Raw genomic sequence first — 72,089 nt, forward strand, 5'->3', positions numbered from 1 at the left:
ATGTTGAAAAACTTCCTTCTGGCGGGTGGTAGGCACTCTCATGTCTGTCCTGTGCTCCTCTCTGTATGCATGGTTGCCTTTGATAAAGCCACTAAAACACCAAAGTCTTGCTGCTGGAAAAACTGGGGTTCAGGAAGGACAAATAACATGCGGAAGAGGAAGTGGCTGTTAAGTGGGTGATTCGTGGTTGAGTCTAGATCTGTCTCCCAAGCCACATTGCTCTCCATGGTCCCACTGTTTCCTTTACTTTCCAGGTGCAGGATTCTTTGCCTGGTTCATGAGTGAGCATGTCACCTCCTTACCAGTTTCCTAGGGCTGCCATAACAAAGCACAGTAGATGTGGTGGATATCTGAGAACCTGTATGGTTATCCTCTCACAGTTCTGGGGACTAGAAGACCAAGACCATGATGCCAGCAGGGTTGGTTCCTTCTTAGGGCAGAGAGGGAGAATCTGCTCCAGGCCCCTCGCCTGGCTTCTGGTGCTTTTCTGGCCATCTTTGGTGTTCCTGGACATGTAGAAGCATGGCTCAATCTCTGTCTTCATCTTCACATGATGTTTATCCTGTGTGTATTCATCTCTGGGTTCAATGTCTCATGTTGATGAGGACATAGTAATATTGAATTATGGCTCACCCTGATGATCTCATCTTAACTAATTTTAATGTAAAGGCTTTATTTCCAAATAAGGAGTTAGAATTTCAACATAGTAATTTTTAAGGCACGCAATTCAATTGTCAACACCCCTCAATTCAACTAGAAAGCCATAGAGATAAAGGATCATATCTCATAATTTTACGTTTCTACAATGATGGAACTTAGAAAAAGCTAGGCACCTGTAGGTCAATTGCAGCAAACCATTTTAAATTAGAAACTAGCATTCGGAATTAGACATGAGTGATTCCTATAGTAGGGCAGAGTATGTGTGAGTTAACAGGAGTTTGAAAGATGTGTGTTGAACCTAACTATAGCAGATGTAACAAAATCCACCTTTAAAATAAGGAATACTTTGCAGAGAGTATGATACAATGCCAGTACTTGTCCAGAATCTTGTTTCTCCCTTTGGAGAATGAACAAGACCTTCAGGAAGTTAGAGAAAAGGCAGATGAGAAAATCCGAGCTACAGTAGGAGAGGCAAGCTGTGAGCCTCAGGAAGGACACCAGGAGGTAGAAGGTCCTGTAGCCCACTAGAGAAACCACAGACTTAAAGAGTCTCCAAAAGACAGACCAGTTAACCGGAACCTGGACCCAGTATGTTTTTTTTTTTTTTAAAACACGTGCACTTAGTCCAAAGCTGATCTCAGAAGAGGGCCAAATGTTGAGTTTAGAGTTTGGCAGAGCTGAAAACCCCTCCTGCTAAGCGATAATTGATTCTGCATTCCAAGAATGTGGTGCAACCATAGCCAGGGAGGGAGCTGTTGAAGACCGTGGAGGTGTGGAGGGGTGGATCCTCAGATGCAGAGTAGACACAAAATAATACCTGAATTCATGATTGAATTGAGAGAAGAAAGAGAGAGAAGAGAGAGAAAACTGATGCACAAATCAGAAGATTGTAGTACCTGCATGATGGTTAATACGGAGTGTCCACTTGACGGGATTGAAGGATACAAAGTATTGATCCTGGGTGTGTCTGTGAGGGTGTTGCCAAAGGAGATTCACATTTGAGTCAGTGGACTGGGAAAGGCGGACCCACCCTTAATCTGGGTGGGCACAATTTAATCAGCTGTCAGCATGGCTAGACTTTAAAGCAGGCAGAAAATCTGAAGTGACAAGATGGGCCTAGCCTCCCAGCCTGCATCTTTCTCCCATGCTGGATGCTTCCTAGCTAGAATATCGTACTCCAAGTTCTTCAGTTTTGGGACTCCGACTGGCTCTCCCTGCTCCTCAGCTCTCAGACGGCCTATTGTGGGACCTTGTGATCATGTGAGTTAATACTTAATAAACTCTCTTTTATATGTGCTTATGTATCTATCCTATTAGTTCTGTCCCTCTAGAGAACCCTGACTAATACAACCTGGAAAACCCATCACTGAAAGATTGGGAGAAAATATTGGAGTAAAATATCAAGGTAAAATAAATTGCAATTTATCTGTAAATTAAGTGAAACTAGAAAATGAAATCTGAATGTGTTGAAAACACATTTAACATAGAAAGGACACTAAGAGAATGGGTTTTGGAAAGAGAGATGTTGGGTTTGAATCTCAATCTCACCGTGGCCGTTTTTAGTTGGTGATTTCAGGCAAACCCGTTTTTTTCTTGCTGTGAGTCCCCTCATGAGTAAAGATAAGAGTAATCCCTTTTTTACAGTGCAAGGTAAGGTCTACAAAGGATGATGAATGGCAAATGTATACTCGTATAAAGAATATCATGCCAAGTGCAGAGTACAGACAAAAACAATATTTCTTCTTCCTTCTCATACTGCAAATTTGAATCTAAAATAGAGTCAATTATGCTTACTCAGAAAATAATAACTTGTTTATAAGATATAAACTTACTTGGCCGGGTGCGGTGGCTCATGCCTGTAATCCCAGCACTTTGGGAGGTTGAGGCGGGTGGATCACAAGGTCAGGAGTTTGAGACCAGCCTGGCCAATATGGCGAAACCCCCGCTCTACTAAAAATACAAAAATTAACTGGGTGTGGTGGTGCGCACCTGTAGTCCCAGCTGGTCCGGAGGCTGAGGCCGGAGAATCTCTTGAACCCAGGAGGTGGAGGTTGCAGTGAGCCAAGATTGTGCCACTGCACTCCAGCCTGGTGACAAAGCAGAACAAGACTCTATCTCAAAAAAAAAAAAAAAAAAAAGATATAAACTAACTTATGGAAAACAAAACAAAACAATGGCATGTGTGTGACAGCTTAGCATGTTGAGTTATCTAGAAAGTCACAATAGAGAAAAAAGATTTTGATTTGCAAGAAAGGCCCTGTGGTAGGCAATCACTTCTTCCTGGGAATGGCAATGTATGAAGGTCAGATTGACAGATGCACAGAGGATTGGACAGAATCCAGAAGGCAGGATTTCAGCACAGGGCAGGTAGGAATCCCTTGATGTGGCCTCTCACCCGAGTCACGTTTGAGGAAACAAGGTCCTAGGTGGGCTGAGGAGGGTATGACATATCGGACAGGGGAAGAGTGGACATGGGGCACACGGGAATGAGAAATTTACTTCCACAATTAGAACTGAACAAGCCAGATTTTTTTCTTAATCCATGTTTCTTGATATTTATATGTTCTCCATACAGAAAACAGTATCAGTCTACCTGAAAATCTCCAAATAAATATAACTACACTTTAATGTGCTGTTACCAAATGGTCAGGAACTTCCTCGTAGTTTTGCTCTGTCAGGAGAGTCGTTTAAGATTCCTGTCCCTGGTGGAAGGCCTGGGCTTCTGGGCAGTGGTGCTGCTGTTTAAATAACTGAGATTATCAGCACAAATGCCAGTGGTCAGCCCCCCTGGAGACGCTTGGTTTTTGTAACATTTGAAGTAGATTTGCATTCTCAGTGAAAATTAATCTTTTCTAAAAACAGTGAAATGTACAAGCTTTGTTCAAGTAAACATCAGGAATGTTAACTTTGTCTGACAAAGGGCAGCCATATGCAGTCTCTTAGAGAAATATTTTAGTGGGTTGAAAATTCTCCTGGAAAACAGAATTCTAAGAGGAAAACCCCAAAATTACTATTTGCTTCCCAGGCATAGTTCGCTGCCCCTCAAATTTTATGGAGGCACATCCTTGAGCTGTTACTGCAGAAGTAAAACTCTTATTTCCCCCCAAGACATTGACTATGTTTATTGTTGACTGTTAAACCAGGGGGTGGAGAATCATTTATGTAAAGGGCCACATAGTAAGTGCTTTGACTTCCAGGGATGTGAGGTCTGTCTCCACTACCAACGCTGCCTTTGGAAGCAGCCACAGACCGTCCTTAAATGGTAGAGGCAGGAATTCGCCTTTGGCTGTTATTTGCTGACACCTGTTAAACTTCCTTTAGATTAAAGTTTGCAGGATTTTTTCAACATCTTTTTCAAAGAGATATTTTTTGAAAATTGATTTTTAAAAATATGTACTTTCATTGCTTTTTAGTAGAAATTTATTAATAGCCACATATTTACTAAAATACACAAAAGAAAAAAGTAAAAGTTGTGGTAAAGTAATAATCTAAAATAATCACTTAATAGCACAACGCTTTTATGAAATAAATGTGAATAAAGATGGTTTATTAGATTGGAAAACTTGGTTTAACAATTTCCTGTTACAACACTTTGAACATGTGAATCTAAGATCAGTTCAATTTGCTGATTTTTAGCATCTGTAATGGCTGTAAAAGACACCTCATAGTGATATGCAGAAAGAATCCATGTTTGTGCTTATTAAATTATGATAGTGTTAAATCCCATATGCCAATTAACTAAAAATTGTGTTAAAATTTGTCCTGCAAGTTTTCATCTTTTACAATGTCAATCAGTTGTTCTCCAAACGAATTGGAAGATATTACATGTTTCTATTATTAACAGATGGATTATAATGCCACTGAAACTCTAGAATGAAATTTTTTATAAAAAATTAGAAACTATGTTTTCAAGATTTCCAGAAATGCACAAATGAGGTTTTTAGGGTTTTTGTTTTGTTTTGTTTAAACAGGTGAATTATATTGCTTTTGGCAATAAAATTACAGTGATGGAAATATTTCTGAACACCTGTTTATATAATGTTCTTACCAAATAGAAGTGATTAAAAAAAACAGTTACTTCTGCACTCATCATTAAAATGTCATCTCTGTTCTGAAGGAATAGAGTCTGTTTGCATTCCTGTGGACAGCTGCTGGGAGGCATGGATCTGGTAGTCACTGGCTTGCTTTCAAATGGGCTCAGAAAGTGCTTGCAATAGAAGCAGAAGCCCCAGCTCTGCCATTCTCATCCTGGGTCACTTGTCCTTGCATTATTAGCACAATTCTAAATCTAATACTTTTCTGAAGTAATCTTCCAAAACAGTTGTCCTTTTTTTGAAAATATTCAGATGATATTAGAGAATATTATCTGTAAATTCATAAACAAATAAGTAAAAAATAAGCCAGTACAGATGGTCCCCAGCTCGAGACTTACACAATTTTGTGACTTTACAGCAATGTGAAACCATTGCTTTTCACTTTCATTGCAGTATTCCACAAGTTACATGAGATATTAAACATTTTATTATAAAACAGGCTTTGTGTTACATGATTTTGCCCAACTTTAGGCTAATGTAAGTATTCTGAGCACATTTAAGGGAGGCTAGGCTAAGCTATGATGCTTGGTAGGTTAGGTTTATTAAGTGCATTTTTGACTTCCAATATTTTCCATTTACGATAGATTTATTGAGATGTAACCCATCATAAATCAAGGAACGTTTATCAATCAATTTTGATAAAGTTAAAAGAATGAGGGTGCTACTGTAATGCCCTACAAAGAATAGCTCTCCTCACAACTTTTTCTAGTTACCGTCCACATAGCATGTGATAAATAATTATCTGATATACGGAACACTGAGGTTGCCAAACCAGCTCATACAGTAATTATCTGTAAGGTATAGTGTCTTTCTTATCTAAAAGATACATGAATGTAAAGAGCCATTTCTGAGCTTTCCTCTGGGACCCCAGTGTATGGACTTGGGGATCCTCGTTGCGCAGCACCCCATTTTGGACATTACTGCCCATCTCTGCAGTCAGGAAGAAGTTTCTCAGATATCTGGAGTGCTTGGTTCAGTCAGAACTTCTCAGCCAGTCCCTTGAATATTTAGCCAATGATGCAAGTATACAAAATGTCTATTTTCTGTTGATTCCTTCAGTCATGATTTGTGGAATCACACGATTCTTGGTGGTTCACTTTCTCGTCTGACTCTTTGGTTTACCCCATGTTCTTCTAAACAATTTCTTTTTCTCATAAATGTCTAAGACTTGGTTCCTTTTGTTGATAACCACAAAGCCTTATTTGATGTGCATGGTATTAATGAGTCTTTGTGATTTAATCTCTGCCTACATCTGGTGTCTCAAGTCTCATCTCATCTCCTCATATGGTCTATTTTCAGCAACACCAACAAATGCACATATGTGTTTATGTGTATGTGTTTATGTGTCTATGTGTGTTTATATGGGTTTAATTGAGTTGTGTGTATGTATGTGTATGTATGTTTCTGTGTTATGTGTGTTTATGTGTTTGTATGTGTTTGTGTGTATGTGTGTGAGTTTTATGTGTGTGTTTGTGGCTGTGCATGCATGTATATGGGTGTTTATGTGTTTATATGGGATGTGTATTGTGTGTGAGTTGTGTGTGTATTTGTGTATGTGTTTGTGTGCCTATGTGTAGTTTGTGTGTGTATACGTATGTGTGCATGTGTGTGTGAGTTTTTGTGTTTATGTCTGTGTGAGTTTTGAGTGTGTTTATGTCTGTGTCAGTCTTGTGTGTGTTTACTTGTGTGTGAGTTTTGTGTGTGTATGTTTGTGTGTGAAATGTGTGTATGTATGTGCATGTGTGTCTGTGAGCTGTGTGTGCATTCATGTGGGTGTGGGTGTGCATGTGTATGTGTGAATTGTATGTTTGTATGCATGTGCGTGTATTTGTGTGTATCTGTGTGTTTATGTGTGTATGTGCATACACATGTGCTGGGAGAAGGGCATAGTTTCACTCTGGATGAGGCCAAGTTGCCATACTTCCTTCCTCCCCTCACTCAAAGAGATGGGAGAGGGAAGCATACTGACACCGTGCCTCGTGCCCACTAACACACTTAGAGGGCCTGTCTAGAGAAGGAAAGTCAGGTCATAGCCCAGAAGGTGAATAAATAAGAAAACACTAAATAAATTGCTTAATTTTTCACTATTCATAGATGAGGTTTCCAAGTCATTATAATTTCCTTCTTAAAGGTGGAGTAACTCTGAAACATCATAAGATTTGGAACATGCAGAGGACGGCCTCTGGGTTCCCTACAGTGTCTTATCTAGTCCTCTCAAAAACTCCATGTGCTAGACTTTATTATCTTAGTGCTTCTGTATCAGTAAAGATTTTGTGGTATGCTCAAGGTTCAGAAACCCAACCAGATCTCCAGAAATATAGAGAAAATTTATGGTCTCACTTAAACAAGGGAGAACAATGTGCTGATAAGCTCCAATGTCATCAAGTTCCTTTCCTCATCTCTCATGCCTATGTCTCCTTCCAGGTCAGCCTCATTCTCTCCAAGTAGCTTCATAAAATGGTTGAAAAAGTGGGTTTTAGCAAATGCCGAAACTCATGTCTCAGAGCTCTGTCACCAGAGAAAAACTGGTTTCCTCACTTCACATTCTTCAATTCAGAAAGGTCCTAGGCAGGGGCCTGTCTTATTTGACTCGGGTTCAATCCTGTTCTTAGATGAATCAACTTTTATGGACCCAATATATATGCAATTAACTTCAGCTGTTTTCTCATGCTGGCATAGGATAAAGAAGAAAAGAAGAGGAGAAGAAAGAAGAACAGGAGGGAGTGAGGAAAGGAGAGACGCTAATGGCTATCCTCCTAGCCATTTCATTGACTAGGCGATGCCCTGAAGGGAGTCTACTGCAGGAGTCTTACCTTCCCCAGTTAGTCTCAGGGGCTGTGTCCCTGTCAGGAAATGGATATCTTTCCAAGCTGAGTCTCTACCACATAAAAATATGATTTTTAAAGCAGGATTTTCAAACACAAGCCAACTCATTTATGTAATGGTCACTTGAAGAAACAGCTGTCTTTTCCAGTCCTGGGGGAAATTCTGTCTATGTTGGATTTATTGATAAATGCTATGTTACTGTATAATTTGGAATATAAATATTGGTCTTTTTAATATATTTTAAGGACAATTCAAGGAATTTCACAATTTATACTATATTTTTTCTTACATGTGGCCTTTGAAACTTAATTTTTTGAAATCCTTTTTAACAGAATATAGATTAGTCGTTGCTTAGGCTGAGTGGATGGGAGGATAGGTGTGGGGTTTCTTTTTGAGGTAATGAGATGTTTTAAAAATGACTGTGGTGATGGTTGCAGGTATCTGTAAATATATTAGAAACAACTGAATTATAAAATTTAAGTGGGTGAATTATAAGCTATGTTATTTATATCTCAATAACACTGTTTTAAAAAACTTAACTTGTTTTATTAAATTAGAGGCTATGCTAGTATAGAAGAATGGGGTCAAATACTCAACTGAGTGGGTCAATAAGTCACTGACAATAAGACATGGTAGGGATATTAAGGATAGTGAAGGACATTGCATATCATTATGACAATTAAGTAGGGAAATCATTAATGAAACATTTCCTCAATGATGCAAGAATGAAAATGGATCTTATTTCTTTATTGATTAAAGATTTACTAAGTGTCTTTCAGCTAAGGGTAAACAAAGGTCTCTAGGAATAGAAATACCATGAGTCCAGGCTCTGCCATTCAAGGTCACCTAAAATCCCCTCCTATGTTTTCTCCTGTTCTGCAAGGCAAATGTCCTCAAGCTAAAGTGATATTTGGGAAAACAGGATTGAAAGAATGAATAAAAGGCTGAATACAGGAATAAATATATGAAACCATGTGGGTAAGTAGAACTGGGTGTGGAAGAAGAGAAAAATACTGTGATGTTGGAGAATGTGAAAGTCTTCTGGGCAAACTTCACTTCCTAAGTGTCCCAGGCAGTGCAAACCTTCACATTCAATACGCACTAACTGAGGACAGTGTGTCTGGGTTGAAAGCACAATGGGGTGAGTGAGAGTAAAAGGCTGGGATCCTATTAAATAGGAGCAGATGGGAGGAAAATTGGGGCAGGAATTACAAACATAGATCTAAGGCGAATTGATTAGGCAAAAAAAAAAAACCAAAAAAACAAAAAAAACCAACAAAAAAAGTCACACTTTTAAAAGGGGGTTACTATAAAGAAAGGCTTATGAAGAGCGTGCTTCAGTCAGAGGAGTGGGAGCTGTCAATAGGCCAGGAAAACAAACTAAGAGAGCCACGATAGCCAAGAAGTAGCCTGGCGCTGGACAGGAATGTGCAATTGCCATCTCTAAACTACCTGATGAGTCATAATACATGATGCTTACAAAAAATCATTGGAAGAGGTCACTAGACCATCGAACACTGAAGGAATTATTTGGATTTTCTGAAATGAATACTTAACATATGCAATTTAGAGCCTTGGTAAATTCTGATGATTGCCTTCTTTTCTCTACTTTCTTACCATACACAAATTGTTGGAAAGCTTTAATTCTAAAAATGTTACATAAAAAATTACTTTCCCTAAGGTGCATCCAAACTTGTAGAAAACTAGGGTAATGGGCAGATCAAAATGGCTGGTGCATCTGGATGATTAAGGTGAACAGTACTGTCAACACTAAGTCACAGGAAACACAGAGAAAGGGGAAGAGAGGTAGATTCATTGTATTATTGGTCTCAATCCATTATTTCTCCCTTTTTCCATTCTCTGAGCTATTTCCCTTTGTGGTTCTTCTGAGTAAATAAGTAAATTTTCTTTCTTACCTATTGACTTCTGATGGTCATATGACCAGCTTTGGCCAATAGAATGAAGTGGAAGTGATCACGTGCCTCAAGACCTTTGCCTTTCTACATGCTTGCTGTAGTGGAATAAGCTTGAGCTCACCTTCTAGAGATGAGAGACATGTGGAACAGAGTTAAAGCTTCTCTGCCATCCAGAGTGGCCATACTAGATCAGTCAACACTCAGCAGACTGCCAGACATGTGGTTAAGCCTAGCCAAGACCAGGAGAACCACCCAGCTGAGCCCAGCCTAGGTCTTTGACTTGAAGACTGCTGAGCTAAATAACTGCCTATTTTGTTAAGCCACAACATTTTGTGTTTTGTGTTATGAAGAATTATCGCAGCAAAAAATATCTGGCAACTATAGTGAGTATCTCAGATTTTTTCTGGCGCTATGCTTGGCCCCTGCACTAGTGTTAGCTTAAACTATCGCTTTCATTGTCTATGTTCCACAAATAAGGAGTCCCATGGAAAGTAAACAATTTTTCCAGATCACTGAACTGGCAATACAAAAAAGATTTCAAACCCAGGTCTGTCTGACTACAAATCCGTGACTTACATTTTTCTTACATGTTTATTTTCTACTTTGCTTACTTCTGTTTTGTAGAAATGATCATCTAAGAGCAAAATCATTTAAAAGCAGAAAGACTGAATTTCTAAGACCATTAGTATGTTTGTGCATGTTCTGTGCATGACTGTAAGCTTCTAGCAACCTGATCAAGCAAACTGTAGCACCAATAGCTTAGTGGGAGTGAAATAACATATTTAAAATTGAGCAAAAAGTGGCCAAGATTTTTGTGACCTAATTGTATTTTGATAATTTTGAATGTCAATTGATCACATATACAACCATGTGGGCCTATAATTAAAGAATTCCCAGATATTTCACAATTATACTATATGAAGTATGAACAGATCCGGATTCAAATCCAGTTTCTGCCATTGAAGGGCTGTATGGTCCTGAGCAATCACTAAACCTTAGGTCTTGTATCAACACAGATTGAACTCTACATTAAAACATAAGTAAACCTTATAATTTATCTAAAGTAGTCCAATTTTTACATACGACAGATAAGAAAACATTAAATTCTCATTCTAAATAGTGTGGAAACACACCATGCTATTGATTTCTTAGCATATGCAGTAAAAAGATGGGTGCATGATTACTTCTTTACTGAAGTTGTAGACATCCTGAGAAGTTTACCTTGTTTCCATCTGTGACAATGGATATGAGATGAGAGTGGCTTAGAAACCATGACATATTTTGTTTCTGCACATTTTTAATCTGCTTATCTGTAACAAGTTGGCTGGTGCTTTTGCAAGCCTTAGATCACCTTCTCAATTCTTGGCCTGGCCCTTTCTTCTTCAATTCCAGGCAAAGCTGGAATGAATTAGGGTAGGAGTGTGTGGCATTCTCTCTGAGTCTGGTATTTTTCTGCTGGTGTAAGCCAGTGATTTAACCTTAATTTAATCTCACTAAGCACCACTTTACCAATGCAAGATTAACTTCCTTTCTGGAAGAAAAATTTCAAAGTTTCCATAATTAATAATAATAATAATGGAAGTAGTATGAGAGTCACATACAAGTCTATTTTACAGGATTATCTTTCTCTTAATATCATAAAATATTGGAAGGAGAAAGGACCTTAAAGACAAGCTTGTTTAACACTTTCTATAGAGGAGAAACTGGGAACCAGAGAAGGAAATGTTATTTCTAAGGTCGTAGAGTAACATGAAAGTTGGGCAGTGCCAGGAAGCAGATCTCCTAACCCTGAAGTCAGTTATTCTCCCTACCATATGCTGCTTTCTTACTCTCCATTCCTCTACTGGGCTTTTCCAGAAGAGCCCTCCATTAAGATTTTTTGATTGGATATCTGTGAGCTTTCACCTATGTCTTTTAAATGGCTCATACAATGTATATATGTCATAGTATATGTATATAAGTATATAATCTTCTATGTTAGTTTTACACTGGCCAAATAATGTGCCTCCCCTTGTCTAGAAGGTGTTACCAGGAGGCCTGGGGCATTAGAATTCCCTTATTCATTTCTTATTGTAGACACCTAAGAGATGTCTATTCAATAATATATTGACTTAATAAATGAGAATTTTATTCTCTAGTAACAAAATGGAATACATGGTTAAAAAACCATTGGTGCATTAAAAATTTATATTTATGTTTTACACATGGCCATATGTGAGAGTTAATACTGATTGTCAACTTGATTGGATTGGAGAATGCAATATTGATCCTGGGTGTGTCTGTGAGGGTGTTGCCAAAGGAGAGTAACATTAGTGTCACTGGGCTGGGGGAGGCAGATTCACCCTTAATCTGGGTTGGCACCATCTTATCAGCCACCAGCGAATATAAAACAGGCAGAAAAATGTGAAGCAATGAGATAGGCCTAGCCTCCCAGCCTATGTCTTCCTTCTGTGCTGAATTCTTCCTGCCCTTGAACATCAGACTCCAAGTTCTTTGGTTTTGGGACTCGGACTGGCTCTCCTTGCTCCTCAGCTTACAGACAGCCTAGTGTGGGACCTTGTGATCATGTGAGTTAATACTTAATTAAACTCCTCATATATATATCTATCTATCTATCTATCTTATGTTTTATCTTAAACTCCTCATATATATAATAGGATATATGTATTATAATAGGATATATATATATATACGTCATTACGTATCCCCCCTCCTCCTGCCAAATGTATTTACTTTTCAGCAAGTATAGTGTATTAGTCAGGGTTCTCTTAGAGGGACAGAACTAATAGTATATATATATATCCTATATATATATCTCCTATAGATATCCTATAGATAGTGTATTAGTCAGGGTTCTCTTAGAGGGACAGACTAATATATATATATCCTATTAGTCTGTCCCTCTAAGAGAACCCTGGCTAATACACCATACTTGCTGAAAAGTAAATGTATTTGGCAGGAGGAGGGGAGATACACTATGACATAAAACTTTAGGCCATTAGGAATTCCTAGATCTGACATTTGCCTCAGAGTTTTTTGCCCATCCCTTCTGACCTGATGCTGCTGTAGCTTTCAATGATCAGGAACAGGAGATGTGAAATAAAGTAAGACATGGAGCCACAAGTCACCCAACAGAGTGAACACAAACCGTCTCCCGAGAAACACACTTAACACAGTTCCGATAAAATTTCAAAGAACATGTACTCATAACCAAGAAACTCCAAATAAATACAGAAAGAGAAAATATCAGAAAGGAAATAATAACAATTACAGCCACAAAAACGATAGATACCACAATAATTGGCTATAGAACATAGAATAAGTACATAAATTTGGGTAAGAAAATAAAATAATGCTTTGAAAATTTGATAAAAGCATAAAAATTATCAGGAATTTCTGTAAAGTTTTCAAAAATTTAGCCAAATTCAATCTAAAAATATATGTAATATTAAGCATTAAAGATGCAATAGAAAGATTAAACAAGATAAGACTCAGCTGAAAAGAGAATTAGTAAATAGGATGATAGTTCCGAAGAAGTTATAGATCCAAATAAATAAAACATTGAATTGAGAGAAACAACAAAAAAAGAAAAGGATTAAGTGACATCATTGAGATTAAAATGGGAAAATACAAATTAAACCTAGTTAGAATACCAAAGGGAAATAAATATAATGAGATAAAAGGGAAATAATATAATAAGATAAAAGAAATACTCAGTGAGCAAATGGCTGATTATTTCAAAAACTGATGGAAGAAACCAATCTTCAGAGTTAAGAAAACCAACATATTCCAAAAAAGATAAATAAAATAAAATAAACATCTGTACACATTGTAGTGATATTGTAGGACATTCAGGCCAAAAAACGTTATTAGAATATGCCGATTTGAAATATAGATTATCTGCAAAGAAATAACAACATTAAATATAAACATTATATTTCAGTTTTACTGAAAACTGACCACTCAATAACAAAAAGTTTGGACTGAAAATTTCTATGGCTATTTAGGAAAGAGTTTACCAGTTTCTTAAAAAGTTAAACATAATGACTAACATATATAACTTAGCCATTCACCCCCTCCAAAAAAATGGAAAACATATGTCTCCACAAAGTCTGTTCACAGTTGTGCAAACAACTTTGTTTGCATTTGCCAAACACTGAAATAAGCCAAACATTCCTAATAGGAAAATACATAAATAAGTGATAGTAAAGACACACATATAATACATTAAATGCTACTAAGGGGAAAAAGTGAAACTAATGATACACAGAAGTACAAGGACAAATCTTCAAATCATTATTCTAAGTAAAATAACCATAACTGCAAAGAATAAACACTGTACAATTCCATTTATTAGATATTCAAAAAAAATACAAACTATCTATACTGACAAAAAATAGATGCAGTGTTTTCCTGAATTTGAACCTGGAAGATGTGGATTAACACTGTATAATTTCATTTATTCAACATTCAAACGAAATAGAAACTATCTATAGTGAAGAAAAATAGATGCAGTCAGGCATCTATTTTCCAGAAGTTAGGCCTGGAAGAACACGTGGATTGCAAAGAGGCCAAAAGGAGCATTTTAGGTACTACATAAATGTTCAGAATCTTGATTGTGTTGGTAGATTCACATGTGTGTATATATGTGGCAAAACTCACCAAATTGCCTGGTTTAGATATAATTAGAATTCAATAAATTTGTATAAAAAAATGACTATTTAAATAAAAAATCATTGCATTGTGTTGTAGAGTTTAGTATGTGTGTCTATGTAAGATATGCCTACACAAACTCGAGTAAAGAAAGGAGTGAATTGTCTTAGTTCATTTAGTGTTGTTATAACAGAACACCTGAGGTTGGGCAATATGTTTTAAAGAGACTTATTTAGTTCACAATCCTGTAGCATAGGAAGTAGAAGAAGCGTGGCACCATTGGCTTCCGGTGAAGGACACATGCTAGGTGGAAAGGGGAAGCAAACCCAAGTGAACAGAAAAAACTCAAAGGTCATCCTGGTTTTCTAATAACACTCTCAGGAGCTAGTGCATTCCACAGGAACACGTCTTCAGAGCAAGAACTTACTCACTCCCTGAGAATGGCACCAAGCCATTAATAAGGGATCCACCTCCATGACCGAAGCACCTCTCAACAGGCCCCACCTCCCAGCCACACTGGGGACCAAACTTCAACATGATTTTGGGTGGGAACTAACAAATCATATCCAAACTATAGCATAAACCTATACCATTGTAAGATTTCTATAACTTATATAGACTAGTGTCAAATAATTTAAAATAAAATTAATAAAAATCGTAAAGTACTTGGGAATAAGTTTAGCAAAAGTCTAGGACTTCAACACTAAAAAAATGAAAAATATCATTGTGAGAAACTGAAAAGTACATAAATAAATGGAGTGAGAATTAATGTCATGACACCTCGTAAACTTTCAATTTGAGTTTTTCTAATGACTAATAATATTGAGCATCTTTTAATATACTTATTTGCCATCAGAATACCTTCTTTGGCAAAATGCCTGTACAAATATTTTTGACTATTTTTAATTAATTAATTAGTGTGTGTGTGTGTGTGTGTGTGTATTTTTTTTTTTTTTTTTTTTTGAGATAGCGCCTCACTCTGTCATCCAGGCTGGAGTGCAGTGGCCTGATCTTGGCTCACTGCAACCACTGCCTCTGGGGTTCAAGCAATTCTCGTGCCTCAGCCTCCTGAGTAGTTGAAATTATAGGCACACGCCAACACGCCCAGCTGATTTTTGTATTTTTAGTAGATTCAGTGTTTCATGCTGTTGACCAGGCTGGTCTCAAACTCCCAACCTCAAGTGTTCCACCCACCTCGGCCTTCCAACCTTCCAAAGTTCTGGGATTACAGGTGTGAGCCACTGTGCCCAGCCATTTTTGATGATTTTTAAATTTGTTATTTTTATTGCTGATTTTTGAAGAGTTTTTTATATATTAGGGATACAAGACCTAGATCAGATATGTTTTGCAACAGTTTCTCCCTGTTTGTGATGTCTTTTTAGTCTCTTAATAGTGTCTTTCAAAGAGCAGAAGTTTTTTAATGTATTCTATCTATTATGCTTTTCGTATCATATCTAAATTCTTGTCTAACTGGAAGTCTAAGTTTTTTTAAAGAAGTTTTGTAGTTTTAGGATTTACATGTGAATCTATGATATATTTTGAGTTAAATTTTAATTACAGAGTGATCTGGGCATAGAACGAGTTTGCTTTCATTTTCTTTTTTTACGTGTGCTGTGCAGTTGCTCGCCACTATTTGTTTAAAAGTCTACGTGTTCTCCATGGATTTGACTTTGCAGCCTTGTCAAAAATAAGTTGTCAGTGTACATGTGGATCAATTTCTGAACTATTTTCTTTGCCATTGATGTATGTGGTTTTTTTTTCCTCCAGTTGTACACTGCTTTGATTACTCTAGCTTTATCATTCTTGAATCTGGTATAGTCCATTAACTTACTTCTTGTCTTTAAAAATTCTGATTCCTTTTCTCTTTAATATGAATTTTGGGATGGGTATACTTTTATGATTTGTTACATGAGAACAGAGCACCACCCTGAGGAGAGCAATTATTCCTCCCTATTGAAGCATGACCTTCTGTGTCCTTGACCCAATGCACTATGAATCTTGAGATTTCCTGCCTGGCTGGTGGGAACAGGCATTGTCTCTGGCTGTGTGTGAGCACTGGAAACTGTTAGCTTCATGGTTTTGGTGCTTCATTCCTTTGCCTTGAGTGGTATCCTTACATGCACTTGCTGATCTATGCTCAGCTGATGGTTTGAGGGGATCTTCTGTAGACTTTTGGGATTCTGCTTCTGTGCAGCTGTCTCCTCTCCAAAACTTGTCCTTGAGAATCTGAACAGCTAAGGTCTCCCCAGGTTTCCAATGTGTTTTAAAGTTGACACTGTGTTAGCATTTAATTGGAGAAACATACTTTTTCTTAGTGGCCATCTAAAAAGTATATATTACAGTAGGATTTATATTAAAGTAGAAAAATAACGTAGTCATGTATTATTAGCCCTGGTCAGATGTCACTTCCTCTGTGAAGCCATTTCTACCAGCCATAGTTCCTTGCAGTGCTTCCAAAGCACTTAGTAACTGTATTAGTCTATTCTCACGCTGTTAATAAAGACATACCTGAGACTAGGTAATTTATAAAGGAAAGAGGTTTAATTGACTCACAATTCAGCATGGCTGGGAAGGCCTTGGGAAACTTACAATCATGGTGGAAGGGGAAGCAAACAATCCTTCTTCACAGGGAGGCAGGAAAAAGAAGAATGAGAGCTGAGCAAAGGGGGAAGCCCCTTATAAAACCGTCAGATCTCATGAGAACTTACTCACTATGACAAGAACAGTATAAGCAGCATGAGGGTAACCTTTCCCATGATTTAGTTACCTCCCACTTGGTCCCTCCTCCCACAACACATGGGGATTAAGGGAACTACAATTCAAGATGAGATTTGGGTGGGGACAGAGCCAAATCATATCAGCAACTGATTTATACTTTGGAGAAAGTGGAGGGAGAGGAGAAAGGGAGGGGGAAAGATGGAAAGAGGGAGTAAAAGTGGAAGGGGGAGCACATGAATATTTAAACTCTAAAGTATCTTTTTAAACACTTTTACCGCTAAGCATAATTTTTAATGACTCTGGGACTTCTTTTTTTTTTCCTATCAACTCTTACTTACTGACTATAACCTTCAGCCAGAATTTTACATTATTTAACCAGCGGTTAATGCAGAATAAAAGGTGACTTTATAGAGTATTCAGTCCTTTGGAACTTGAGACAATGTTTAGACTACCTTTTTAAACTATTCTCATTGCACGCACAAGCAAATTTATGACCAAATGGAGGACTAAGAAAAAATCAGTAGTGGCTTGAAAAGACATTTTGCGAAATTTTGGGAACGTTCATTTACATCCATTTCATTTAAGTGTTTCTTAAATCCGTTCATTTGGTAATACATTATTCATCAAACCAGGTTATAAAGTGTACTTGAATATCGTAAGTATGTATGTATTTGATATGCATTCATAGTCTTCTGTATCTTAGAATTCTCACTCACCCCACACACCTCCATATTCCCAGTGATCCCATGAGGTTTCATGGAAGTTTTGGACTTTTTCTAGTAGTTAAGCAGTAATGATAACACTTAGTATTTACTGAGCACTGACTTTGAGTCAGGTACTATTCTCAATGCTTTCCCTGTACTACTTCATTTAATCTGAGCTATCCCTAGCCCATTTTCTTTTTTATCTTCCAGTGTTTTTGTTTTTTAATTTTATTTTTCCATAAGTTATTGGGGTACAGGTGGTATTTGGTTACATAAGTTATTAAGTGGAGATATGTGAGAACCTGGTGCACCCATTACCCGAGCAGTATACACTGCACCATATTTGTTGTCTTTTATTCCTCGCCCTGCTCTGACCCTTCCCCCAAAGTCCCCAAAGTCCACTGTATCATTCTTATGCCTTTGCACCCTCATAGCTCCCACATATCAGTGAGAACATACAATGTTTAGTTTTCCATTCCTGAGTTAGTTCATTTTGAATGATAGTCTCTAATCTCATCCAGGTCATTGCAAATACTGTTAATTCATTCCTTTTTATGGCTGAGTAGTATTGCATCATATATATGTATACACACCAGAGTTTCTTTATCCACTCGTTGATTGGTGGACTTTTCGATTGGTTCCACTATTTTGCAACTGTGAATTGTGCAGCTATAACCATGCATGTTCCACTATATTTTTTGAATAATGACTTCTTTTCCTCTGGGTACATACCCAGTAGTGGGACTGCTGGATCAAATAATAGTTCTACTTTTAGTTCTTTAAGGAATCTCCACGCTGTTTTCCACAGTAGCTGTACTAGTTTACATTCCCATCACCAGTGTAGAAGTGTTCCCTAATCACCACATTCATGCCAAAATCTACTGTTTTTTGATTCTTTGATTATGGCCATTCTTACAGGAGTAATGTAGTATTGCATTGTGGTTTTGATTTGCATTTCCCTGATAATTAGTGATGTTAAGCATTTCTACATATGTTAGCCAATTGTTTATCTTTTTTTGAGAATTGCCTATTCATGTCCTTAGTCCACGTTTTGATGGGATTGATTGTTTTTTTCTTACTGATTTGATCGAGTTCTTTGTAGATTCTGGATATTATTCATTTGTCAGACGTACAGATTGTGAAGATTTTCTCCCACTCTGTGGATTCTGTTTACTCTGCTAACTGTTCCTTTTGCTATGCAAAAGCCCTTCAGTTTAATTATGTCCTAGCTATTTATCTTTGTTTTTATTGCAATTGCTTTTGGATTTTTGGTCATGAAATCCTTGCCTAAGCCAATGTCTAGAAGGGTTTTTCCAATGTTATCTTCTAGAATTTTTATAATTTCAGGTCTTAGGTTTAAGTCCTTAATCCATCTTGAGTTGATTTTTGCATAAGGTGAGAGATGAGGATTCAGTTTTATTTTCTTACATGTGGCAAGCCAATTATCCCAGCACCATTTGTTGAAAAGGTTGTCAGAATGCAGTATACAGTTAGGCAGCTATGAAATATAGCTTTGTGAGGAAAACTGCAAGTTGATAAAAGGGAAACATACTTTTGTAAAATTTGAATATATAGATGGATCTTTACATCAGGCATTTCACCTAGGCCTTGCTGAATTATTTATACTTCACTTGTGAATGTCCACTGAAGATAAATGGCTGTCCAGAGCTGAGCTTATGTCCTAATGATAAGTACATAGTACACAGTGGGTGCTAAATTAATGCATCTTGAAATGAATCAGTCTTTCTAGTACAATAATCATTTTAAAGTTAGTCTGTTCTAGGATTTAACAAGCTGGTTTGGACCTAAGAATGATATGTGGTGCCTTCTCACCTCATTTCTTCCTCTAACTCATAGGTCAACAAAGGGATTTTGTGAAACTGAAAAGTCCAGGGTGTTTATCTGGCTTCAGGCTGAGCGAAGTCAAAATATTTAAATGTTGTAATATTAGTGCTCTGCTTCCTTCTGTTGTTTGACTGCTGACAAATTCAGCTTTATTTTTGGCTCCCCGAAGGACAATTTTATCTATCTGTCTTGTCCATTTGTCAGCATCATTAGCTATTGTCTTAGTCAGTTTAGGCTGCTGTAACAGAAAACCATAGACTGGGCAGCGTATAAACAACAGCCATTTATTTCTCATGGTTCTGGAGGCTGAGAAGTCCAAGGGCAGATTAGGTGTTGGCGAGGGTCCAGTTCCTGGTTTGTAAGTGGCCATCTTCTCACTGTGTCCTCCTTTGCCCATTTTCTGATGAGAAACTGGAAGCACCATTAAGGTGTTGACAAATATTTGCATAACTAAATACAAACCCAGGGTTTAGCAGAGGCTTCCTGGCTTACAATACTGGTGTCATTACCACTGGATGATACTATTATGAGGGGTTTTGTTTGTTTTTGTTTTAAATGTAATGTAGATTTTCCTGAAAACTTAAAAACAAAGTTTTGCCAAGACAAAGAAAAGCACTTTTTTAACCATCCATTCATAATTAGCTTTAGATCTCATCAAATGGGCCCAGTTTGTGTATTTGTATTTGAATACATGCCAGAGTCTATAAAATACTTGGTTAAACATTTCCACTGCTCTTTGCTTTTCTGACCTTAATTTTCAATCTCTCTCTCCCTCTATCCTTCTTTCTCTTTCTCTATTCTCTCTCCCTTTCTTTATTTCAATCTGCACAATGATTTCATTCCAAAATGAATGTTGAATTCTGGGTTCTTATGCATAAAATAAAATATAAAATAAATATTTTTAAGAAATTAATGTCAAAATTCTGGCATTGCCTTTGATGTGACCAGAATGAGTCTCTGATTTTCTATCCAGACCCTTCCCTCCCCCTCCATCACAGGGCATCCTGCTTATGAATGCACATTCATATTCTCGGCTGGGGAAATATTGCCACAGCTTAGGTACCCACTGGGCTTTTCTTTGCTTTTGACAGAAGTTATATAGAGTTTATATTTAAAGAAAGAAAAATGAAAGGTTTTTCTGAATTTCTAACAGAAAATGTTGAGCTTTTTTAAGGTTCCACTCACACTGGAGCTTCTTATAGAGGAGCCTAGTGATATCTTTTGCAAACAAAGGAAGCTTTTGGTGGTGCTCTTAATATGAAGGTCAAGGTTTTATTTATATTCACATTCAATTCAGAAAGAATAAAAAAATCAATACAGATATGAAGCTGATATACATTGTCCACACGCCGTGGTATTTTTAAATGTGACACAAAAAGACACATGCAAAGGGAAAGTTCTGCAGAAGGATTTGGCTCACAGACACTCATGAAACTCTACACTTTGCCACCTGTCATCAAATATAGAATCTGTTCTAGTTACACTTCACTACTTCTGATACACTTCAATTTATTGATTGTTTTCTCTGGTGAATGCATTAAATTAATAGTATTAGAAATAGCGGGACTTCCAATACTGCTTCTTCTTTTTAGCCATTTCCCTGTTACAGAGGTCAGAGGGTTTTTGCAATGTGTATTTAATGAGACTTAGAGTTGCAATGGATCAGGAATGTTCCATGGTTGAGGGAGCCAATGATAATGCCTAGCAGTGGTAGATTTTGGCTCTAATAGCAATGGCAAAAAAAGGCCAAGGCCCTTTCACTGGTCACATGTTCCTTTGCAATGACATCTTTCAGACTATACCTGCACGGTCCATTAAGCAGATTGAAAATGAGACAGAATCCCTCAGCCAGGCAGAATTCTTTATCCTCTTTTTATCCTTGGATTTTGACTACTACAAAGAAATCTTAAGGATATGGTAAGAATTTTCTATTTGTCTGTGGATTTGCCTTCTTCCTCTCTTTCTGCCACTAACCTCAAAGTAACATTATTGAAATTGGACGTACTCCACACACAAAGCCATGTGTACACATGCAGGGTGTGCTTATATTGTCAGATATTTTGGCTGTTTTTTTCTGAAATAGCATTGTTTTATTTACTAATTTGTAATTGACAAGTACAAATTGTTTATATTTGTGGTATACATGATGTTTTGATATATGCATACATTGTTGAATGGCTAAATCAAGCTCATTAACATATTCATTACCTCACACGCTTGTCTTTTTGTGGTAAGAACACAAAATTGACTCTCAGCAATTTTCATGTATCCAACACACTATTATTAACTATAGTCACCATGTTGTACAATGAATCTCTTGAAATTATTTCTTTTGTGTAACTGAAATTCTGTATCCTTTGACCAACATCTCCCCAGTCTACTTCCCATCTTCTGTCCCTTGCTAAAATAGTATTTAAACTGCTGGGATAGATATGTGTGTGTGTGTGTGTGTGTGTGTGTGTGTGTGTCTGCGTGTCTGTGTCTGTGTGTATAAATATAGAAAAGGGTAGGAAATGAAGTTATTTGCCATCATTGTAGCTGTTCAAAACAAAAGCAGTTTTGTGATTTGTTGGGGTCAAAAATACAAATAGATATTGGCAGAGGCACCTCGCCCTCACCCAGGGCAACTCTGGTCAGCTGCAAGAGGGAACGAGAAAAACTTCCTGTTTCCCTGGGAAGGAATCAGTGCACCCAGGAGAACAGGTCTCTCCTGACTCCCCTCTCTCTGTGAGGTCTTTGCCAGGCCCAGCCCTGAGCAAAGAAGAGCAGAGCAGTCTGTGCCCTGCAGAACAGCACCGAAGGCCCTGGGCTCTCCTGGCAGGTTCCCGGGCAGCCAGACAGTTCAAGTTCAGAGAATGTTCACACAAATACTTAGAAAACAAGAATTAAGGTCCTTTATCCGCGGTAATCCCCAGTGGGAAATAGGCCAGAATCTGAGCAGAAGGTAATAAAATAAAGGAAGCCCCCTAATCGTCCACAATTATTAGCTCAGATACGAATCGTGGTTCCTGGGCTTCTGACTGCTGCATAGCTGCTTCTGACATGGATGTTATCAGAGCCAGAGCGTTGGCCCATTGAAGGCACAGTGGAAAGATGAGGGTGGATGGAATAAAAACTCAAGATGCTACTTGAAACCATTAAGGTTTATGAGCACATTTTAATCTAATACATATTAAAATGATTATATTCTATTTTATCTCATTATAAATATAGCTTATTTTTTCTCATTGTAAAAATAAATAATAGAAATTTTTGACAATCCAAACTATTTTAAGAAAGAAAACTTTACATTTTATAATCAGAAGAAAACTACTGTTAACATTTTTATATAGTTAGATCTAGTCTCTATCTCTGTCTCTCATCATATTAACATATATCTGATGGTTATCTCATGCTGAACGTATCATTTTTGTGCCATGCATTTTTAATATGGCATTATATTGTGAACAATTCTTAGTTTACAAATTGTTAATGAACATTGTATTCAGAGACTGTGTACTATTGCACCCTTTGGCTAAAGATAACTTTTAAAATCATTATTCTTTAATTGAAATATTAATTTTTTTCTGATATCTCCAAAAATATCAGTATTTAAGACTGTGAACATAAAATCCTAAATTACTTCTACAACAATTTTTCTAGTTTAGACTTCTACCAGCAGGATGCCATTGTCAGCATACTCTCCAATATGCTTCTATTTTATTACCATTATTTATTTTTAATTGACAAAAATGTATATATTTCTCATGCACATCAGGCAGTTTTGATATATGTGCACGTTGTAGAATAGCTAAATCAAGCTAATTGATATCAATCTTACTCCATATACTTACTTTTTGTGATTAAAACACTGAAAATATACTCTTTTAGCAATTTTCAAGTATAGAATATATTGTATTAACTACAGCCACTGTGTTGTACAATAGGTTTCTAGAACTTATTCTTTTTACCTAACTTAAATTTTGTGTACTTTAACATGGATCTCCTAATCCCTGCCCTGCCCACAACCCCTGGTGACCACCATATTACTCTCTACTTCTGTGAGCTTAACTTTTCTTTTTTGTTTGTAGAGACAAGGTCTCATGATGTTACCCAGGCTGGTCTCAAACTCCTTGCTTCCAGCGATCCTCTTGCCTCAACCACCCAAAGCACAGGGATTACAGCCATGAACCTTGGCAACTGAGTTGGATTTCTTATTTTTGATACATGAGAAAATACATTTGAAGCTGTGTATATGAGTAAGAAACATACTTCATGTTTCCACAAACTTTCTAAAAATCTGTGAAAGAAAGTAAATATTATTTACATATATTTATATAGGTACATATCATAAACTTATACCATAAACTTTTTTTTTTTTGAGACGGAGTCTCACTCTGTTGTCCAGACTGGAGTGTAGTGGCGCTATCTTGGCTCACTGCCAGCTCTGCCTCCCGGGTTCATGCCATTCTCCTGCCTCAGCTTCCCGAGTAGCTGGGACTACAGGCGCCCACCACCACGCCAGGCTAATTTTTTGTATTTTTAGTAGAGACAGGGTTTCACCATGTTAGCCAGGATGGTCTCGATCTCCTGCCCTTGTGATCCACCGGCCTTGGCCTCCCAAGGTGCTGGGCTTACAGGCGTGAGCCACCACACCTGGCCACCATAAACTTTTTTAACTGTTAATTTTCTTTTTGGAGAAAAATTAGAAACACATGGTTTTATAGCTATATAGAGCTTATATATAATTGAATTTGTAGCCTATCATTATCATATTCTAATTTACAACTCTAGGAAAATTACCCAGCCTCTCTGCACCTCAGTTTGTTTATCTACATAACAGTGGTTGGATACGGATTTTGGGGAATGATTAAATGAGTTACCTGTGGAAATGGCCTCATGGTAAATAAAGACTATTCATAGTCATTATTTTTTTTCCCACAAATCAGGAAACTGAGGACCAGAGAGGCTAAATAATTTTCTTAGGAAAATGTAATCCAGAAATAGATATTCTGAATTATATTCTTCTGATTTCTCTATTCCCTGCATGAAACATCTAGCAGGCCAAAACATAGTTTATCTAGGTAGCTTTCCTCCACACTAATACTGATGATGAAAAATTGACTTACATCTTACAATTTCAGGCCTTTGTTTGCAGATCACATAGTCCTATGGAGAAGGTGTTTTTGTTTTGTGTTTTTTGTTTGACTGGTTGGCTTACATGTTTTCTTCTCCCTGTTAGGCTTAGTAGATGCTTAGCTAGGAACGCATTTCTGGAAAATAGTAACTAGACCTGCAGTATGACCCCAAAGGCCCAGAATAGGAACCTGCACTGCCAAGAGCATGGAAGGAAGTAATAATCTGTGTTTGCCCTTCTCAGGTGTCAGAGTCAGTTCTTCCTGAAAAATACACAGCAATCTCAGGCCAACTGACTATTGTCTGTGATTCAAGATCCCTCCTTTGCCTCCAGGCTCTGAAAATACATTTTGTTTATGTGACAGAAACATAAAAACTGGGAGGAAATGAAAAATTACAAGTCTGTATAGAATAAGCCACATCTTGTCAACTCTCATAGAATATGCTTTCATCTCCTTCGTGGGCTCTCACAGTTGAAATTTTACATTATCCATGTGATTATTTGATTAATGACTCTCCTCCAGTCTATAAACTCTATGAAGACAGTAACCATGATTCTTAAAGTAATAGTTTACTAGTGATCCTCCGTATCTACTCCTTCATCAGCAACAGTACAAGAATTAATAAGCAATGGCATAAAAATATTTGTTCATTTATTAAATACATTGTAAGTGCCTGGAGAGCGAAGGCCATTTTGTACTTCTGTGTATTTCTTTGAACAATATTAGGACAATGGAAACGGCAGGAGTTGCATGTAGCTGAATCTGGCTTTGAATCTCTGCTCCTCCATTTACTGGCTGTCATGGAAAGATACATGATCTTTTGTAGCTTTAATATTTTCATCCTTAAAAATGAATTATTGATGATGATGATGATGATAAGAACCCCAAAATTTCTTCTGAGAATTAAATGACACTGCAAAATTGTTTAGCCCACCTTGTATACACCCAACAAATGTTACTTTATTTTCTTCCTACATGGGGCTTGGCTTCTTTCTAATCCTGTGGCCTCAGAAGGTGCTAAAATACTAGCAGACTGATACACCAAGATACACGAGTCAGAGACATTGCGGTATTGGCCAAATCTCATATTGTTTTCCTCCTAGTCTCATAGTTGGATTACATTTTCCATTACCTCTTGCAGCTCAGAGGCCACAAGACCGCATTATGATGACAGGACGTAGATAGAATTGTTTTACATGCATTTCAGTGTGTCCAGAGCAGTCCTGATTCATGCCTGTGTTCCCGGCATTATTATGAGCACTGTGCCTTTTAGCTCTCAGAAGTGTCCCAGTTTGGATGACAAATTATATGATCACTCTAGATAGACAATCATTTTCAGGCTGGGCGGTAAACCTTCCGGTGCTTCCTCCCACTCTTTCCCTTTCCCCAACTGCAGTCCAAGTGTGGTGGATCCTGAGGGGAAGCCTGACTCCCAGGGGATGTGGAAGCAATCCTAGGTCCATGGATGACTGTGGAGTAGCCACTCTCCCCAACCCACATTGGACTATATATAAAGTGAGAAATAAATAAAACTTCTTTTTGTTGAACTTGTGAAATTTGGGGATTACTGGCCACAGCAGCTAGCCCATGTTGATTCACTAGACATACCTAAGTATAAAAAAACACAGAAAATATATGAGGATTTATGGCCAAGTAAAATATTAAAATTTCAATAAACTTAACTCGTCCACAAAAGAAGCTCAAGGAAGAAATGCAGAAGTAATGCACACACATATACTTTAATTTGGTTTATTTTTAAATTTATTAATGTGTCTTTCTGAATTTTCAGAAGGATAATTATTCCAGGTATACATGTTCAGGCAATAATTGCGTATGCTTTAAAAATCTCATTTGATCTTAAATTTTACAGTTTCTCTCAATACTCTTTCATAAGCTTGACAATGAAGATTTATAGTTAACCTTTTAGTCTGTTATACCTTTGCAAAAAATTTTATTTCAAGGTAATACAAAGAAAATCTCCAATGGTGTTAATGTCATCTTTACTAGCCAACAGTAAGTATTCTGTAGTAAATGTCTGTGAAACTAAAGTGCTTTTCAAAATTCTATAAAATTAAGTGAATAAAATTTGTACATATAACTTTATGTAAAAAGATACACCTTCAATTTACACAGAATAGTTAAAAGCTATGTTTTGAAGATATCATTCCTGACATTTGTCACTGTGACTTTGCAATGTTGGTAAAACTAGTTAATGGGTCAAATCAAAGTGCCTTTATTGGTCCAACCTCATTTCCTATCGTTCTTTCCAGATAATTGGCTTGCTAAGACCACACAGTCAATCTTTACCGGGGCCAGGCCTGGAACATGTGGTCTTACTGAATTCCTGACTTAGGTGCTTGTTCTTCATCCTCCACACCTCTCTAAATGAGCTCAGGCTTTATAGTGCCCAACACTTTGCATGTTGAAAAGCACTTATTTATTTACTGCTTATTTTATCATCTCAACAATTCTGTAGCATAAGTAGAATGCGCATTTGTGATGGTTAATTTTATGTGTTAACTTGTCTGGGCTAAGGGGTGCCCATGTAGCAGGTAAAACAGTATTTCTGGGTGTGTCTGTCAAGGTGCCTCCAGCAGAGATTAGTATTGTAATTAGTGAACTGAGTCAAGCAGGTGGCCCTCTCCAATGTGTGTGGGCATCATCTAATCCATTGAGGATCTGAATAGAACAGAAAGGCAGAGAAAGAGTGACTTTGCTCCCTTTGCATAAGCTGAGCCATTCATCTACTCCTGGACTGGAATATCTGTCCCCCTTATACTCAGGCCTTCAGACTCAAACTAAATTCACCATCCACTTCCTGGCTCTCCAGCAAGCTTGCAGACAGCAGATTATGGGACTTCTCCGCCTCCATTTGAGCCAATCCCTATAATAGATCTCATTTACATATAAAATCTCTTGTTGGTTCTGTTTCCCTAGAGAATCCTGGCTGATATAGTATCATTACCCCAACTTCTACAGATAAAACTAAGACATCTCGCCACGTGACACACTTGTGACACCTGCGGATGCTTCCTAATGACAGAGCTGGCCATGCAATGTCGAGCTACATGTGCTGACTCCCAGCAATTCCTCCTCTGTGCCTCACTGCCCCTCCCCTACATGCAGCCCTGTGTGCCTTCCAGCTCAAATTTCATCCATTGATTCTAAAATGACACATTAAACATCAACCAACGAGGGCAGTAATCCTCAGGGTAATGCTTTTAAGTAGGAGTGGGGCTTCTGAGACCAATTCTTTTAGTTAAACTTCTCAATTTCTCTAACCCAAAAATTTATAACATTGCTAAGACCCTTTCCACAATGCAGGCTCTGGCTGTTTTGTTATGTAAACTAGAAGCAGAGACTTTTCTTTGAATCAATTAATGATGATGAAGAATCCCCTGATATTGATTGAGCCTCTGAGATGGATGAGGGGGTGTGAGTAAAAAATCCCTCATGCCTCCCATGATTGTTGGAAAATGTAGACATGTCCTTCTCATGCTGCCCTCTTCACCCCTTCAGCTTATTAAAATTAATGATTAAGTGTGTGTGATGGTGGCTTGACCCACCTCTTTGTGAAGTGTACGCACCATGTTTTCTACTGTGCTTCTGACGGTAATTCTTCAGTTAAATAATTCATAGTAAATTACAGAAGTAATAGTATTATTGTTTCCTTTATTATGAAGGAAGAAGAGATTTACATAAAAACTGTAAAAGGTCAAGGGAAAGGTTATCAGTTATTTTAACTGAAGAAAAATTATATGGTTCATTGAAAATACTGAAATAATAAAAAGTAGATTAATTATCAGCTACAACATTGATAAATATGCTAATATCAAATAAATATGTAAACCTATTGCAATCATGCAGACAAATTAGTTTCCAAAAGTCAAGATCCAAAGCAATTTATGTGCAATTTTATCAGTTGGAAGCCATAAAGAATAAATATTTTATTTTGGGGGTCATATGAATTGGGCAAAATCAGAAAAAATGAGAAATATTGCATCATTATTAGGTGCATAAGGAAGAGAGATAGACTTCGTCTAAGATCTATGATCTAGGTAGATCATGCCAAAAGTAGTCACATTTCCTTGGCCCAGAGGTGAGGATCACATGTGATAATACATGAAAGTCCTGTGAATGTGAGAGTGAAAGGGGAGCGCTACACAAATGGGAATTATTCACATTAATATAATCAAAACTTCAATTTAAGAATGTATTTGTAAAATCTTGTGTTACTCACTTGGGAATTTTCAGAATTTTATTTTATTTTACTTTTGTATATTTTTTATTTTTCAGATGAAGTTTTGCTCAGGCTGGAGTGCAACGGGCGCTCTCGGCTCACTGCAACCTCCGCCTCCTGGGTTCAAGTGATTCTCCTGCTTCAGCCTCCCGAGTGGCTGGGATTAGAGGCACCTGCCACTATGCTCAGCTAATTTTTGTATTTTTAGTAGAGATGAGGTTTCACCATTTTGGCCAGGCTGGTCCTGAACTCCTGACCTTAGGTGATCCACCCACCTCAGCCTCCCAAAGTGCTGGAATTACAAAAGTGAGCCACCGCCCCCGGCCAATTTCCAGAATTTTATAACTAATCTTTGTAATCAAGTTACATAATTTTTCTATAAGCGGAGTGCAGAGGCTTTCTGTTTTCTGTACCATTCCAGGCCCAGGCTTACACTGGAGATGAAAAGTGAAACAGCTATTCTTTGTTTCCTTTTTATTGGTTTGTTTATTCATTTATTTTTAATTTTTAATTATTATAGGCACATAATAGCTATATGTATTTATGTGGTAAATGTAATGTTTTGATAGTCATACAATGGGTAATGTAATCATCAAAGGGTAATTGGCGTATCCAGCATTTCAAGCATTTAGCATTTGCTTGTGTTAGGAACATTCCAATTTTATTCTTAGTTATTTTAAAATTTGCAATAAATATATTGAATTAAAACGTATTTCTGTACCTTTTAAATCTAATTCTGTATTTTCTTGGCATTCTTGGTCTAAGTAGATGATAACCATTTACACACATTACCTGCTTCTGTGTGGTGGAGAAATCAGTGATTTTAATGGGAAGACAGAAAGAAAAGAAGAAAAAGACAGAAAGGAAGAAGGAAGGAAGGAAGAAAGGAAGGAAGGAGAAAGAAAGAAAGAAAGAAAGAGAAAGAAAGAAAGAGAGAAAGAAAGAAAAAGAGAAGAAGGAAGGAAAGAAGGAAGGGCAGAGGAGAGGAGAGGAAAGAAGAGAAGAGAAGAGGGAGGGAGGGAGGAAGGAAGGAAGGAAAGAAGGAAGGGAGGGAGGGAGAGAGAAGGGAAGGGAAAGGAAGGAAAGGGAAGAGAAAGGAAATGAAAGGGAAGGAAAGGAAAAGAAAAGAAAGAAAGGAGGGAGGGATAGATGGAAGGAAGGAAGGAAGAAAAGAGGGAACTAGGCAGAAAGGGAAAGGAAGAAAGATGAGGGCAAAGAAGGACTTTCTAAGAAACAGGCAAGTTAATGCAATAAATTGATAACTCCTATTTAGTAGCAGGACAGATTGCCTTTGCCCATTACTGTCCTGCAACTTTTCAGAAGAAAAGATATTGTGAAGCAACCTTGTACGATGGACAGCAAGCCATCAGTTGAATGTTTGGAATGTCTTCCAGAAGTTGGAGTCCGGTCAAATCCTCCCTGACACTTCTGTTACTCTACACTTGGTTCATTTTAATTCCCCATCAATACACACGAGAATTTCTGTAAGTTACAGAAAGCCTCCAATGCTTCTCAGTAAGACACAGCTGTTAAAGTTCTCAGGAAAGATGCTGACTGCTATTATGAATATTCCATGGGAAAAATGCTTTTATTAAAATATCACGTAGGTGAAGAGGGTACTTTAATCATCTACTAGGGTAACATTTGTATAAATTTCCTATCTCAATTCATTATATTCAGCAGTTCTCCTTTTTAAAAATTATTTTTAAATAAATTTTGTTTTAGACCAGTTTTAGATTCACAGAAGAATTGCAATAAAAATGCAGAGTTTCTATATACCTTGTAACGTTTCCCTTATACTCCACATCAATCATGGTACAGTTGTTATATTTAATGAATCAAAACTGACACATATTTATTAACCAAAATCCATTCTTAATCAGTTCCCCTTAATTTTTGCCTAATATCCTTTTTCTGTCTCACTATCCTATACAGGATACCAATTACACTTAATCATCATGTCTCCTTAGGCACCTCTTGTCTGTCAGTTTCTCAGAATTTTTTTGTTTTTGATGACCCTGACAGTTTTGAGGAGGGTTAGACAGGCATTTTGAAGAACGTCCCTCACTTGGGATTTGTCTAATATGTAAATATATTTATTTATTTATTTATTTTTCTTCTTTTTTTTAAAATTATACTTTAAGTTCTAGGGTACATGTGCACAACGTGCAGGTTTGTTACATATGCATATATGTGCCATATTGGTGTGCTGCACTCATTAACTCGTCATTTACATTAGGTATATCTCCTAATGCTATCCCTCTCCCCTCCCGCTACCCTACGATAGGCCCTAGTGTGTGATGTTCCCCTTCCTGTGTCCAAGTATTCTCATTGTTCAATTCCCACCTATGAGTGAGAACATGCGGTGTTTGGTTTTCTGTCCTTGCCATAGTTTGCTCAGAATGATGGTTTCCAGCTTCATCCATGTCCCTACAAAGGACATGAACTCATCCTTTTTTATGGCTGCATAGTATTCCATGGTGTATATGTGCCACATTTTCTTAATCCAGTCTATCATTGATGGACATTTGGATTGGTTCCAAGTCTTTGCTATTGTGAATAGTGCCCCAATAAACATACATGTGCATGTGTCTTTATAGCACCATAATTTATAATCCTTTGGGTATATACCCAGTAATGGGATGGCTGGGTCAAATGGTATTTCTAGTTCTAGATCCTTGAGGAATCACCACACTGTCTTCCACAATGGCTTAACTTATGTAAATATATTTTTAATGATTGGATTGTGATTTTTTGTTTTGTACAGAAGACCATGGAGGTAAAGTGTCATCATTGTCACATCATATCAAGGGTACGTACCACTAACACTACTTTTCATCAATGATATTTGAGTTTGATCACTTGATTGAGGTGGTGTTTGTCAGGCTTCTCACCTGTAAAGTTGCCCCACTCTTTCCTTTAGAAAGAAGTGACATACACTAAAGAAATATATCTAGAGGGATTGGTTCCAGGACCCCCTAGTATTTTCATAAGATGTATTTCTGAACTGTTTTCCCTTCTTGTACTACCTTTATTTAGTTTTGGTATTAGGGAAGGTTGGATTCATAAAATGAGTTAGAAAGTGCTCCATCTGCTTTCATGTTTTGAAACATATTGTGGACAATTGATATCATTCTTTTTAAAGTATTTGGTAGAATTCACCAGGAAAACCATCTAGGCTGAGTGCTTTCATTGGGGGAAAATTATTACTTATTAATTCAATTGCTTTAATAGAGATATAAGTCTATTCAGATTATCTATTTCTCCTTGTATAAATGTTGATGCTTGGTATCTGTCAATTTCTTCTAACTTATACAATTTGCTGATGTTTAGTTGTTCATAGTATTCTTTTATTATAATATGACACCATATGTTCAGCAGTAATGACACCGCTTTCATTTGTGATATTGGTAATTACTGTCTTCCATTTTCTTTTCTTGATTAGCCAAGTTATAGAACAACGAATTTCATTAATTTTTTTTCAGAGAGTAGGCTTTTGAGTTGTACTTATTTTCTTGTTCTCATGTTATTGATGTCACAATTTCAACAAGTTCACTGTTGATTTATGCTCTAATTTTATTTCTTTTCTTTTGTTTACTTTAGGCTTAAATTTCTTTAATCCTAGTTACATAAGGTAGAAGGGTACTTTGATAATTTTACATTTTTCTTCTTTTCTAATATATATTTAAAAACATAAATACACTGGGTACTTTTGTGCATCACACAAATTTTGATGTTTTATTTTTATTTTCTTTTTTTCAAAACATTTAAAACTTTGGCATGTTATTTATAAATATGCTGTCTAATCTCCAATATTTTGGAATTTCCCAGCTACCTCTCTGTTTTGATTTCTAGTTTAATTTGGAAAACATATTTTGTTCTGAGAACATACTTTTGATTCATTTAAGCATGGTATATTTTTCTTGTAGTTGTATTAGTTTTTACCTCATGTCGTTTGACTCTGTTGTTAGGTTTATACACATTAAGAAATGTAAGGTGTTCTTGGAGAATATATCTGTCAACGTTTTTAAACCCTTTTTTATTCCTCATCATTTCTCTTGTTCTGAATTCTGATTTATGTGTAATTAATGTAAGTACTCCAGCTTACTTTTGATATCTTTCTCCACCTTTTTACTTTTATGATGAGTTTTTATATTAAAAATAGGTTTCTTGAAGACAACTATTGTTGGCTCCTGTTTCCATCTTTGATTATTCAGTCTTTTAATTGAGTTTATACAATTTACATTTATAGAGATTACTGATATAGTTAATAATTGCAATTTTATAACTGTTTTCTCTTTCTTATACTTTTTATTGTTTCCTCTTTTTTGACTTCTATGATTTTAGTAGAGCATTTATGATTCCATTTTTTCTTCTTTCTCAGCATAACAATTATTCTTTTCAAAAATGTTTTCGGTTGTTGCCTTAGAGTTCACATATACATTTTCTACTAATCTAAGTCCATCTTTAAATAACGCTATACCACTTTATGTGATATGCAGATACCTTGTAACTGAGTAGTTCCAACATTTTCTGATGACATTTGTATAATTCATTTCACTTATCTATATGCTATAACCATCCAATATGTGTTTAAATTTATCACTTTAAAAATCAGTTATACCATTTTTATAATTATGTCTATTTTATTACTTCTGTCTTTTAACTTTTGGACAGGAATCAAAACTGATTTACCTACCACCATGACAGTATTATAGTATTTTTATTTGTTAATATATTTACCTTTACAGTGAGTTTTATACTTTCATATGTTTTAATGTTTCATATGTTTTCATGGTGCTGTTTATTTTCCTTTTGTTTCAAGTTGAAGAACTGCCTTAGATTTGTATTAGTTTTTACCTCATGTCATTTGACTCTGTTATAAGGTTTATACACATTAAGAAATGTAAGGTGTTCTTGGAGAATATATCTCTCAACATTTTTAAACTCTTTTTTATTCCTCATCATTTCTCTTGTTCTGAATTCTGATTTATGTGTAATTAATGTAAGTACTCCAGCTTACTTACAATCATGGCAGAAGGTGAAGTGGAAGCAACAACATCTTACATGGCCAGAGAAGGAGTAAGAGAGAGCAAAGGGGGAGGTTTTCCACACTTTTAAACAACTAGACCTCATGAGAACTCACTCACTATTATAATAACAGCAAAGTGGTAATTATCCCCCATGATTCAATCACCTCCCACCAGGATCCTTGTCCAACATTGAGGATTACAATTTGACATGAGATTTCGTGGGGACAAAAATCTAAACCACGTCACTCTGCCCCGACCCCTCCCAAATCTTATGTTCTTCTCACATTGCAAAATACAATAATCCCTTCTCAACAGTCCCCCAAGTCTTAGCTCATTTCAGCATTACCTCAAAAATCCAAGTCCAAAGTCTCATCTGAGACAAGGCAAGTCACTTCTGCCTATGAGCCTGTAAAATAGAAAACAAGTTAGATATTTCCAAGATACAATCAAGGTACAAAAATTAGGTAAATATACCCATTCCAAAAGAGAATAATCAGACAAAACAAAGGAGTTACAGGCCCCAAGCAATTGTGAAGCCCAATAGGGCAGTCATTAAATCTTAAACCTCCAAAATAATCTCTTTTGATTTCATGTTTAACATCCAGCCCTTATCTTTCATCTTCTTTGGAGGCCTCCAAAATCTTCCAACATCTGAGCATTACTCAGTTCCAAAGTCGCTTTCCCATTTCCAGGAATCTTTATAGCAATTCTCCACTTCTGGTACTGATTTTCTGTATTAGTCTGTTCTCACATTGCTATGAAGAACTATCTGAGACTAGGTAATTTATAAAGAAAAGAGGTTTGTTGGCTCACAGTTTTGCAGGCTATACAAGAAGCATGGCTGGGTGGCCTCAGGAAACTTTTATGTTGAAAGGCAAAGGGGAAGCAGGCACAACTGACATAGCCAGAGAAGGAGGAAGAGAGAGTGATGCAGGAGGTGTTACATACTTTTAAACAATCATATTTCAGGAGAACTCACTCTCTATCATGAGAATAGCAAGGGAGAAAATAGGCTCACATAATCTAATCACCTCCCAACAGGCCCCTCCTCCAACAATGGGGATTAGAATTCTACATGAGATTTGGGTGGGGACACAAATTCAAATCATATGAAGTGTTATATTTTCTTTGGATAACCATTTGTCTTACAAATTACTGAATAGATCATGCTTTCCCCACTAATTGGCAATATTAACTCAATCATATTACACATTTTCATATACTTGAGTCCAGTTCATGATAATTCACACTGAGAAGTGAATGGGATTTTTCTCACTTACTAGGACTTAATATTTAGAACAACTTGTTTTAAATTTTACTTTCATATATAATCAGAAATATATATTATGTCAGAACAACAGTTTTCATCAATTTAATGTCTGACGAATTGAACACAAGTATATTATCTAAAACATATAATCTATTTTATCATGATGAACTTTCAATAGGGCAAATATTATAGAGAGAAAAATTGATTTAAAACTCATTGAGGTGTCATTTTACTTTTGAAATCTGAGAAGATCACTGCCAAATGTGGATTTATTTTTTATTTTATTTATTGAAACTTCCTCCAAGTGAGTGATGTTCTCCACTAAGTAGACTGAGAACTAGTAATAATGACAACAATGACTGTAAGACAATATCTGACATTTCTTGTTATAGAGAAAAGAAGAAGGAAGGGACGGAGGAAAAAATAAAGAGAAAAAAATGGAGGAAGAGATATAAGGAAGAATTGACTTAAATAAATTTATCTTTGTAACTTTTGTATTTGTAGCTTTTATAAGATTAAGTTATGTAGGAAAAAAAAAAAAAGATTTGACCTCTTTAAGTATCCTCACGGGTCAAATTTCCCAGTGGTAGCCCATTCCTGGGCAGTCAAGAAGGAAGAGTGAGAGTAGAAGCAACTCCTTGATGTCCTTCCACTTCATACAGCCCTCTACCATCATGCAGAAAGACATGTTGGAACAGATGTAACTTAGGTTGGAGGAAAAGCACATTCTCTGAACTTAGAAATATTTTCTACATTTTACTTCTTACCCTTTGCTGAAAAATAGGGTATTATTTTGTTGCTGTTTTTATAGTTATGGTTGTATGTAACCCAACTAGTGAGAATGTCTCCCTGATAGATGCTTGTTACTTCACGTCAGTTAAACTTAAAATAAGCCTGTTTATTAAGGCAAAAACAAAAAAACAAAAAAACCAAATTGGCAACATTGATCACATAAGGTAAGTTCTTAAGACTTAGTACAGTTACTGGGACAACTGATTCCACAACATATATAACTAGGTTCACTATTGAGTGATGATACTATGAAATGCAGTAATATGAAGAAAAAGAAATGAATTAGAAGCCAGAGAGGTAACCAGACACAACAATGGTATCTGGTAAACCATAGGTGACAGGAGCATTTATACTGATTCATTTTTAAAAAAGGAATGAACACACTAATACATTCATACAGAGGGATGAACAAGTAGAGTTTTAGAACTACTGAGATGGTACATGGATAGTATTTTGAGGGTAGTGACACAGCAAATATTTATGCCCCTGTATGCATACCAGCAAGAAATAAACACGAAATTCAACGGGGTGCATAAGTAGGGGGCTAGAGAATCTATCACATAAGGTTCATATAAGATTAAATTGTATAGCTGGGCTAATTGAAATTATTTGGAAAACACACAGAAAAACATTTTACAAACAAAAGACAAATCTTTAGAAAGAGGATGACTTTTTAGCCAAATAGCTAATCAGTCATTAAACTCCACCAACATATTGCGGTGATTACTGTATGCCCAGATGATTCATACTTAATATACTTGTCTCCAATATGGTAGTGCCTTGGAATGGGAGATAAAGAAAGAATAAAAATCTAATTCATGGTAAAAGTAATTTTCCAAACAGCATTGCAAGGTGGACTTGTTTGCAAGAGACCAGCATTGTTGTTAAACATAGTAATGCTGGCTTCCCTTACTCAACACTTACTATATTTGACAAGAGTTTGATCTTCTAGACATCTTCCCATGATGAGTAGATTTTAGGAGGTTGATGTTGAAGAAATCCAGATTGATCCATCTAAGCTCCTTTTTTGTTTCTGGCGCAAATTCAATTCTGGGATTCCTAGTTTGGGCTTCAGTTTTATTTTTGACACTAATCTTGGAGTTTGTAAAACATGATTTTATTAAATCCCTAACATATATGTAAAATAATCATCTATAACCTATAAATATACTAAAAATGAGTATTTGCAGAAGCTCAGGTACATGAACAACTCTATGCTTTCTAAGAAAAGGAATAGACAGATACTATTATCCCTTTTCCTGATGTTGAGTTTAGTTTTAAATCTAGCTGGAAATTGGAAATATAGTCACACACACAAATGCTTATAATTAGAAAAAATAAACATCAAGTTTAATATTCTTAATTTAACATTAAAGGTGATGTGTAGCAGAAAAAGCACAGAGTTGAGCTCAGAAACCTCTAGACTCAAACCTTGTTTTAATGCCTGTAAACTCTATGACTTAGTTGAGCTCAGAGTGTCAGATTCTCCCGTGAATAAATAGGCCTATTGTGAGGGTAAAACAAGACCATCAATGTGAATTCTATTGAATAGTTCAGCATACATGAGTGACACTGCCCCACTGTTCTCATTCTTCCCTGGATTCTATATGGCCTCGTTAGTCTTTAACATCCCAACTCACAGCCCCATGTGCACCCAAATAAAGGACAGATACAGGAATTAGACAGTTGAAAGGATTTATTACCAATGAAGGCTAGGTGGGAAGATTTGGTTAACATATAACGATAAGGGCTTGCTGGCACTACCTGCCTGATGCCCCTCCCCTGAGTTAAATTCAGATCTTCGAATTGCCCAATAGGCAAACTCAGTGGGAAGGTTTAGATCCACAGAGTAGACACCCATATGAAGGAAGAATGTCTCCCCCTATCTCAGAAGGAACTAGAGGAAGAGTCTAAGCTCTTCAGTGCTTAAACCTTTATAGAGTGATTCTCACCAATTAAGAAAAGAGGACCCAAACCTGTTATCAGCCAACCAATTAAGATTAACTGAGTTCTTCTTTGCAGGGAAGAATGAGTAAGGAGTGGGAAGAGACTTAGAGGATCACTCTGATAGGTGGCCATCTGTCTAGGCAATGAATGAAACAAAAACTGAATCATTCTTTCCATTAAGCAGGCCCCAGTTTCTTCAATACATGCCGTTTATTCTCCTTCTTCTATTCTCTACTCATTTTTACACCAACCTGAATTCTCTCCTACTTCCTACTTTTCTATTCATTCTGCACTTCTGTATTTAATTACAGCCCCCTCTCATTCATTCCCATGGTTCCGATTCAAATTGTATCTTTCTACCTATTTTTTTGTTTGTTTCTTAGTAAAAAGTATTTATAATCCTTATTACATCACAACTACTTATGCGTAACAACAGTGATCAAAAGAACTTACATTTATTGATGATTCACCCTGCGCCAGGGACTATACTAAGTACTTTACATGCACTAATTCATTTATTCTCCACAATGCCTTGTGATTTAGTGGTGTACTTTTGGGTTCATGCTGAGGTAACCAAGGCTTATAAATGTGAACTAAGCCCAGGGTCCTGAAGGTCCGACCCTGAATGGACAGTGCAAACTTGCAGTGAAGGGCTTGGAGGATTGCCTTCTGATCCACTCCCTCCTTGTGAGGATGGGGTACATTGTTGTTCGGATGAACATGTCAGGACTGTGGTTAAGCAGCTTGTGTTAAGCAAGAACATGTGACAGAAGTAACGCAACTGGCAAAACAGTCTATAAATTTTTAAAATTCATTTCACAAAGAAGTTGCACCACGAGGACTGTGTCACATTTGCCACCAGCACTATGTAATGAGTGCCTTAAAGAACTTCCTCCCTCTCCACTGGTGGGTAATTAATTCTGTTAATTTCGGAGACCTAAATCACTGTCTCTGTTTTGTTTAGTATTGCTTGTTTTAAGAATTAGTCTTACATTCAGAATCATAATTAGTAAGTCAAGTGTTTATCAAAATATCAATATTGGTTACTCAAGGTTTTCTTAAATTATTTTATTTCTGCCAGGAATAATAAGCAAATTCAATCTGTCATGATCACAATTTACCTGTATGGTGCCAAACCTGATCTAGTTACAGTCAAAACAAGAAAAAAGTAATGCAATAATTTGAATCACTGTTAAACAGTTCATACATGTGTTTTTTGTCTATCCATTGCACTGGAATTCTTTGAGAGTAAAGAGAGATAGAGAAAAGCAGGTATATGCTAATCATGCTACGTGTCTTTCCACATACTTCATTGCCCAAGAGGGGAGACTAAGGCATCTTTAATGACAGATTCTGGGCAGCTGCAGGATGTTTTTTCTATACACTAATTTATGCAGCTAAGAGATAAGTAAATTAATCTCCATTATCAATCTACCAGATAGCAAGAGTCAAACCCAAAACACCACTCTGTTGATGCAGGAAGGAAATCATCCTTATCACAGATTGCATGTTTTTTTGTTTTTTGTTTTGTAATGGATCCAGGTGCACCCATGACAGATTTTGGCAAGAGAATTATTTCCAACCCCAGAAAACCTGCCAGTTTCTGCTGCTTACTTCTGTTCATGCCTCTTGATGAAGGGCAATTGCTACAAGACAAATTACATTGTCTGTAATCTGGTCTCCTTCCCCTTAGCCATGATTCATTCTGACAAGGAAAGTTTAAAAGCAACAAGTAAAATATGATAAACAATATCCATCATTGCATAGGGGAGCCTGGCTAAAAGCTTTCTGTCATTATCAATAATACTGTTTAGTTTTCAGCCTCCCCTTGTATTGCATTAGTGGCAAATGTGAATCTCTGTGAGCAGCAAAGGTTCAGTTTGGGCTACCTGTATGATTCTTGTTTCAAGTGAAACTGTGCCCAGTACCCTTCCGATGGTCCTTAACACAGCCAATGAAACCGAATAAAGGTTAGATATGGCATAAAACTGATGGATGCAACCCAGAGTTCTCTCCTCAACTCTCACTTATTTCTGACTTGATGTACCTAAGCAGCTCCTCGTTCTTGTTTCTGAGAAGCTGACCTGAGTTTTCCTTGCATACCTTTGTGTGTGTGGTATTTCCTGGGTTTTTCTAACATTGGCTTTTACCTTCAAATAATGCTCTGTCCTGCTTTTCTAACTCTTGGGGTCCCAGATACCACAGAATGCAATGTTCCACCCAAACCTATAGAAACTCACCTCTGACCCCGGAAATGCAAAAAGATTACATCAGTTACAGCCACCCTTTGAAAGAATTTTGCAGTGCATGAGGTTTACATGTGCAATACAGACCTTAAAAGTTCTTGGTTGAAGCATTCACAAAACTTGTATATACTAAGAAATATTATTGTCAACCCACTATGCTCTTGGACTGTCCATTTTTAATTTCTTCATTGAGCAGAATTTCACATCTCATCCCCAATGAGCATTTCTATTTTTTATGGTTGAGTTTTGCCACATTTTTTTTTCTACACACAAGTTACTTTTCTTGCAAAGTAATTACCACATCATTTAATTGGTTCTTAGAATTAAAAAGTGAGGAAGTCACATCCAGAGAACTCAGCCCTGGAGTCCAAACTGGAATCCATTCGGCAATAATTATCAGAGATCATGATCATCTCAGTAGCAATTCTTCATAGTTGAAAGAACAGATTAATAGAAAGAGAGTATTAGGAGTACTTTTTTCATAGTTTCTTATTTTGTTTATGAGGCCATTGAGGCTTAAGAATGGTGAAAGACTTATCTAACCTCCCAATATCACACAGCATATAATGGCCAAATCTAAGTATTGAATTACTAAGTTCTGATTCCAGTGTAGGTCTTCTTATTATGTCATAAAACAAATCAAGATTTCAAAAAAATGGTTATTTTTAATACCTCACCCACTTCTTATAAAACAGACAATACCTGTCCTGCCCAGTTCACTGATTCGCTGTCAAACTATAAGATAAAATACATATATGATAGTACTTTGTAAATGGTGGATCCTTATAGACATATATGATATTTTTATTATTAATGCAGTAGTTGTAGAAGTAGTCATAGTAGTAGCTGTTCTTGTTTTAGTAATACTAAAATCACCCTAGATTTTCAATATGACTTCATTACGTAAACCTTCATTGTTTATAAAATACTTATATATTTTACCACTACAAAAAAATGGAAAAGTATGATCATTTTTATTTCATTAAAATCTGCTTGAAACCAATGTTTTTACATTAATCTATAGAAACACAATTTCTCTTTTTCCTGATAGAATCAATTGATAGATGCCCCAACTTTTCCATGCCTCCTGCATTTCTTGGTACTAGTTCCCTGGTCTCTCTACCATTTAGTTTTTGCTAACTAGCAAACCATCCCAAAACTCAGTGACTAAAACAGCACAGAAGTGTTATTTCCCACACTTCCATGGTCAGTTGGGAAGTCATTCTTATCTTTATCTCTGTAGGCAGCTAAAGATTGGGGTGGACTGAGTGGTTCAGCCTGGCCCTGCTCACATGGTTGGGGTTTGTAGGCAGCTTGGTCTGGACAACATCAACAGGAACAACCCAGTCCACGTGGCCTCTCATCTTCATCTTCATGAGCTAGCCTGAGCTTCCTTCCAAGTTGCTCTCAGGGATTCAAATGCAGCAAAAGGAGGCAGGACCAAATAGAAGATACTTTTCAAGTGTCTGTATCACTTTTAAATGCTCTATTGGCCAAAGTGAATCATAGATCAAGCCCAGATTCAAGGGTGAAGGCATTCACGTTGTCATGTTTGCAAACAGTCTATCACATTTGTTCATATCTCTGATACCCAGAGGACTGCTTGAAAGCCGCTGTTGAGTATTTTTCTTGTGATCATTCCTACACAGGGCAATGTGGGACGTGCAAAGAAACATCACATCTGGAGCCTGACCTTGTAAGGACAAAGTATGCATAAAACAATTAGAGACTGAAGCAAAAGAAAATAGAATAAAATGATGGCTACTCTGGAACAGGTCAATATTCAATAAAAGAATCCAGAAAGTTAAACTTAATGGGGGAACACAAGGATGACTTTTTGTTAAATATTTATGTTTTATTAGATTTTCCCAATGTTTTTGTATGGCTTTAGCCTGACTGGTTTATTTGTGAAAGAAAACGGTGTGTGTCTGCATGTGCATGGATATTTGTGTGTGTATAGATGTTTCCTTCAGACACTGTCACTCTCCTCTCCAAAATGTCTATATTGCATTTAGTGTCAAGCCACTTCTATGTGCATAATCTCCCTTGATCCTTACAGTAGACATGAGGAAAGCATAGTTTCCATTAAGCAATGGAGAAATGGGAAGAGAGGAGACCCAGGGAGCCAGCTGGAAGGCTTGCTAAAGAGTCTGAAAGGAAGGGGAATTTCACTCCTGTGAGGTAAGGACTACAGGCATAATTTCAGGAGAGGAAGTCAACATAAAGTAAAGATCATGGTGATTAGTCATGCATTTACTCAGCAAATAGTTATTGAGTGTCTACTGCCATCTCTAACAACATAGAACTTACATTCTAGGTAGAAAGGAGACAATAAGAAACTAAAAAAAAAAAAAAAGATATTTCTGGAAAAGAATAAGTACTATCAAAAAAAAATCATGATGATACGATTAGATAAAGAATTACAAAGCAAAGGTGTATGTCCCATAGTAGATAGCGGGTACAGTGATTTGCAAGCACAACACATTAAAAAAAGCCAGCTTTGCAGCTACTCACTGTGTGACTTGAGTAAATATACTTAACTTTGACTTTGTTTCCTCATCTATAAAACAGAGATATTTGTAATCAGTCTAGTTTCTTCCCAGAACTTTTTAGGGATCAAAGAGATAATGCATGTAAATGCAATTCATAGGGGTTATGTCAGAACCTAGTATCATTCCTATTGGTGGTATCACTGTGTGTGTGTGTGTTTCTTTTTTGTAGCAATCACAGTGGAAGCAAAGTTAACAAAGGTCCAACCAAAAATAAGTTAAGACCAAAACTCTGGAGGGAAAGCAATCTGGCAAAGTGTAGCTCTCAACAACAGTGAAGCTGAATTCAGGGCATTGAGAATATGGAGCAAGATTATTCACGGCTGACGTATGTTAAAAAATAGGTGGCATCCTTCTCCAACCCTGCCTGGCCTTCCAGCCTTTCTGAAAACCTGGGAGTTTGTGTTCCACAGAATGATACATGTTTTTGCCATTTATGCCATGATTCATTTTTTTGGTCTCTAGAGCCCTAATACTGCCGGTCAGAAGGATTAGAACTTCAGGTTAATTTGGTGTTTTTCAACATGTCCTGCATAGATATTGTTACACACATAACAGCCAAAAGTACCCTTTGAAGGGATGAGGTACAAAAAATATCTAAGATAGGAGATTATATCTTTCTTTTACACTTGGTATCCCATTGATGTGGAAGCCCCAGGAATTTCTCCTAACTTGACAGAAAAGTAGGTTAGCCACTGACTCTTTTATTTGTAAGTCTTAGACTTCGGTGAATTTCTTTTTTTTTAAATGGCAATGTGAACTGTGCTCAATGTTCATAACAGCAAACATTTACTGTGCGTCTAACCTATTATGTGCCATGCACACCTATCTTTTTAAAATAATTGCAATGTGATGTGATAAGGAATGCAATGTGATGTTATAAGATAGATATGTACAGTAAAATGGTCACTATAATGGATCAAATAACATATCTATGGTCTCACATAGTTATCTATGTTCCCCTCTGTGGCAAGAGCAGCTATAATCTTTAACCTTTCTGAGACTGACCATTTCCAGAAGGAAAGCATGGAGGGAAACACTAGCATTCTCCAATTGAATGGAATGTATGAAATAGCCCATGAACAGTGCCGGCACCAGGTAAGCACAGTGGGGTTTGTCATTATGGTTTTGGTCATCGTTTTTGAGGCAGTCACCAGTGTTTCACACTCTCTGGAGGATCATGAGAGAGGCTTTTGCACTACTGAAGGTAGCACAGCCCCTTTCCAGCCACCACAATTCCTGCCTCATGGGATTGGCCATATTTGGGAGTAATACTATACTAATGCCTCTAATGCTTCTTACCTGTTCCTGGGTACTCGCTCCCCTGCCCACAGAGCGTCTCATTCCATGTTAACTTTCAGGCATAGGAATCGAGCCACATGTTTCTGATACTGATAATAATATAAGTGCCAAAAGAGTATCAGAGAAGTCAAATGCTGGGACTTATGTTTACATAACTTTAGGCCATTACGATGATCCCAAGAAAATTTCAATTACACAAAGTTTATGTTCTAGAGGGCTTGCAGCTATTAGAATACAGTTTATACCTAAATCAAATATAAAAAACAGAACTCAGTGACTTGTTAAAATGTATGCCCTGAACTAAATCACTCCTTCACAAAGCACTTGTGCAAGGAAGCAAAAGCCCCTTAAAGACATAGGATCAGGGAGATGGAATCATCTCTCAGTTTTCTGGGGCACTGGCATCCCACTGCTAGGATGGTTGGGGCTGTAATTCTTAGACCACCTACTTCTAGCTTATTATACTCTATTTTAAATTTGGTTTTTATTTTACTGTAACTCAGTTTCTTTCAACCCAACATGTGGACGAGAAGCATGGTCACTGTCAATGATATTAAGACCTAATAGATTTGACAAGAAGCAGAGAGAATGGCCTAAACCCAGTGGTTTTACAGTGCTGTGAACTACAAGAGGGCTCTTAGCACTCTGCGGTTGAAATGCGGGACATGTGTGTGAGACACACAACAAGTGTGTTTAGTTATCGTCAGTGAGTCAGGAAAGGGCCCTTTGAGGAGGTGACACTGAGTCAAGTATTGGAAGAGGCATGTAACATTTGCAGATTTCGGGAAAGCAGAAAAGACAGGCAATTTTCACAGTGGGAACAGCAAAACACAGAACCATGGGTGTGGAAGTTTACACTTATTTAGGAGATAATAGTTTTCTGTGCCTGCAGCAGGCGTTTTTTGGAAGCTGGTAAGGGAAGGAGCTGTAAGATACAAGAAGGGAAGGTAGAACCTGTGCTGCAGATCAGAGTGAAAGACCTCAAGGCACTGTCAAGTTTGAATTCTAGCATGTAAGTGATAGCGAATGGGATGTTAGAGGATTCTTCACAGTATCCACTTTATTCTGACGTAAATTCTTATGAGAAAGGGTTGCTCTGATTTGTAGAATCTGCTCATGTATGCTGATCTAGATTGATCCACGTGTTTCTGGGAATGTATTGAACAGCGTCCAAATAGTGGGTCTAATTAGGGCTGAGATCCATTGGTGAAAAAAATCCCTCAATAAATTATCATCCTTTCTAATACCATCTTGAGTTTATATAGCATTTGTTTCTCCCAAGTTGTTCAGAACACTTCACATATACCATTGCATTTTTCCGAATGTTTCCAAGACATAATTAGGTGCATGTATCACTGCGCTTATTTTATAAATATTGATATCTGACATATTGATTACAGAATCTGCTTCAGATAACATGGCACCACAACTGTTATCAAATGACACATTATTATCAGTCATTTTGCATACAAGTAATCATGTAAATAAAAACATTATAAGCAGTTCTCTGTAATTCATTTCATACATTGAATATTTTCTCAACTCTATAGTTTTAAAATAAATTACAGCACAATATACAAATTTTCAGCACTACAGAAAAAGTATAAAAGAGAAAAAGAAATATTACATGTCTCATTGCTAATATTATGAGATCATTCTTTTTTTTGAGACACAGCCTTGCTCTGTTGCCCAGGCTGGAGTGCAATGGCACGATCTTGGCTCACTGCAACCTCTGCCTCCTGGGTTCAAGCGATTCTCCCACCTCAGCCTCCTGAGTAGCTGGGATTACAGGCAACCACCATCATACCTGGCTAATTTTTGTAGTTTTGTAGCTAAGGGGTTTCACCATGTTGGCCAGTGAACTCTTGACCTTAGGTGATTCGCCTTGGCCTCCCAAAGTGCTGGGATTACAAGCATGAGCCACCGCACCCGGCTGAGACCAGTCTTTAAACACTGTTCCCTGCAGTGGTAACAGAGTCGTATTACTTCACAGCCCAATAAGGTGAAGTAAATACGGAAGTAGCTAGGTGCAAGTCAAGCAGGGACAAAGTGGCTGTGAAGAAGCAGAAATGGTAGACCTTAACTAAATGCATTGGGATTTAAGTTAGAATAACCTCAGTCCCAGCTATTCCGGAGGCTGAGACAGGAGAATCACTTGAACCTGGAAGGTGGAGGTTGCAGTGAGCCAAGATCATGCCACTGCACTCCAGCCTGGGCAAAAGAGCAAGACTCTGTCTGAAAAAACAAAACAAAACATCCAGAGCATTGTGTGGGACAAACAATTACCATCTGTAGATAAATTTGGTCCAGTAGGTGAGTTTACGAGTCTTGTCCATGCCTGTTCGTTCATCAAGCTATGAGATTAGATAAGCAAACAGACAGTAGATAAACTGACATACAGAATAAAACAATTTTATAAAAATGGGATCATGCTGTATTATTTTAATGAAAATTACTGAAATTAACTTCAAATGTAAGGGAAATTTTTTTAAAAAAACTAAAAACACTCTGACTTTGATATTTTCTAAACATTCGTTTTCCCCCCAAAAGACTTTACATTTAATAAATTTGATTAATTAAAACAATCAAAGGAAAAAACATATTAAGATGGCAGATAGGAGGCGGGAATAGCTTGCAGCTCTTACTGGGATGGACAGAGCAGCATGTGGAGACCCACCATGAACTTTTGCTGCAAGAACTACTGCAGGAATATACTAGGAAAGCTGAGAGAATCCACATACCCTTTGAGGGAACTGGATCACTGCTGCAGGCTCCCTGAGACACTGAAAAACTGCGAGTCTGCTTGCTTGCTCACTGGGGTGGCTCACAGTCTGGGGCAAGTTCTCAGCCCTGGCCACCAGCTTCCTGCAAATAGACTCAATGCTGTTGGGGTGGCACACTGGGAGTGAGACTGACCTTTAAGAATGCAGGCTGCATGGGAGTGGGGTGAGGCCTGTGACTGCTGGCTTTCGGCTACTTCCCTGGCAACATTCATGACTCAGCAGAGGCAGCCATAATCCCCCTGGGAACATAATTCCACTGGATTGGGAAAGACATCGCCATCCCCCACAGCAGCCACAGCAAGTCCCACACAAGGAGAGACTGAGCTCAGACACCCTATTTCTGCCCCCACCTGGTGGTCTTTCTCTGCCTGCCCTAGTAGCCAAAGACAAAGGTCATAATCTCCTGGGATCTCTAAGGCTCTGCCCACTCCCTGGGGAACCTGAATACTTGCCCTAGGGCAAGTCTGCATCTTCCCTATAGGACAGCACCTGATGTACTCTTGAAAGCGCCACCTCCTGGCTGGAGGTCAACCAACACAAAGGCAGTGTACTAAACAAACAAAAACATAACCAATAACCCTCAGAGAGTCCACTTCACTCCCCTGCTACCTCCACCAGAGCAGGTGCTGGTATCCACGGTTGCAAGACCTGAGGATGGATCACATCACAGGACTCTTTGCAGACACTCCACAGTACCAGCCTGGATCCCAGTAGCTCAGCTGGGTGGCTAGACCCAGAGGAGCAAAAGCAATCACTACAGTTCGGCTCTCAGGAAGCCCCATTCCTAAGGGAAAGGGGAGAACACCACACCAAGGGAGCATCCTATGGGACAAAAGAATCTGAGCAGCAGCCCTTGAATCCCAGATCTTTCCTCTGACATACTCTACTCAAATGAGAAGGAACCAGAAAAACAATTCTGGTAATAGGATAAAACAAGGTTTTTAACACCACCAAAATACCATACCAGCTCGCTAACAATAGATCCAAATGAAGAAAAAATCTCTGAATTGCCAGAAAAAGAATTTAGAAGGTTGATTATTAAGCTAATCAAGGTGAAACCAGAGAAAGGTGAGGTCCAACTTAAAAAAATTTAAAAAAAAACACGATACAGGATATGAAAGAAAAATTCTTCAGTGGTATAGATAGCATAAATAAAAAGTAATCACATGTTAGATATTAGTTCTAAATTTCTTTTCAAAAAATCAATATGTCAGTATGTTCAATTATTTGCCTTCTGCTTTTAAACTTAACTTCCTCATAAAGCAACCTTGTTTGATTACCTGCTGCACACTGACTCATTCCGATTACCTACTCCACCCTAACTCATTCCTATTACCTACTCCACAAAGACTCCTTCTAATTACCTGCTCTGTCATAACAATTTTTCCCTCCAAACCACTCACCGCATCACTCTCTTTAAATTAGCCAAACAAAATTAGTTTAGCCTGTGCAGTCTAACCCTAGCCAACAAAAAAACAACAGAGCAACAGAGACCACATTCATCAGGGATAAGAACCCCTTCCCCTCCCTTGTCCAAGTGTGTGCTCACCATTGCTCCATCTATAAGGGTGCGCTCTTCTATGAAAGTACCTTGCCTTGCTAAAAATTAAAATATATATATATATTCAAGTACTATTTCTTTTGTGGAACCGAAATTTATTTATAACATCACAACTTCTGGAAATCAAGGACACACTTAAGAGAAATGCAAAATGCACTGGAAAGTGTCGGCAATAGAATCAAACGAGTAGAAGAAAGAACTTCAGAGCTGGATGACAAAGCTTTTGAATTAACCCAATCCATCAAAGATAAAATAAAATAATTTAAAAAATGAACAAAGCCTCCAAGAAGTTTGGGACCATGTTAAATATCCAAATCTAAGAATAATTGGCTTTCCTGAGGAAGAAGAGAAATCGAAAAGTTTGCAAAACATATTTGAGGGAATAATCAAGAAAAACTTTCCTGGCCTTGCTAGAGATCTAGACATGCAAATGCAAGAAGCTCAAAAAACATATGGAGAATTCATCACAAAAAGTCATCATCTAGGCACATAGTCAACAGGTTAGCTAATGTCAAGATGAAGGAAAGAATCTTAAGAGCTGTGAGGCAAAAGCATCAGGTATAAAGGAAAACCTATCAGATTAACAGTAGATTTCTCAGCAGAAACCCTACAAGCTAGAAGGGATAGGAGTCTTAGTCTTAGCTTCCTTAAACAAAACAATTATCATCAACCAAGAATTTTGTATCCAGTAAAACTAGCTTCATAAATGAAGAAAAGAGACAGTCTTTTCCAGATTAACAAAAATGCTGAGAGAATTCACCATTACCGAACCAGCACTGCAAGAACTGCTAAAAGGAGCTCTAAATCTTGAAACAAATCCTTGAAATACACCAAAATAAAACCTCCTTAAAACATAAATCTCACGGGACATATATAACAATAATACAATGAAAAAAATCAAGTTATTTAGGCAACAAATAGGATGATGAATAGAATAGTACCTCACATCTCAATACTAACATTGTATGTAAATGCCCTAAGTGCTCCATTCAAAAGATACAGACTGGCAGAATGGATAAGAAATTGCTAACCAAATTTCTGCTGTCTTGGGAAGACTAACACATAAGGACTCACATACACTTAAGATAAAGGAGTGGAAAAAGATATTCCATGCAAATGGACACCAAAAGTGAGCAGGAATAGCTATTCTTGTATCAGACAAAACAAACTTTAAAGTAACAGCAGTTTAAAAAGACAAACAGCAACATCATATAGTAAAAAAAGAACTATTCCAACATGACAATATCACAATTCTAAATATATATGCATCTAACACTGGAGATCCCAAATTTATAAAACAACTACTACTAGAACTAAGAAATGAGATAGACAGTAACACAATAACAGTGGGGGACTTTAATACTCCATTGACAGTACTTGACAGGTCATAAAGACAGAAAGTCAACAAAGAAAGAGTGGGCTTAAACTATACCCTATAGCAAATGGACTTAACAGATATTTATAGAACATTCTACCCAACAACTGCAGAATATTCATTGTATTCATCCACATATGGAACATTCTCCAAGATACACCATATAAGAGGCCACAAAACAAGTCTCAGTAAATTTAAGAAAATCAAAATTATATCAACCACTCTCTCAGACCACAGTGGAATAAAATTGTAAATCAACTCTAAAAGGAGCCCTCAAAACCATGCAAATACATGGAAATTAAAAAACCTGCTCCTGAATGATCATTGCATCAACAATGAAATCAAAATGGAAATTTAAAAAATTATTTGAACTGAACAATAATAGTGATACAACCTATTAAAACCTCTGAGATACGGCAAAAGCGGTGCTAAGAAGAAAGTTAATAGCATTTATACATCAAAAAGTCTGAAAGAGCACAAATAGAATCTAAGGTCACGCCTCACAGAACTGGAAAAACAAGACAATTCAAACCCAAACCCAGCAGAAGAAAATAAATAATGAAGGTCAGAGCAGAACTACATGGAATTGAAGCAAACAAACAAAAAATACAAAAGATGAATGAAACAAAAAGCTGTTTTTTTGAAACGATGGATATAATTGGTAAACCATTAGCAAGATTAACCAAGAAAATGAGAGAGAAGATCCAAATAAGCTCAATTAGAAATGATATGAGAGATATTACAGCTGATACCACAGAAATACAAACAATTCTTCAAGGCTACTATGAATACTTTTTTTTTTTTTTTTTTTTTATGAGACAGAGTCTTGCTCTGTTGCCCAGGCTGGAGTGCAGTGGCGTGATCTCAGCTCACTGCAACCTCCGCCTCCGGGGTTCACATCATTCTCCTGCCTCAGCTTCCCAAGTAGCTGGGACTACAGCTGCCCACCACCATGCCTGGCTAATTTTTTGTATTTTTAGTAGAGACGGGGTTTCACCGTGTTAGCCAGGATGGTCTCCTATGAACACTTTTATGCATATCAACTAGAAAGCCTAGAGGAGATAGATAAATTCCTGGAAATATGCAATTCTCCTAGATTAAGCCAGGAAGATATAGATCTCTGAATATACCAATAACAAGCAACGAGATTGAGATGGTAATAAAAAAATTGCCAAAACAAAACAAAGTCCAGGACCAGGCAGATTCATAGCTAAACTCCTTTAAACATTCAAAGAAGAATTGGTACCAATCCTATTGACACTATTCCAAAAGATAGAGAAAGAGGGCATTCTCTCTAAATTATGCCATGAAGCCAGTATCACCCTAATACCAAAACTAGGGAAGGACATAACATAAAAAGAAAACTGCAGACCAATATCCCTAGTGAACATAGACTGAAAAAATCCTCAACAAAATATTAATATTAGAGAACTGAAATCAACAGAATATCAAAAAGATAATCAACTGGCCAGGTGTGGTGGCTCACACCTGTAATCCCAGCACTTTGGGAGGCCGAGGTGGGCAGATCACGAAGTCAGGAGTTCAAGACCATCCTGGCCAACATGGTGAAACCCCATCTGTACTAAAAATACAATAAAATTAGCTGGGCGTGGTGGCACGCACCTGTAGTCCCAGTTACTCAGGAGGCTGAGGCAGAAGAATCTCTTGAACCCGGGAGGTGGAGGTTGCAGTGAGCTGAGATCATGTCACTGCACTACAGCCTGGTGACAGAGCAAGACTCTGTCTCAAAAAAAAAAAAAAGGTACTCAACCATGAACCATGATCACATGGGTTTCATAGCAGGGATGCAGGGATGGTTTAACATATGTAAGTCAATAAATGTGATACACCACATAAACAGAATTAAAAACAAAAATCACATGATCATCTCAATAGATGCAGAAAAAGCATTTGACAAAATTCAGCATTGCTTTATGATTAAAACCCTCAGCAAAATTGACATAGAAGGCACATACCTTAAGGTAATAAAACCCATCTACAACAAACCCAGAGCCAACATTACACTGAATGAGGAAAACCTGAAAGCATTCTCTCTGAGAACTGGAACAAGACAAGGATGCTCATTTTCACCACTTTTATTCAACATAGTACTGGAAGTCCTAGCCAGAAGAATCAAACAAGAGAAAGAAATAAAGAGCATCCGAATCAAACTGTCACTGTCTGCTGATGATATGATCTTCCACCAAGAAAACCCTAAAGACTCATCCAAAAAGCACCTGGAACTGATAAATGAATTCATCAAAGTTTCAGGATACAAAATTAATGTACACAAATCAGTAGCTCTGCTATACACCAACAGCGACCAAGTTGAGAATCAAATCAAGAACGCAACCCCTTTTACAATAGCTGCAAAAAAATATAAAATACTTAGGAATATACCTAACCAAGGATGTTAAAGTCCTCTAAAAGGAAAACTTCTAAACACTGCTGAAATAAATCACTGATGACACAAACAAATGGAAACACATCCCATTCTCATGGAGGGGTAGAATCAATATTGTGAAAATGACCACACTACAAAAAGCAATCTACAAATTCAACGCAATTTCCATCAAAATATCACCATCATTGTTCAAAACACTGGAAAAAAAATCCTAAAATTCATACAGAATCAAAAAAGAGCCCACAAAGCCAAAGCAAGACTAGGCAAAAAGAACAAATCTGGAGGCATCACACTACCTGACTTCAAAGTCTACTATAAGGCCATAGTCACCAAAAAAGCATGGTACTGATACAAATATAGGCACATAGACCCATGGAACAGAATACAGAACCCAGAAATAAAGCCAAGTACTTACAGTCAACTGATCTTTGACAAAGCAAACAAAAACATAAAGTGGGGAAATGACACCCTATTCAACGAATGGTGCTGGGATAATTGGGAAGGCCCATGTAGAAGAATGAACTTGGATCCTCATCTCTCACTTATACAAAAATTAACTCAAGGTGGATCAAGGACTTAAATCTGAGACATAGAACCATAAAGACTCTAGATGATAACATCAGGAAAACCCTTCTAGACATTGGCTTAGGCAAAAACTTAATGACCAAGAACCCAAAAGCAAATGCAACAAAATCAAAGATAAATAAATGGGACTTAATTAAACTAAAAAGCTTCTTTGCAGCAGAATAAATAATCAGCAGTGTTAACAGACAACTCACAGAGTGGGAGAAAATCTTCACAATCTATACATCTGACAAAGGACTAATATTCAGAATCTACAAAGAATTCAAACAAATCAGCAAGGAAAAAGCAAACAGTCTATCAAAAAGTGGGCTAAGGACATGAATAGACAATTCTCAAAAGAAGATATACAAATGGCCAGAAAGCATATGGAAAAATGCTCAACATCACTAATTATCAGAGAAATGCAAGTCAAAATCACAATGGGATACCACCTCAGTGTTGCAAGAATGGCCATAATCAAAAACAAAACAAACAAAAAAAGATGTTGGCTTGGAAGTAGTGAAAAGGGAACACATATGCATTGTTGGTGGGAATGTAAACTAGTACAACCACTATAGAAAACAGTGTGGAGATTCCTTAAAGAGCTAAAAGTAGAGCACTGTTTGGTCCAGCAATCCCACTACAGATACTTGGTATCTACCCAGATAAAAAAAAAAATCATTATACAGAAAAGATACATGTATGTTTACAGCAGCACAATTTGCAATTGCCAAAATATGAACCAGCTCAAATGCCCACTGATCAGCGAGTTGTTGAAGAAAATGTGATATATATACACATACAATGGAATAGCATTTAGCCATGAAAAGGAACAAAATAATGGTGTTTGCAGCAACCTGGATGGAATTGGAGACTATTATTCTAGGTGAAGTAACTCAGGAATGGAAAACTAAACATCATATGTTCTCACTCACATGTGGGAGCTAAGCTATGAGGATGCAAAAGCATAGGAATAATACACTGGATTTTTGGGACTTAAAGGAAAGGGCTGGGGGTGGCAGGAATAAAAGACCACACATTGGATACAGTGTACACTGCTTGGGTGATGGGTGCACCATAGTCTCAGAAATTACCACTAAAGAACTTACTCATGTAACCAAACACCAACTGTTCCCCAAAAACTTATTGAAATAAAAAAAATTAAAAATTAAAAAAACTGTGAATGATAGAGAAATAAAACATAAATAAAACAATAAAATAATCACAGGTGCCACTATTATATTTCAATTTAAATCTTTGTTTCAATTCTACATGGTATTAGTTCATCATTTATAATATTATATTAATATTATAAATGAAAGAAATTACCTTAACTCTTACATTCCTCCCTTCCCACTTCCTGATTCTAAAAATTATATTTAGTTTGCATTTTATTAAATTTACATTCAGTGTTATAGCCAGAATTGTTGTATAGCTCACATTTTTAAATTTAATTGACTCATAATCACTGACTTTTTTCCAAAATGTCTTTTTTTCATTTTTTTTGTTGATTCCTTGTTTGGATGGGTTTCATCTTCATCGAGTCCAAACAGTTCTCATCCATATGCTGCCATTATACCTGACTGGCATCTTAGGTGCATATGGGAGAACTGGGTCCCTTTCTTGCCCTTGGGATTTCATTAGAAATGCCCCACTGTTTGCTGCACTAAGAACAACACACATTCTTTTTACCATTGCATCTCTGATTATCTTTTTAGGGGTTAGTTATTTATTAAATATATACATATATATGTATATACTTTAAAAGAACATATGGAGTTTTCATTCCTTAGGTATATTCTTGTTTGAGGATATCTTCTTTTTTCCTTTTCACAATAAAAAATTTCCAACTGGGCATGAAATTATCTTGGCTCACTTTTTCTTTTCCTAAAAAATTAGTAGAAATAAATCAATTGGCAGATTTCTGGCAGTGACTGTTGCTGCTGAACAGTATGAGATAAAACTAATTTCACCACTTTTAGGAAGCTTGATTTTTCTGCTTGGTTTACTAAAAAAAATTTATTCTTTCCCTTCCTTCCTTCTTTCCTCCACTGCAACCTCCTTTCCTTTCTTTCTTATTTTCTAGTTTCTGGACTTGTTCTATTCTGCACAGAATTAGATTTTAGATTAATCATTTTGTTTCACGAAAAACACATTAACCCAAATAGGGACCAGAATCATTTATTTAGCAAATTATTTATTTAGTATATTTTCATATGTATGCACAAACATGCCATAAGAAGTAAAAGCCGGAGCCTTGAACATAACCTACATTTCACCATTTAGTTTCTCCATCTCATTCCCATGACAACCCCATGGGAGACAACACACATTGCCCCCGCCATGTTCATCATTCCGTTCTGTGCTTTCTTATCTAGGTTTATTATGTCAACATTTTTGTATACTTTATCTTAGTTGTTTTTAACTTTACAAAAAAAATGTGTTTTCTACAATCTTTTTGGATTTACTTTATTTACTTAAATTTGTATTTCTAAATTTCATCCACTTCGTTATTTAACCATTATTAACCACATCACTGTTAAACCATTTTGCTGTAACAGTTATTATAGCTCATTCTTCTATTTTCTTTGAATACACTTCAAGATTGTTGGCAGATTTTACATTTTACAGAGTCCTGATATGAAAATTCTTGTGCCGATTTTTAAAAAATTATATAAAAGAATGAGTATATAATTATTTTTGATTGTTTTCTTGCCTTACATTTTCTTGACCACTAAGCACTTTGATATCTTTCTATATGTTTATTTCCTATTTGTGTTTTTTGTTCTGTAAAATACTTGTTTATATCTGCCCATTGTTCTGTTGAATTTTGTGCTTTTCTTATTGCTTTGAAGTAATCTCTATAAAATTGTTTAATTTTTTATCATCAGTTGCAAATATTAAAAATGTTTTTTTTCCACTTTGAAACTTGTCTTTTTACTTTTTAGATCCCGTGGCTCTAGTAAAACTTTTTTGAAGGAATTTGCATCTTGATTATGTTGTTTTATTAGCAGCTGAATTTAGCAATGTGTAGCTGAAAACAGACAAATTAAAGAAAGAAAGAACCAGTTCATAAGCAGAAATAAAAGAATATGGAAATCAAGGCCTTGTAGTTTGGAAAATCCAATTATTTCTACCCCCCCCAATATTGTATTACTCAAGGTTCTACACAGAAACACAACAAAATCTCCCTTGCTGTACTGTCACTCTCTTTCTCTGTCTCTCTCTCTCTTGCTTTCTATCTACATATATGTATATACATATATAATGTATTTTATACATTATAAACATATTTGTATACATATATAATGTATTTTATACATTATAAACGTATTTGTATACATTTATAATGTATTTTATATATGAAATATAAACCCTTAATGAAGATAAAACTCTTAATGAAAACGGCCTTGATGAAGATGAAACTCAAGCCAACAAGGATTCAACAAATGAAGACATTTTGGGAAAAAATTCAGTGATTATGAATCAATTTAAATATTTATGTATAAGTGTATATATACACACACATATACACACACATATATACACACATATTTATATACATATATACACACAAACAAATATATCTTACCTTTTCATCTCATATTGAAAACAAAGTTTTATGTGGGTGCAGGATTGCTATAAGAAAGGCATATCTATACATTATAATCTGAGTCAAAAAAAAGAAAAGTCATTGCATGACAACTTAAAGCAAAAGGAAGATGCAGAAATTAATGCCAGCAAAGGATAGTTTGATAAATTTAGAAAGAGATTTGGCTTAAAAATTTTCATGATAACAAGAGAATCAGCCTCTGCCAACCAAGAGGCAGAAGGCAAGTTCCCAGACTCCACTAAGAAAATCATTGAGGAGAAAGGACGTCTGCTTGAACAGGTTTTCAATGAAGGCAAAAGGACTAATTTCAGGGGAAAAAATTCGAAAAAACATTTATTAATAAGGAAAAGAAATGAGCACCAGGACTTAAGTCAGGAAGTCTACTGCTTTTGAAAATGCCCTTATCTATAACTCCTGATCCTTGAAGGGGAAAGATAAACATCAGCTGTCAGTCTATTTGCTGTACATCAAGAAGGCTTGGTCAACAAGAAACTTATTTCTAGATCAGTTCTTTCAACAGTTTGTCCCTGAAATCAGAAAGTAAATACCTTGTCAGTAAGGTACTTTAAAGATTGTTTGATATGGGACAATGCCCCCAGCTACCCAGAACCCCTTAAGTTCAACCCTGGTGGTGTCAAAGTGGTCTATTTGCCTCTAAACACAATGTCTCTAATTCAACCTTTAGATCAGGGTGTCATAAGGACCTTTAAGGCTCATGAAACACTGTATTCTGTGGAAAGGATTGCCAACGCTATGGAGGAGAACCCCAATAGAGACAACTAGTCATAAAAGTCTGAAAAGATTACACCATTGAAGAGGCCATTGTTGTTTCTTAGAAAGCCATGAAAACTATCAAGCCTGAAACAACACATTCCTGCTGGAGAAAAGTGTGTGCAGATGCTGCACATGACTTCGCAGGATTTACCACAGAGCCAATCAAGGACATCATGAATGAGATTGTAGATGTGGTGAACAAGGTAAAAGGTGAAGGGTTTCAAGATATGGATCTTGGAAAAACCCAAGAGCTAAAAGCCACCACAGCAGAGAAACTAATACAAGATGACTTGATGAATATGAGTGCTTCCAAACCAGTGCCAGACAGTGAGGGAGAGGCTGTAGGGGAAGCAGTGCAGAAAACAAATTGACACTAAGCAATACGGCAGAGGGTTCCCACTATTCAAGATGGCTTTTGGCTTTGGCTTCTTTTACAACATGGACCGTTTTGTGTTATGGGGAATGAAACTAAACAAACAGTGGAAGGATTGGTACCATATAAAAACATTTTGAGAGAAATGAAAAAGTAATAAGTTTAGATGGAAATTACGATGCATTCCTGTAAAGTTACATTGAGTGTGCCTGCCTCCCCTGCCCCCACTTTCACCTCCTCCATCTCTTCCACCTCTGCCACCCCTGAGAGAGCAAGACCAACCTCTTTCTTCTCCTCTTCAGCCTACTCAACATAAAGATGATGAGGATGAAGACCTTTATGATGTTCCACTTCTACTTAATAAATAGTAAATATATTTCTCTTCCTAATATTTTCTTAATACCACTTTTTTCCTAGCCTACTTTATTGTAAGAATACAGCATATAATATGTATAACACATAAAATATTTCTCAGTGGACTACTTATATTATTGGTAAGGCTTCCTGTCAACGGTAGCCTAACAGTACTCAAGGTTTTAGGGACTCAAAAGCTATAAGTGGGTTTTCAACTGTGGGGAAGATAGGATTGGTGCCCCTAATTTTTGAGTTGTCCAAGGGTCAAATTTAATTCATGCTTTTGTTAAAGATCAGATGAGAGACCAGAGGCAAGAGGATCAGGCATGGGGGCAAACAAATGGACACATAAGACTGAGCAGGACATAGAAAGAGTTCTGCATTTTACATCGATACCCACAAGAACAGGCACTGAAGAACGAAGTCAACACAATGCCACATGCAGTAGATACCAGCCAGCCTTCATCATCTTGTACCTAAAAGCCAGCACAAGAGCAGTGACTGACTGAGATAGCAACCTGAGGCCACAAAAGAGCTAGACAGCACAGAGCCCACAGTGGAGACCGGGAACAGGCCAGCAGGGAGCCTGGGCCCCTGAGCGCCTGCACTGACCACACCGAACAAAGATGCTACAATGGGAGCTAGGTATGCATGACAATTTGTTAAATCACTGAGACTGAGAGGTCAGTATGTCATAGCACCCATTGTTACTTACCTGAAAAACAAGGAATATTGCTGAACTCTTCTGCATGTGCCTTGATACAGCACAAATATTCGTGACTCCTCGTCAGCAGAAAAATGTCACAACTATGGAGCTTTTGCTCTGGACTGAGAACTTGACATATTCCAGTGGGACACATGATTGCTTTTGTGTTATTTCTTTCACAAGATATTAATTAGCACCTGAGGAACAAGCCATAAAGTGGCTTATAGCTTAGTGTAGTAGCACTTTGACTCTTCATGTTGACCAGAGCACTGATTAATTTTTTAATTAGTCTTATGACTTCCTTATTGAAATATATGTTACTGAATAGTAAGTAGTGACTACCAGCAAGCTTCTGTTTCTTAAAGGGAGGGTTACCAGGCCTATGAGTTAAGACAAAGCTGCTGAGCTTGCCATACAAAGCCTTCACGACTGGCTTCACCGAATCACTCCAGCCTCAACTCTGGATAGACCGCTTTCATCTCACTCTCAGACAATGATAGCGTGGGAAGTTTTTAAGCCATATATACCTTGTTTTTGCATTACCATGTCACTGCCTAGATGGTGTCTTCTGCCTGTAATCACTTTCTTCACACTGGGAGCCCCTTGAAGACTGCCTATTTTGTTGTCCCAAACAGCTTAGGATTCATCTCTGCTGTGACTCCTCTGAAGTTTATGCATAATTTATGTTGCATTAAACCCACTGAAGTGTAATTCGTTGTGTACAAGTCTATTTGCCCAGAGTCAGGATGGAGGAGTTTCATAACTTTGCCTTTTTACAGCCCTCTCTTCCCAGCAGGCAGCTCTGATCTCAGGAAAAGCAGGAGTACACAGGGGACAAAGGCAGTTGGGGAACTGGGACTTTGGACTGTGAGGTTAATTTGAGTTATCCTACAACACCTTGAAAGTCTTTGTGGACATGTCTATCATGGAGGGGGTTGGCAATATGAAAGGAGGAGGAACAAATGGAGTTTTCTGAAGAAAAGTTGTGAGCATAATTTTGTGACGTGAACTTTAAAGATGGAATTGAGAGAAGGAGGCGAGTCCCAATGTACACTTTTTAAACCCTGCTTTAGTTCTTCAGTGACTTACCGGCAGGAGTATTAACTTTCGCATTTCTATAAAAAATTAGCATTTGTAATTACTGAAATCCAGGTGAGAAGCAGATGTGAATTTGTCCTCATCACTTACTGTGTGATGGTCAATACAGATGTTCAAATGGCCACTCTGTGAGCCTCGGTTGCCTCTGCCAAATGAGGAAATACTGTTGTCAATCTCACAGCGCTCTTCTGCAAATAATGCATGTTAAGAAGAAGTGATACATGTAAACACTGGCCTGTAATAGCTGTGTAATACAATAAGAGCTCAATGTTGTGGATAAGTTTTTCAAAACTGCGACTTGAAGCCAAATGACATACAAGCAAGCCAACCTATCTATTAGCTAATTGATAGAAATAAGACTTAGGTACCCAAGGACTATTTCTGGTCACAAAATCATCACCAAACATCTAAAGAAAGACTTGAAACACTTCTAATATTAAACAAATAAATGTGAGCTATAGACACATTTAAGAAAGATTCATATGAACAGATGATTATGTATCTGTTTATTCTCGTTCTAGGTCATAGGTGGCTGGAGCCTGTCCCATTGGCTCAGAGCAAAGGGCAAGAATCAGCTCTGGACAGGTCATAGCTCCATTGCAGGGACAATCACATCCAACCACACTCACTCACACTGGGACCGTTGAGACACACCAGTTAACCAAAGGTACACATCTTTGAAATGAGAGGGGAAAACAAAGGACATTGAAAGAACCCATGCAGACATGGACAGCATGTGCCTACTCCACACAGACAAATGCCCCCCATAAGAATCGAACTTTTTCTATCAATGTTATAACAAAATGATGCTGAACAAAATGACTCTGTGTGAGGACCTGCTGCACATAACAATTATTGTGATTGCCATTATTTTGTGTAAGTAATATTTATTAAATATCTTACAGCCATACCTTCTACCTCTGTGTTATGGTTCTCTTGGATGCATATTAGAGTCATATTTACTGTTAACATTTTAAATAGTGTGAGATAACGCTATACAATTCATGGCATAGTGTCAGGAAAAAAGCATTGATTAAAGAAAGAGCTAAATCCCAATGTCAAACTTCCCAATGATCATTTACATGACTTTGAAAATGTAATTTCTCATGTCCAAGGCTGGGTGTTTGCAGCAGAATTCTCTTCGTAAGACTGAATGCCTGTGCCAGTGCTGGAAAGGGCAGGAATGTCCTCCGTATGCAAGCCCTGGCTCCTCTCTCTCTCCTTCTTTTTATAAAGACACCACTGTTACTGGCACTTTTCTATTTACAAACTTTCTTGGTTTTGTGTCCCCCGCAGAGTCATTGATATGGTTTGGCTCTGTGTCCCCACTCAAATCTCATCTCAAATTATAATCCTCACATTTTGAGGGAGGGAGCTGGTGGGGGTGATTGGATCATAAGGGTGGTGTCTCCCATGTAGTTCTAGTGAGAGTGAGGGGGTTCTCACAAGTGCTAATGGTTTAAAAGTGTTTGGCACTTTCCCCCTCTCTCTGTCTCTCTCCTGCCACCAAGTGAAGGAGGTCCTTGTTTCCCCTTCATCTTCCACTATGATCATAAGTTTCCTGAGGCCTCCCCATCCTTGGGGAACAGTAAGTCAATTAACCTTTTTTCTTCATAAATTACCCAGTCTCAGGTAGTTCTTTATAGCAGTGTGAAAATGAACTAATGTAGTGATATGCATGCAGTTGTCAGTCCAGCTGAGCTTCTCAATTGTTTCCAGCATGTCGCCTCCCTCTCCAACCCTCTGCATATAAACCCACCTTACTAATATCCCAACACACATCCTCCCCAGCCTAGCTTTGCTGCCTGTACTGAGACTATATTATTTACTCATTCACAAACCTTCAAACTTTAACCCTGAGCTTTCTTCATAGCACAACTTAATAGCTACCTTTCTATTCTGCTTTTGCAGATCCCCTAATGCCCCTCACATTGTTTGAATGTAATTTCTCTTCTGAATGGAGCGATGCATTTAACGAACCTCAATGTTCTGTATCTTATATTAATTAAAGTACACATTGGTCTCTCAGATATTAAGAAGTGGGGAATATAGATTTCACTCTCGTTCATTTCTACATCAGGCCTTGTATGCAGTAGATGCACAGTGAATCCTTCTGAATGAGAAATGAGAGATAGAAATGGAAGCCAAAGGTTTTGCTTTCTTTTGGTTTCAGTTTAATTTTACTTGCCCAGCTGGTTAGAAGACATTTTAAATGTGTACTTCACCTGTGAGGAAACACAGTTCAGTACAGAGAAATTCTTATTCACCTTAGTCCTCCACAGAGCTTTCCCCCAAGCTGTGATTCCTCTGCAGGCAATTTCGTGTCAATACATATGCAGTAGGGTTAGTACAACCCAGGGGAGAATGAGATTTCATTCTCCCAGGGAAGCAGAGCAGGACGCTGAACTATGTAAACATCTTACCCCTCGTTTATTATTATTATTATTCGAAGAAATTTCACCAAGGTATTTCAGATCATCCAGATTATTTCTTTGAACATTTTTGTGTTTTAGCTCTGCTGTTTTCTACTTTATGTCATTTACTTTTATTATTTTATCCACATTTTATACATTGGAGATCAGATTGTAGCAATAATAAGGAAATCTATTTATTTGGACCTGGAGGCAAAATTCTGAATATATATTCTTCTCTAGTAGACCTTAACCATACAGTCTTTTCCTAGAAATGGTTTTATTAGATTTCTTGGAAGAAAGCAGAAAAGATTTGCTGAATTACATCTCTAAATCATGATCAGACAGAGAGCGGTCATGACGCTTTCAAACGATGCATGCGCTCAGAGGGCCCATTTACTATCTTTCCTGAGACCAATGGATATATTCTATGTGTTTTTAACTGATATCTGAAATGACACATTTTTCTTTTCTTTTTTTTTTTTTTTTGAGACGGAGTTTTGCTCTTGTCACCTAGTCTGGAGTGCAGTGGCGTGATCTGGGCTCACTGCAACCTCCGCCTTCCGGGTTCAAGAGATTATCCTGCCTCAGCCTCCAGAGTAGCTGAGACTACAGGTGTGGGCCACCACGACTGGCTTATTTTTGTATTTTTAGTAGAGATGGGGTTTCACCATGTTGGCCAAGATGTTCTCAATCTCCTGACCTTGTGATCTACCCTCCTTGGCCTCCCAAAGTTTTGGGATTACAGGCGTGAGCCACCGCATCAGCTGACACATTTTTCTTATTCAAATAGAAAACCTTAGAATATTTTAGCCACTTATTTTTATCTGTAAAATAATAACACATATTAATAGTGCATGAGTATACACAGATTTCACTCATGTATGTGAATGCATTGGGTTCCCGTGACAACCTCTGGAAGGAGGTTCTCTGCTGTGTTATTTTCCAAGATTTACAAAGGTTCAGGAATGTTAGGTGACTTTTTGCAAATTCTAGTGACTTAACGAATGCACTACAAGTAGACCCTGATTTTGTGAATCTTAATCTATGGTTCTTTCTTTGTGCCACCCAGACTAAAAGTAGCCACATTAAGAATCAGAAAAAAATATAGACTGATTTATACCCCATTGTTCCAGGTCTCTCTCTAAGAATTTGATCGAACAGGTAATAGCAAAAAAAAGTAAACTTTTGTTTATGAATTGTCAATTATGCAGGAGTGGCCTTTGTCTTCTTTAAACATAGTCTGTTTATAATGTGTTATTATAAATCTGCTAGTATTACCTAAATTTCAAGACATTTTATTGTTCTCCAGTACCAACATATTAAAAATCCAAACTTCTCACAATCTCTGTAGTAACTGCCTCCAACCTTCCTCGGATTGGCTGACCCCTGTCTAGTCATTGTTTTTTACTCTTGACCCCCCAGTCCTAACTCTCCAACACACACAAGCCACACTGCAGACACATTAAACCTCTTGTAGCACTGGGCATTAGGCCTTTTAAGTCTCTGAGCCTCATTATGAAGAAAGCCTGAACTAGGGGGAGCTGAAGCTGGCATATGTCAGGATGTTTAAATCTGTGGTTCCAATTCCTGGAATTATTTAGCCAGTCCACAAGGAAAGAGGAGGTATAAAGAAGAACAAGCCCAAGGTGCACGCAACTCTCTGATTAGGGAGGGTTCAGCAGCTGCCATCAACTTTCCTCCTTTATCTCAATTATCAGCAAAAAGTTGACTGCCACCCACAGCTGTGAGGATGCCTGAGACATGTTTTCTTCTCATTATCTTTGTGCCTTTCTTCTAGTATGAGAAAAAAGTTACCAACAGATATTGGGAAATGACTAGCAGTTTCCTTACTCAACTTTTGGGAGGTAAAAGCAGAATATCATAATCAAATGTAAGACTGAGGATTCTGCTAGCCACAGGAGAAAGGACTGGGGGACACATGACATTAGAAAGAGAGCAGCAAGCATTGGGAGATACATTGAGGAGACAGTGTAAGAGTTAAAGTAAGAAGAAAGAAACATGAAATGTGGCTCAACAGTCAAAGATAGGTTTATTTTAGAGAAGTAAACCTGGGAGGGGCTTCTGGTTGATTTCAGTCAGGAGTGCTCTCTCTTTCAGACTAAGATTGTATATTGGTTTTAGGGTGAGGGGGCTTATCACAAGCTTGGAATGTTTCTGTGTGGGGGAGAAGTTTATGGCAGAGTTGGAATGTTTCTGGGAGGAGGGAAGGTTATCCTGTACCTGACATCTTTCCAGCCGGAGGGGAGGTTATCTCGGGGCTGGCATGTTTTTGGTCAGGGAGCGGTTTAGAATGTTTCTGGTTGGAGATGTTATTTGTGGTTTGTGGTCATGCTGACCTTAGCCATAAGGATGATGCCCTTTGGATTCAGGTTGTTTTTGGTCAAGGGGAAACTTAAAATGGCATGTTTGTCCAAGATGATGATGCTCCTGTTCCATCAGACAAAAGACACAGGGCTGAGTGAGGGACAGGGAAGCACTGTGAGGATGCCCAGGCTTCCACTTTGGTGACTGGGATTGCTTTCTCTTATCTCTTCCTACGTATTCTTCTGGAAATCAACTGTGTTTAAGACAATCAAGGAAAATAATTGTATTTTCTACCCACGAGCTCATCCTGGTGCTCTTGTGAAGAACTCGCGGCATCACCCAACAGCACCATGTTTACCAAGTGCCCTGCCACACGCTCTCCAACAGAAACTTAGCCTTGAATTATTTAATGCCATCCGTAACTCACTGCTTATGAAGGAAATGCTGACGTGCTCCCACTTTGTGTCAGACACGACATAAGGGTTTTGCATGGAGCGGTGCACACGAAACACTCTGCACTTACCTTTCTTGAGCTCTATGTCTTCGTCCTTATCTGATCAGTTAAAGTAACTCAGCTACCAAATTCCTGAGTTTGGTCGCCTCCTGAAGCTGCCTCTGCCTGGCTCCTGGGCCAGTGCTTCTGTTGACTTGTGAACTCAACAGGTGGCTTCTTGGCCTATCGCATGCGTTTCCTCAATGGCACTACTTGAGCAAGAATCCCCAAATATTAAGGAGTCCAGCAGGGTCAGGCTCAGAGGCTAGACACGGACAATGTTGATGGGTCATCCCTGATGGTAGCTGTGGAACTTATAATGGGGCCACTGAGGATGAGTGAAACCCAGTTGCGAGTTGGAGACTGGCTGTGTAGCTCTTCCCTCCCTCCACCTGGGCTCCTCCCCTTTCCACACAGCCAATGGGAAATTTTTTCCCCTGAAACTCTCATCCTTCAGAATTGTAGTATTCTGTGTTTATTCAGGTTGCTCAGATTGGAACTGCTGCAAGAGAGTAGATAAATACATTTATATTAAAATAACTGTGCCTGGTATCGTAGGTTTGGTGCCCCTTCTAAGACAACGTGTATTAGTCACATTAATAAAACTCTAATGGCTGGGCGCGGTGGCTCATGCCTGTAATCCCAGCACTTTGGGAGGCCAAGATGGGTGGATCACGAGGTCAGGAGATTGAGACCATCCTGGCTAACACGGTGAAACACTGTCTCTACCAAAACTCAAAAAATTAGCCAGGCGTGGTGGTGGGCACCTGTAGTCCCAGCTACTTAGGAGGCTGAGGCACGAGAGTGGTGTGAACCTGGGAGGCGGAGCTTGCCATGAGCCAAGATCGCGCCACTGCACTTCAGCCTGGGCAGCGGAGTGAGGCTCCATCTCAAAATAAATAAATAAATCAAATAAAAAATAAAACTTTAATGATAGATTTGCAGAGACTTGAGGAGCTCAGTGGGGAAGATATCTCATAAAACATGAGTTGTTTTCACCCACTCCTACTTCTTGCTCTTATCTTTGCAGGTTTCTAACACTGCTTGTTTTGTGTACATTTTCTGTATTTACCAGTATTCTCATGAGTTTATGATGCCGGGCCCAGTGTTCACTCCTAGACAAGATTCTAGTGTTTTTCTCACAGGCTCATTCCCTGGGAGATAGGAGAAACTTCTCTACTGCCTACGCTGGCCTGCTGGGGATAGAAGGACGGGATGAGTCCATTCCTTCCAGCTGGGCCAATCATTGAGGACAAGGGGAACAGACAGGACCTGGCCCAAATTAGATGTAGGACCCTTCTCCTTCTCCTGCCCAATGCTACCAGACCCCGTTCACCCAACACACACATCAACTGTGCTTGGATGACACAGCTCTCACATCCTGCCCTGAGGCACATGGTGTGCACACTGCTGTGGCATCCCCTATGGGTCCTGGGCCACTTCAGCATCATCGCAATTCTAGCACATGGATACTTCCTACCTCAGATACCCATGAGCTCAGCTCCTCTGCCTGAGGCTTTCTTGGGCACCGTTACAGCTACCTGGGCAGCAGAACACATGAGCACTCTCATGCACCAGCAGCTGGGAGTGTGGACACTGGGGCTCAGCAAGACAATTCAGGGTGTGTTCCACTGAGCTTCTCTGAGGGATCGAGCCCCATGGCCACTCACTGAAGCATGCAATTGGCCCTCTCTCTTTTTCCCAAGGCACACAGTTGGTTCTGTCTTTTACCTGTGCTTCCTGAGATCACTTGGAAACTGCTACCTGCCTCCAAGTCCTTTCATCAGGCGTTTCTCTGGGGGGATCCAACTGAGAAACTTGTGAAGCTGTTGAGCAAGCTAAGAAAAGAGTGTCCTATTCTATTAGTTCCCAACCTGCAAATTATGGCAAAGAAAAACTGAATAAAAATACATCAAAGGCTGAAGAGTGATTAATGTCTCACACTTGTAAACTACATTTCCAACAAATATAATTGTGAATAATAAAATTAACAGTGACTCAAAACATTACTGAATTTATTATGCTTAAATGGAAACATTTTAAAAGTCTGTATTTTTGTATTTGATATTAAAATTAGAGTTTCTGAGAAACTGCCAAAGTGATTTAATAAGGGAAAAGATAATTTTGTCAACACATGTTCCTGGAACAGGTGGAAAAAATAATATCTACACTTACCTCAACTCCAAATAGCTCATGAATATAAATATGACAACTTAAATGATGAAGTTTCCAGAAAAAGACATAAAAGAAAATCCTTGTAGGGTAGGCAAAGATTTCATAGATAAGAACTGAATGATAACAAAAAAAAGGTGTTTACCTTTGTCAAAACTCATCAAACAGTGCAAATAAAAAATTGTAAATTTCGTTGTAGATAAATTATACTCAATAAATGTTTTGGATAAAAGTACACTTACTGTTACATAGTTCACAAAATATTTTCACATCTATGAAAATAATTAAGAATGATTCATAGTTCTTTGAAATCTCTTAAAGAGAAACTAAAATGATGCTACTGAAAGGACCAGTCCTCACTGGGTCCTGTCCATCTCTCCAGCATCGCCTGCTGTTGCATTATTGCTTTTCATCTCTGTCTTTCCCAATAGCTACATTGGGAAATATCTAATAAATTTATACGAAAGTAACCTGTATCCTGTGCATTTAGTATGATTCCTGTATACAGCAAGTACTTAGTAAATGCTGAATGACTGAAATCTTATGAATAAATATTCACATAATAGAATTGCATAATTGGATAGAATTGTCGAGATGCAGGTACGTATCTAATATCTATGCTGACTCAATTGGATGAAAGAATATAGTTCTAAGAGGATGTCCTTTATGAAAAAATGTCAAAGAAGGAAAGATAAAACTATGAGCTTCAATTAATATGAATAACTATTGCAGCATTATTGATAATAATCATGGGAACAACCTGAGTGTTCATCAATAGGTTAATGGATAAAGAGATGGCAGTATATATGTACAGCCAAACACTATTCAGCCTTACAAAGATGGAGGCTGTACCAGTTGAGACAACATAGATAAACCTGGCAGACACTATGGTAAGCAAAATAAGCCAGACACGGAAAGAAAAACACTGAATAATGTTACTTATGTGTGCAATCCAAAAAAAAAAATGGAATAAATAGAAACAGAGAGTAGAGCAGTGGTTACCAGGGTAAGGAGGAGAGGAAATGGGGATATGGAGATCAGACAGGACAAACTTGCAGCTGTGCAGGATGAATAAGCCTGGAGATCTACAAACAGCATGGGGTCTATGGGTCATAATACTCTATTGGATACTGAAAATTTGCCAAGAGAGTAGATGTTGGGTGTTTTCACTGTGTGCATGCGCGCACACACACCCACACATACACATTGTCTTCATGAGGTGACAGATATGTTAATTTACTTAATTGTAGTAATCACTTTTTATGTATATGTAATCGAAACATCATGTTGTATACCTTAAATATATACAAGAATACAGGGACAAATACAAAGAAATTTAAAAGGATAAATTAATGATTAATGCTCTGAATCCACATTTTCAGAACCGAAAACCTGTGCCCAGTGCCATCAGGTGTTGCTGGTTGGCACAGGGAGTAGAAACAGTGGCATGGCTTCCCATTGAAAGCCTGTGCACTGCTGATGGTGGATAATTAAAAAAATAAAATCAAGACATGAGAGACTATTGCAACTTGGGAATTATTTCTCTTTGTCACTGGGGTTGAGGTCCAGGAATTGTGTGATCTCTGCCTGTCAGTCAGTCAGGAGCATTTCCTGGAGGCCTGCTGCCTGGGGAACACTCGATTAGCTACTGTCAATTGGCTCATTTACATATTTATCAGAAATTGAGAGTATCATGCCCTTTTCTATTTGTAAGACAAATAAATCATTTACTTCACAGCCTTACAGAGACACTACTTCAGACCCTGAATATAGGAAGCTGGTTTGTATTTATTAGATAAATATTCTGTATTGGAACAGAATACGAAAGAACAAGTGATTGTTCTGCCCAAATGGCCTATAAGGTGAATTTCCATGAAGCAACTGGAGAAAATAAAACACAAGACAGAGTTGAGTGGCTGGATTGTTTGACACGGATAAATGCATTTTATATTTAGAGAGGGGAAAAGGCCTCTACTGTACAGGCAGGGGAAGCAGAGGGATTTGTGTGGAGGGGAGGGACTGAGCAAACTTTCTTGTGCTCTCCCTACATGCCTGGTCTCGTGCTAGACAATTTGCATCTGTGAGTTAATTGAGCATTTTATATAATAATGCAGTATATCTTGTGAGATGAATATCCCATTTTTAGAGGAAATAAAACCGGGGGTCAGAGAGGTTTAAATACATTTTCTATCATTATTTAGCTAGCAGGAAGCAGTAGCAGCGTTTGAATGTGGATCTGTCTATTTTCAACTGGGTGACAATTTTCAATTTGCTGACTAAACAGCCATTAGAATGACAAACAGGACCACATATCTGGGGAGGCTTGGAAAACACTAAATAAATAAATAAATAAATCAAAATTAGCAGGAAGATAAATTATAGTAGTGGCTGGGTTTGAGCAGCGTTAAAATGAGATTCCATAAGAAGGGAAGGCATCTGTCGAGAGGTGGCCTAGGACTCCAGACTGAAAAAAATTAGATTGGATATTATAAGCATTAGGAAACTGGAAGTTCCTAATCCAGAGGAATAATAAACTGACCCAGCCAAAGCAATCAGAATTAGTTGAATCAGCACCAATGGATTGATTCTGCATATAATCGAGGGAAAATAAAACTATTTAAGCCATCAGCTAAGTGTTTTCCACTATAAGTTACATAAGCTTAATTGGAAAAGATCATCGGTGTCACTGGTTTATGGTTCCTCCTATAGCTTCCTGATAATAGGAGTTTCACTTTCTCTTTTCCTGGAACAAGGGATTTAATCTTTGATGGGAAAGATCCAGAAGACCTTTGACTCCTAATTTAAATAGCTCCAAATTGGCGGCCATTCATTGTTGGTGGATGTAGCTGCCTTCACAATGGGGCATTTCACAGTCGCTCTCAATAGGGAATTCAGTTTTCTCAGGTCGGGAGAGGATGAATCAGACTGCACACTGCTCAGCAGGCTGAGCACAGCATCATGCCCCAGCTGTCATCCTAAAGAAGACCGGGGTTAGGTACCAATATGCACCAGGAGAGCGAGTTCTCCATTAGCCAGATGGAACTTCAAGCTGTTGCCAGAACTTGCTGTCTTCAACTTATACTGTGAAATGATGCACTGAGAGACAAAGGAGTGTGGAGCATCCGCACGGCCCTCGAGAGTCGAGCCGACCAACTCGATATTGATGTGACTCCCTCCTCCAAGACACGATAAACTTCTACCCAGTGGTCTGTGAGGCCACCGCTGGCCATGGTTATCACATTCTGGCCTCCCTTGATTTCATCCGAACAATTTCTGAGTGGGTTGGCAAGGCACATTCCCAGCTCTGAGACCCTGGATTGCAGCCAGGGCCATTGAAACTGCACACCCCGGATCTGGCATTCTTCGCACATTGACAACAGTAGGAGGCAGGAGCAGCTTCTATATGGAATACGGAGCCAGGCACCTCTGCCGGCAAGAGTGGGAGAGAAGGGCACCGGGACCGTGATGTGGAGAGCGGGAAGGGGCTTCTGGCTTCTAGGAAACACCAGGACAGCAAGCCTTGGCCTGGTGGGGTCTCTCCAAGGCAGGGTGGCTCGTTGAGTGGATGTTCATTCCACCTTCCTGGAGCTCAGGGAGCTTGGATCCAGCTGGTGCTGCATGAGCAACCTCACACTCTCCGGGAGGACCCAGGAAGAAATGGCGTGATCTCGGCTCACTGCAAACTCGGCCTCCCGGGTTCACGTCATTCTCCTGCCTCAGCCTCCTAGGTAGCTGGGACGACAGGCGCCCTCCACCACACCCGGCTAATTTTTTGTATTTTTAGTAGAGATGGGGTTTCACCGTGTTAGCCAGGATGGTCTCGATCTCCTGACCTCGTGATCCGCCTGCCTCGGCCTCCCAAAGTGCTGGCGCCCGGCCTGACGGAGAGGTCTTTTAGACTCCCTTGTACAAATTAAAAATTAGTCTTAGGATGATGAAAGCCAAGCTCTAGAGAAGCTCTTGTGCACCCAGGTCACGTTCTCTTCCATTCTCTCTTTAGGTCTCTCTTTTCTTCCTCTGTCCAACTCTCTCCCTCTCTGAATGTGTCCTTATCTTTCTTCTTTCCCCACTCATATTTTCCCTAATTTTCTGTTCAACTCCCATTCTTCAGCTCCTACCAGTATGTCTCACAACTGCAATTTCAATCTTCTGTTTTTCTTTTGTATTTTTGACATATTTCAGACTCTTCAAAAACTGGCAAGAATGCTACAGAATTCTTGGGTACTCTTTACCCAGATTATTCAAACGTTAGCACGTTACCACAATTGCCCTGTCACTCTAGCCTCTCTGTCTCCTACTTTATTTTTCTCTCTCAAATACATATGTACACCTGCTTACATCATTTTTTCTGAACTATATATATTACAGTTGCAAACAGTTCATTTACTTCTAATAATTCAGTGTACATTTTCAAAAATAGACATTATTTTTATATGCACTGTACAATTATCAAAATTTGAAAAGTAATGATACTATTGCATTACATAATCAACAGAACTTATTCGGATTTCACCCACTGAAGAGTATAGGCCCGTTATTTTTTAGAATCTCTCTCAGTTTGCATTAGTCTAATGTTTCGTTATGATTGCTCAGAATACTTATTTTTTGGCAGGAATGCAACAGAGGTGATGCTGAGTTTTTCCTGGTGCAGGCTATCAGAAGCCACATGCTGTCAATTAGTCTCCTCACTGGCAATTATAACTTCAGTCTTAACTTCCTTTGCCTGAGAGCACCAGACCCACAGGCCCAGGTGACAAGTGAAAAGCTGTTACTCAAACCCCATATCCTCAGAGTGGCATTACTTGACAACCCAATGGAAAGGAGCCTCCGATTCCCATTGCCCAGAGAATCACTATGATGGTAACATATTTCATCTTTTGATAGTACTCATCTCTATCTGAAATTCTCCATTTATTTATTCTGTGTCAGAGAACATGTTATCTGCTCACTCTGTATCCTGAGTGCCCGGACAAGGAATCATTCATAGCAGGTGCTCAATACGTCATCTTGGAGTGAGAGCCCCTTGACTACCTCAGCCTAGATGCAACTGAATCCACCAGCTCTTCCTCCTGCATTCAGGTCCGCTTTGGTTCCTCTTCCCTGCAGTCAGTGCCCTCTCAGCACAGGTTTACTATCATTCTAGGAACATGGCATAAAATTTCACACCA

General features: G+C 37.9%; 1 long non-coding RNA gene across 1 annotated transcript; it reads left to right on the forward strand.

Annotated features, from left to right (window-relative positions):
* The first annotated feature begins 21,242 nt into the window (after positions 1–21,242).
* LOC129057606 (uncharacterized) lies at positions 21,243–41,855 on the forward strand. Its single transcript, XR_008522245.1, has 3 exons — positions 21,243–21,333; positions 31,541–31,585; positions 41,711–41,855. It is a non-coding gene; the product is annotated as an uncharacterized LOC129057606 (long non-coding RNA).
* Positions 41,856–72,089: the final 30,234 nt, after the last annotated feature.

The sequence above is a fragment of the Pongo abelii genome, chromosome 12, assembly GCF_028885655.2.
Source record: "Pongo abelii isolate AG06213 chromosome 12, NHGRI_mPonAbe1-v2.0_pri, whole genome shotgun sequence".
In the NCBI taxonomy this organism is placed as follows: Eukaryota; Metazoa; Chordata; class Mammalia; order Primates; family Hominidae; genus Pongo; species Pongo abelii.